We start from the raw sequence: 65,162 nt of genomic DNA on the forward strand, positions 1-65,162 counted from the left end.
TTTAACATTTAACTGTTGTTTCTCTAGAAAGGTTGTCAATTGATTCCATAGAGATTGAATATGTTTACACTCCCAGAAAAGGTGTTCTATTGTTTTAATATGTTCACTACACATATCACATAAATTTGTGTTGGATAGGTTGCACTTAAAAAGATATTTATTTGTAGCTATGATTCTCTAGATGTATTTAGATTGAAATTAAATTCTTTTTCTCCAAGAAGGTTTTGCCATTTAGATTGAGCTTTTGAGATTTCGGCAGGTTTTTTTAATTTGAAGTGCTTAAAATATTTTGTTTGTTTTGCTTTGCTTTGCAATTCTGTTTTCTACGAATGTTTTTTGAGTAAATGGTGTGTTATTTGTTTTGGTTGCATCTTTAATATGTACGGGTATACTTTTGATCAATGTGTAGTACATCAGGAAATTACTTGTAGGTAATCCGAATATGTAGCATAAGTTATCAAAGGAATAGAAGTCGTTTAATCTGTAGTCGTACAATTGATCTACATATTTTATGTTTCGTTCGAACCAATTTTTATAGAAAAACGTTTTATTATTAGTAGTTATGTCTTTATTGCTCCATAGAATGATTTTACTGTTTATTTTGGTTTCTAAATTATGGGTAACTTTACACCATGCCGATAGAACATTCGATAGAAATATGTTTTGGTTGACATTTCGTCTAAGATATTGTTGTCGATATTACATTAAAAAGTAAGGAGTCACCATATGTTTTGAGAATATTTTGGTAGAATAATTTCCATTTACTCGTATTGGTATTATCTGGATATAGTTTAACCCAACTGCATTTGGTCGCATTCAGGAATGAATCTATATCCGTAAGTCTGATACCTCCATTTTCTACTGATTGAATTAATTGAGTTTGCTAAATTTTATCAGGTTAACCGTCCCATATGAAATTAAATATTTCCGATTTTATATCTTCAATAATATCATTTGGTGGGTTTGGGAGTGTATAAATTAATTTAGGGAGTGCACATGTTTTTTACACGGTGTTTTTTTCCGATAAGTGTAAGTTTACGATGCTGCCATGATTTTAAACAATTTTTTTATTTTTGTAGTTTAGGCAATATGTTTTTAAGAATTGTTTCATTTTCATTGTTTGTAAAGGTTATTCCTAACGTTGTTGCTTCATCTGATGTCCAGATGAATTTCATTTCTTTTTTAAGATGCATATTACTTTGTTTACATTTACCTACTCTTAGCACAGCACATTTACTTTTGTTAAATTTAAGACCCGATGCCATTCAAAAAGGGTTAGCGATTCTATAAGATTATTGAATGAGTCACTACTGTCGTTTAAATAATAAGTTGCATCGTCAGCAAATAGGGACTGTTTAATTTCTTCGTCGGGTTCTAGCGATATTCCATTCATATGTTCATTTGATTGTATATTGTGTGATAGATATTCGATGCATATAATACATAGCTAGGATGAAAGTGGGCATCCTTGTCTTACCCCTCGTTCGATGTTAAAACTGTTTGAGAAAAAGACATTGTTAATTATTATACTGCTAATATCGGTATAAAATAGTTTGACCAATTTAATAAGACTTTCACCGAAATTCATATTTTCTAAACAAGAGAACATAAACGAATGGTCTAGTGAATCGAAACCTTTTCGAAGTCTGCAAAGAAAATGAGACCAGAATTGTTTGGTTGGTTGAAATAATTTATGCCTTCTTGTATTAGACGTGCGTTTTCACAAATGTAACGTCCTTTAATGAAGCCAGATTGAGATCTTAAAATAATTGATGGTAATATTTTTTTAATTCTGTTTGATATACTTTTAGTTACAATTTTATAATCATTGTTATGTAAACTAATCGGGCGCAAGTTTGATGAGGATTATAAGTTTTTTCCAGGTTTTGGAATGAGTGATATTTTGTGTACCTTGTTTTTGTAGCGTAGTTATGTTTTCGTTGTTAAATGAATCGTGAAGTGAATTAATTAAATGTATTAAAATATCATTCCAGAATATTTTATAAAATTTGATTGCGATGCCATCAGACCCTGGGCTTTTGTTATTTTGCATTTCTTTAAGAGCTAATCCACATTCTTATTCATTAAGTAATCCGCCGCACAGTATTTTTTCCTCTTCATTTAAAGCATGGTGTGTATTTTTAAAAAGGGTGTTATTTTCAACATGTTTTCGTTTATAGATGGTTTCGAAAAATAAACGTTATTCTTCAAGTATTTGGGTTCTGTTTGTTATGTCTTCGCCATTGACTACTAATTTGTGTATAGTTTTTTGTTCACTTCTGCGCGTTTCGATGTTTGCGAAGTATTTTGTATTTTTTTCATTTTGTTCAACTCGTTGTGAACGTGCATGCAGAAGTATTCTGTTGAGACGTGTATGATAAATTTCTTCTAATACTTGTTTTTTTATGTTATTTCATTTTTAATGTCTTTGGTGTCGTTTGTGTTTGCCTCATGCAATTGTTTTTCAAGTGTTTCAATGACTTTAATGGTTTCAGTTTCAAGCTTATGAGCTTTTTTTGTTTAAATGATGGGTATCTTATTGTTGTGTTACGTATATTTCCTTTAAATAACTGCCCATAAGGTGTTTGGGTTTGCATCTTTTTCATTATTTTGGACTGTATTGAATAGTTCTTGTTTTATTTGTGTTTGATATTCTGTTTCTAATAAGATGCTGTTATGAATTTTAAAGTAGCCTGGGCCTCTTTCCGGTTGTATTTTATGCAGTTTAAGTTCAACTATAGAGTGGTCAGTCATAAATCCTGGTTTTATGTTACATGTTTAAATAATGTTGCAAAGTGACTCAGATATTAAAAAATAGTATAATCTACAAAATATTGTTGGTTTTTTGTTTGAGTGCCAGGTGTATTTGCTTTCGTTGGGATTAACTGTGCGCCATATGTCTATCATATTGTAGTTTTCAAGTATGTTATTTAAAATGTTTCTATTTTTAGGATGAGTATAAAGGTTTCCCTTTCTTTTATCTAATAATGGGTTAAGAGCAGTATTCAAATCACCACCGACTATAATGTTTTTATCTTTATTATTAATTATAAAGGATTGTAATGTTTCGTAAAAAGTCGGATCATCTATGTTAGGGCCGTAAATGTTGATTAATGTTTATTGTGTTTCTTGTATTTTGATATCTATACTTGCTAGTCTGCCAATTATTATTTCATTAAAGTTATCGACTTTGATCCCTATATTATTTTTTATCAGAAAGGCAATGCCTTGTTTATTAATATGTTGTCCACTGAGATAGATGTCTCCGTCCCATTCATCTTTTAAGGTTTGTGCTAAAGTATGTGTTAAGTGACTTTCCTGTAATAGGCATATACTGTTGTTTTTTTTCGTCTAACCATTTGAACATTTTTATGCGGTTGTCTTTATTGTTTAGCCCTTTAACATTTAGAGTACATAATGTAATCATTTAAACAAGTGATGGGTGATATAAATGATAATTTGTGTGTGTTTGTCCAGTAAGTTTCTATTTTAGAACATGTCCAGTTAGATTCTATTATAAGACATAAGATGTCTACATAGGCAAACAAAAATAGAAAACAAAAATCATGGATACAAACAGATGAATATTCCATAGAAAAAGAAGAAATGAAAAAAATAACAATAATGAGAAACAAAAAAAACAACAATAAACGACAAGTCCCCAAATAGAGACACAAAAAAGCGTGATTCCGTTCACTGGAAAATACACTAACTAATTGAAAAGTAGTGATCTGCGAAGCAAAAAGTACATATATAACACGGTAGATTGTATGGTAACTTAAAATAATAATATAATAATAACAACTGCTTGTGTGTGGAGGGTGGTTCGGTGCGTGTGTGTTTGTGTGTGCGGGTTTATGCGCGTGTGTTGTGCATGCACGTGTAAATGAGTGTGCGCAAGGGTTTGTGTGTGTGTGTGTGTATGCGCGTGTGTGTGAATGGGTGTGCGCGTGTTTGCTTGTTTGTGTACAGTTGTTTGTGCGTGAGCCCGTGTGCGTGTGTGTGCTCGAGCGCGCGCGATTGTGTGTGTGCACGTATGCGTGTGTGTGCGTACTTGTGCGTGTGCGCGCGAGCGAGGGCGCGCGTATGTGTTTGTGTGCTAGTTGTGAAAAAAAAACGCGGGTGTGCGGGTGTGTGCGCGAGTGCGTGTGTGTGCGTGCACGCATGCGTGTGTGCGCTCGAGAGCGCGCGCGTATGTGTATGTGTGCGTGTGTTGGTTGTGTAAAAAGAAAAAAGGACGCGTGTGTGTGGGTGTGCGGATGCGCGTGTGTCTGCGTTTGAGTGCGCGCGTGTGTTTTGTGTGTTTGTATGCGTGTGTGCGCACTTGTGTGTGCGTGCGAGCGAGCGCGAGCGTATGTGTGTGTGTGCTAGTTATGTAAAAAAGAACGCGGGTTTGCAGGTGTGTGCGCGAATGCGTGTGTGTGCGTGTACGTATGTGTGTGTGCGTGTGTGCGGATACGCGCGTGTCTGCGGTTGAGTGCGCGCGTGTGCTTTGTGTGTTTGTATACGTATGAGTGTATGTGTGAATACATGCATGTGTTTTAAACTTCTCGCTGTCTTATTTTTTTACTGTTAGTACCTGTATATCGTAAGACACGTTGTAATAATTAATAAGCTTATGTTACAATTACGACTATAACATGACTATTGCAATGACAAAAAAATTATCCTGATAGAAAACATTTGTTGTGCTATGATTTGGTAAGAGGTTCACGATAGTTAAAAAGAACCTATGCAACTATTGTATTTGAAAACATCTATTGAATATATATGTATATCCTTGTTTATTGTTAAACACAATAAATGCAATCAGTACACGTTTTAGTAATCTGTTATCTAGGAGACGTTAAGCACATTTCAAAATAACACGAAATGTGTTGAGATCAAGAGACATATACACGAGTACATTGTTATGTCCGTCGCATTGTCGATCTAACAATGTACGAAAACGAAAAACTACTTAGATCGAGTGACGGATATTCACACGGTTTTGTTTGATAAGGAATTTTTTTAAGCATTTTGTACCTTTGGAATGTTACTCTTGTATTCTCGGTTTGACTGTATATGGCTTACAGTTAATCTTGTTCCGAAAAACAAATGAACTAGAATTACCACCAGATGTGTTTATACTCTTGTAGCAAAAATTATGAGCGTTTTACTCTCAATAAATCTTTTAATTTGTATTAACAAAACTGATTACAAAAAGCTGTTGCCCTGTTTGGAAAGAAGTTGATTGACAACAAAAGTGAAGTGGAGTTGTAGAGCAAATACAATATACTGACTACACATACTTATATGCATAACGTATATATTAATATAGATATAGATAATTGACCTTAAAACTATCACAGATCATGAGATATTTAAAGAAGCGCACTTCCGTTCACTGGAAATATAAAAACTAATTGAAATAACGATATGTTAAACAAAAAGTATCTATATAACACAGTACTTTGTATGATAGATAATAATAATTATTATTATGTAAAGCTAACAATAAGAACTACACAATTGTGTGTGGGGGTGGTTCTGTGTGTGTGTGTTTGTGCGTGTGGGTGTGTGCGTGCGTGTTGCGCTCACGTGTAACGCGCGTGTGTTGTGCATGTACGTGTAAAGGATTGTGAGTGCGTGTGCGTGTATGCGCGCGCGCGCGCGTGTGTGTGTGTGCATGATTTTGTACGGTTTGAGTGTGCATGTTTGTGCGTGCACGTATGTGTGTGCGCGCGCGTATGTGTGTGTGTGCTGGTTGTGAAAACGCGCGTGTGTGTGTGTGTCTGCGGTTGAGTGCGATTTTCTATAACACATATATTCTGAGCACCGCACGCTGTATATATACATATAGATATACATCAATATCATTGAACCTATCGCAGTTTATAAAAACATAAGTCCAAGTAAATCATACAGACAATAGTTATGCATATACTACGAAAATGTTCTTTTAGCACAGTAAAAGTAGTGAGTGTTCACTTTCATATTAAATACAGATTTAAAAAAAAAACTGCCAATAAACATAACACAACGTTTATTAATATATCCTTGACTGTGCTCAGTCCATCATATAAAAACAGCTAATATGTGTGTATCAAAATATGTATCATGTGTCTGTGTATGTATGTGTGGGTTGCGAATTACATTTAGGGTACAAAAACATAGTTACATACAGTATCAAAAAACACGGTGGGTTTTTCAAAGAAAGGGTTGTCATTTCCGACACCAGAGCTTTTGCCATTGCTCTATTATTTATTTATGTTGGCCGATTTGAGGCGCTGTCATTTGACACTTTTCGGGCGTACGCTGTTTTGTTTGTTACATATGTTTTGGTTGGCCATTGCTTTTCCAGCCAGAATTTGTATTTATCGTATGTAACTTGTTCATTGCGCTCTTGTCCCTGATAGCGCTGAAATAGTTTCCCGTCGCGGGACCAGGCCTTCTCCACCAACTCCGGCTCTTTACGACGCAATGAAGCAAGAACTTCTGCGTTGATTTTAGTTAGGTCTTCATTGATAAAAATGCCAGTACCTTTCAGAAGTTTGGCGCGTTTCATGATATCAATCTTTGTTTCGCTCCTGACGAATTTAACAATTACTGACCTGCATTTATATCGGACAACGGCTAATTAATTGATATATACAATTTTATACGCTCTAACAATTCCGGTTTATTTTCTGGAAGACATGTACCCCCTTAAAAACAATCGTTATGATACCTGTGTACAATATAAGTATAAATGTTCACTACAAAAAAACTAACATGTTTTAAGATAAGAGATTACCGTGTTTTAGCATTACAATTCATCTAGTTTATTTTAGGCATCGTTTTATAACGGTTTGAAACAACTGAAAGAATTTGCCCTTTTTTAATAACTTTTAATACACTTTAATGCACTTTGAGGTACTCTCAACGCACGTTACATCGGACCATAAACATTTCGAAAGAATAACAATTAAAAAAAAAAAAAAAACGGAATACAATTGTAATTGACCAATTAGTTAATATTGCTTCAAAGTTACACTATCGAAGGTAAATTAAAGTGGGCATGCACGATTTTGTCAAATATTTATGAATTTATATAAATTGTGTTAAACACTTATTATACATATATTTCATTATAAATTCAGATAAAAGTTAAGATTAAGAAGAACGTGTGTCGAAAAATGCGAAATAAGCCAGATATTGAGTTCTGAAATCGAAAATGTCCGTACAGTCGAATTCGCCCGTATGTAAATCATGCATGTACGATGTGAATCTAAATTTTGTTTTATGGATCATTTTAATTTCATGCAACGATATCTATTCATACAACACACGAACACTAACTCCAATCCTTATACAAAGACGAATGCTTCGGTTATTGTAGAAACATATGTACGACATATCTTTGTCACAATCGGCTCGGGGCAATGTATAATATTTCTTGCCTATTTTATGTTATTATAACATATTTCGTATCAATATATTGCAATTTAACACATATCAAAATCGTGCATACCCACTTTAAATAACACGTATGTGCGTTAGGATGGTTGGATTGGGTGGACTACAAAATTCCGTACACTCTGCCATTGGGCTTCCTGGCAAACAACACCGAGTACTGGTTCGCCGTCAAGTCAGTGGTCTACTTCACAACGGAAGCAGTCAGAGGTAGGTACCATGAGTCACATACAGATGAACATCTCAGCTGAGCTTGTGCAGTTGACGACACTTTCCGCTTATATTGTATTTTTCGATAAAATAAGTCAATGCTTAGATAAAATGCAATGATCCAGTGTAGACGGAAAGTGTCGTCTCTGATTAGCCAGTGCGGACTGCACAGGCTTATCTGGGACGACAATTAACACACATGCATAAAAGCCCGTTTTTTACAGAGCGAAGCTTAATTGACCTTTGCTTTGTTGCGGCGCGATTCTTACACAGTGCTACACCTTTCATATCGTAATATGTCTAATCAATTGATACCTGATGGTGTTTCTGTCGTGCACCAATGTTAACTTTGATAACAGAGCAGTCTGTTTAATTGCAATCTTATAAGACCAATACTTCTTTCCATCTTGTTTAGCCGATATTCCTACGGAAGCAAGAGTATCAATGACATTGACATATTCTATTAAGCTGCGCTCTGTGAAAAGAGGGTTGTGTGCATGTACGTAAAGTGTCGTCCCAAATTTGTCTGTGCAATCCTCACATGCTAATCAGGGACGACATTTTCCGCCTAAGCTGGATTTTCGATCAGAAGGAACTTTCTTTTAACGAAAAACATCATAAAAGCGGGAAGTGTCGTCAGTGATTAGCCCTCCTTAGTCCTTTTTGTTAATGTCTTTATCATAACTGTGTTCAATACCTTTGAACGTGTTCACATTCAGTTCATAGTATATTTGTTCCCTTTTAGACCACAGTCATCGATGGTCGTATGTCATAGTAATGAACATTATTCTTTTGAAGGCAATTAATATATCTTTGTTTGTTTTTCTTGCCAAGAATATGCATGTATTCACTCTAGGCAATAATAAATTTCTGTGTTCACTTTTAGCTCATAATCATGAATATGATATGAGTCTGCTTGATGGAAAACTGAGTATCATGCATTTGCTTAAAGTATCTTGCCAGATTAGCCTGTGCAGTCCACAATGGCTTATATAAGTAGAAACTTTATACCTGGAATAGAATTTCGTAAAAACACACAGCCTTACATGAAAATTCCCATTAAAGCGAACAGTTTCGTCCCGAATTAGCTTTTGCGGACTGCACAGGCGGATCTGGGACCACACTTTACACACATACATAAAGCCGTGTTTTCACAAAGCGATGCTAATAATTTTTTTTGGTCATATTCCGGACCTAAGGACTTCGATTCGTACGTAAGCGAAGATACATACGAAACTATAATCATCTCTGTTTTCGTGACAGCTGGTGTGTTTCTCATTATCATCATCGCCATCGTGTGTGCAATGAGGAGCGGGAAATGTGAGTACAAATGCAATTGAAACGTTATAGTAACATGCGCACTAAAGTGTCACTTTATGAGCTCAGTACATACGCAACGAGAGGCAATTAATCCGAACTTATGGTGCTTGATCAAAACACAATCACTTACCAGGTATCTGAGTGTCTGATTCGTGCGCACTAAACTGACAATCAATGACTACCCGAGACGTGATAATTCTCGTCGTATTGTAGCATTATCTGATGCGTGCGCACAAAAGCGGGATGTGCATTAATGTCGTATTGTTACAGCACCTAAAGTTGTGCCCAACATGCATGTGCGCTAACGTCATGTTGTGCAGAACCTGTTGAGTGCGCACTAAATCGGCATGCGCTTTTAAATTTTATTCTTGCAGTACCTGATAAGTTCGAATAAAAGCGACATGCGCGCTTACGCCATATTGTACAGAAACTGATGAGTGCGCACTAAATTGGCATGCGCTTTTAAATTGTATTGTAGCAGTACCTGATGAGTGCGAACAAAATCGACATGCGCACTTACGTCATATTGTGCAGAACCTGATAAGTGCGCACGAAATCACCATGCGCTTTAAAATTATATTGTAGCAGTACATGATGAGCGACATGCGCTCTTCCGTTATATTGTGTGCAGATCCTCATGAGTGCGCACTAAATCATCATGCGCTTTAAAGTTGCATTGTAGCAGTAACTGATGAGTGCTAACAAAAGTGACATGCGCACTTACGTTATATTGTGCAGGACCTTTCGATTGCGCACTAAATAAACACGCACTTTTAAATTGTATTGTAGCAGTACATGATGAGTGCGAACAAAAGTGACATGCGCACTTACGTCATATTGTGCAGAACCTGATGAGTGCGAACAAAAGTGACATGCGAACGTACGTCATATCGTGCAGGACCTTTCGATTGTGCACTAAATCGGCATGCACTTTTAAATCTTATTGTAGAAGTACCTGATGAGTGCGGACTAAAGCGACATGCGCACTTTTGTCATATTGTGTGCAGAACCTGGTGAGTTCGCACTAAAGCATCACGCTTTTTAAAGTTGTATTGTAGCAGTAACTGATGAGTGCGAACAAAAGTGACACGCGCACTTACGTCATATTGTGCAGGACCTTTCGATTTCGCACATATTCGGCTTGTACTTTTAAATTGTATTGTAGCAATAACTGATAAGTGCGAACAAAAGTGACATGCGCACTTACGTCATATTGTGCAGAACCTGATGAGTGCGCACTAAATTTGCATGCGCTTTTAACATGTGTTGAAGCAGTACATGATGAGTGCAAACAAAAGCGGCACTTGTAATGTAAGGACCGGGAACATGTCACTCTGGTGAGATTTCAATATGCATTACGCATGGTGCCTCTTGTGAGTAATCCAGACGTGCGAACTTAAATGGAACTTAATGTGCGTTTGCGATACATGCTTACTTAGTGGCACTTCATGATAACACGATATTATCTAACTTATTGTCACGCCATAAGTACGCGAAACCATGTTTCACTTCATGAGTAGGCGGTACATGCGAACCAAGTTCCACTTCATGAGTACGCGATACATGCGAACCAAGTGTCACTTCATGAGTATGCGATACATGCGAACCAAGTTTCACTTCATGTGTACGCGAAACAAGCAAACCAAGTTTCACAAACATGAGTTTGCGATACATGCGAACCAAGTGTCACTTCATGATAACGCGATACATGCGAACTTAGTGTCACTTCAAGGGTACACGATACATGAGAAACAAGTGTCACTGCATGAGAACCCGATACATGCAAGGTAAGTGGTACTTCATTAGAACGCGATACGTGCGAACCAAGTGTCCTTTCAAGAGAACGCGATGCAGTCATACAAACTAAAAAGCGATTCATTAGAATCATGAATGTGCCTAAACGAGTTTTTTTGGTACCTGAGAAAAGCAGTCTCAGTCTGCAGAAGTTGCACTGAATATAACTCGGAGCATTCAAATACACACATACTTCTTTATTAAAGCATAAACCAGTAAATTAAAATGATAGTTATACACTTAATTTCGATTAAAAACATCAAACGTGTGTTATATATCTTTAGGCGCAAGCAGCAGTTAAAATCGTTATTAGTTAGCAATATATACTGAGCATTCTAGTATATTTTTGTGGCGTTATAGTACAAATTGCATTATACGACTTTGTCCGGTTATTTTTGTATTAAACATATACCTGCATTATGTGTTACACACTTTGAAAACATGTTCTTATGCATCAATATTTTGATAATCACGTTGCTTTGCCATTATCATTAGTATACTATAAAGTAACATCTAGATAGAAACATCATTTTTAAATATATTGTTCAAGCAGCGTTAATTGCTATCGTTGGAGTTTTATCTTAATCTTACATTTATCTTAATGTTTTGGCTAAGTGTATAAAATAGATCATGGTCTTGATCAGGGACTTATACAAACAAATAGGCCCCTGTCTTGATTGATAAGTGGTATTAATTGTCGTCAGCATATCATTAACACGTGTAGAATTCCATGTTATAATGGCTTTCATATATTATAGCGTTTGGTTTAGTTTAACATATTTATAAATCTATACATTTGCATGCCAGCCTCTTAAATTGTTTTTATATGAAGGAAACTATTAACAATTGTGGCATTACGTGTCTTTGATCGTTTTTTGTCAGCATGTATTGTGTTTTTACCGGTGCATGATATTTGTTAATTTAAACAAAGCATTTAATTGAGTTTCTATACATAATCATGTCTCTAGTAAATCAGGCCTGAATGCATTTGCTTAAAGTATCGTCTCACAATAGCCTGTGCAGTAAAAGCAGGCTAATCCGGGACGACGCTTTCCTATTTTATCGATTTTTTGTTTAAAGGAAGTATGTTTTCAACGAGAATCAAGTCTTGTTGCGAACATGCATTTCCGGTAGGCCCGTTTTTCCCAGAGACAGGCTCAAATGTTCTTCGTGGAAGCGAGCATGTTCAGATAGCTTCATTTAGAGTAATTCCAAATCTAATCAAAACCTTGAAAATACTATTATCACTGTGTTCCTTGAGGACTGTTTTCATCCGTTATTGTTCTTTGAGATCAAATAATAATAATAATAATAATAATAATAATAATAATAATAATAATAATAATAATAATAATAACTTTTTTTCATGAAGATAACACATGAACAAATAACATTTCTTTTTACAATGTGGTCTTCAAAAACACAGTATATGTAAATATAACTCAACAATGTCTAGCATACTGCAGTCAGCCTTGAAGTAATTACAAAAGAAACATAACTATAATAATAATACTAATAATAATACTAATAATAATACTAATAATAATAATAATGATAACAATAATGATGATGATGATGATGATATTTAAATCGATACAATCCACATACACATCAAAACAAGTTTTGTGTTTGTAGCAAATGATTTTTAAAGTGCCGTTTAAAGGAAATAATCGTAGGTGCTTGCCTTATATTATATGGAATTAAGTTCCATTTATTTCTCGCACAATAGGCAAAAGTATGCTTTCCGTAATTAGTTTTAAATGCAACAGATTATATATCGTTGTAAGTGGTGGACCTAACAGAGTATGTATTGTTATTCGATACAAAAATAACATCATCAAAATATCATAATAATATATGCTGCTGCCTGTCATATATTTACTTCCTATAGGCAAGGCAAACATTTGTCTCTAAAGGCATAACTTTCTTCGTCAGTCAATTGAAATAGTACCTATGTCTATCAATTAATAATACTACTTTTCATTTTTTTTTGGAAAATGTTATCACATAAAACTGGCTTAATCCAAAGATTTTTCAATTTAAAGCTCTAACACACGTTGTTATGGATGAACTGGCAGCCGTCTTGATTTTTACTGTACCCGATTCTCTTTGCCAGATTACAATCGGCTAATTCTACAAGCGTTCACCAGTTTAAATAGTCTTTCAGGAAATGTTTTCAAATTGTAATGGCAGAAAACGCTCTTTTGAAGTGATTGTATTTTCTAATGTTATTGTTGTTAGTTATTATTGTATTGTATTGTACCACTTGTATGTTTTGGCATCTTTCTCTGAGCACCTGTTAAGGCACACTGATTTCTGCATCCGGCGAAATATTTGTTGTGGTAGGCGCACTGTGTGTTGTGCACAGTGCGCCCGGCGCAGTGTGCCGATGTGCCCGGCACAAGGCGCAGTGTGCCATCCAAAATAGTATATAAAGCCTAGATTTTCTCATAAAAAACGAACATTTGGGTAACATCTCCAATACAACTTCTATTTAGAATTTGAATAAGCAAACTTTGTAAGTAAAATAAAACCAATGAAACATAGAGTAAAATATTTAATATACAGTACACCGTTGAATTTATACTAAGACATTAAAGTTTCTTTAAGTTGCATTTCTTGCTGGAAAATAAAAATACATGGACATGTTATTCGGTTTGGTTTTATTGAAATCACGTAATGAAATTCCCATTTCTGTAAACGCGCGGACTGGGTCCTAACATTTGGTTGCAGCGGTGGGATCGGCTTATTTCCAAGGCTGATCCAGTGAAATGAACACTACGCGAGAACTTAAATATCGGGAAAATAAAATAAAAGATGATCATTACGCTACCGAAATAATAATAAATCGAGTTTAAACTGTAACGCTTCTAAAAACATATTAAAACAAATATAAACAGTTAAACTATTTATCTGCCAATTGATTTATCGCACACCGTAAAATATAATATTTAGTAGACATTCAATTTTGAACTTGAACATGCGCATTTAATTTAAAGATTGTGCATCAGTAAGAAGTATATTCTTAAGGTGTATATTTTAATAAAATAGACATAGTTGTTGCAAAGTTAAACCATGCGTTCGCCGTATCAAGCGTACAGCGATGGTGAAGTGTATTTCCGGAGGCGTTACGTCGCCGGAGATGTCGGGAACGGCGAATCGGTAGCAGATGTCAGTTCCGACGAAACAGATGATGGCCGCAGTACCGTCTCGATGAACCAGCCGACGGACACCGGATCAACGAAGCAGCCGACGGATACCGGCGCTACGAACCAGCCGAAGGACGAATCGTCGTCGCATGTGCAATTATTATAAATGACGGCGATACTTAAAGATGTGGTTAAAGAACTGCATCTTCTCAAGCTGACGAGTCAGAATAATGGTGGCACCGGTTTCTCCGACAATAACAACAATTAATCTGCTGATGCGGATGAGGGCGAGAGTTACGATGCGCCGATACCTTGCAGATCTACTAGCCCGAAGAGGCTCAAAAAGGGGTGCGCTACGGAAGTACCGCAGGTTATGAGGACTGAAAGTGGACACAATAGGTTCTATAATAAAAGATATGTCGTAGCTGAGTGCGCATATTGTACTTGTGGCGCGCGAAAAGCAACGATACCGAACAAAAGCTGCGGCGAACAAAATGAACACGTCGGCATCGGTAGAAATAAGTTTGGCTGGCCAATTCCGGATCGTCGTTTTACGTGGGAACAACGTGGCATTCGTGTTAGGTTGTTTACGCGTAGTCCACCACGGGTCGATCAAGGCTTGGACATTGACCGCTTTGCAATGAATGGAAGACGTCCTCAATGTTTTGCATATCCTTTCGGGAAGGAATATTCGCCGTCGATTTGACCGAAGCCACCTCGGTCTGCCGTCGTTCTCGGGAAAAGGCAGTGGGCGACCTGGATACCACAATTTGAAACGATAGCAAATCGGTACCGCTTGGATGACGAAGAAAAGCTGAACTAGCTGTTGCCAAGACTGGAAGGCGAAGCAGCACAATTCGTGTTCACACAGTTTTCTCTGTACATAATCAATGACTAACAGGAGCTCGTTGGTGAATTGGACAGTCGGTTTCGGGTAATAGAAACACAGGGGTCGTTTGCGGCAAAATTTAGTAGGAGATTCCAGCGACATGAGGAAAGCATGGAAGAATATGCCGCTGTCTTGAAGCTTCTGTATTACATGGCGCATAGTTATAGAGATAAGCGCACAAGAAATGAAGATCTTGTCAGGAAGTTCTTAAACGGAATAAATAATGAAGACCTGAAATGTAAAATCAAATTCCACAAAGACCCAAAGAACATCGACGAAGCGGTGTATTATGCTGTTTACTACGTCCAGATACGAAGTTCTGGCAGGGGCGATGGCAATGGGAAACATACTGCGAGACGGGTAACTTCGGATGCCAGTAAAAATCTTGACTTTCGTACAAATCAACGCACTCGAGATAGTTGGCCGATGTACCGGAACAGATATGAAACGGTAGATTTAAAAGCAAAGTTGATATCAAACCAGCTCAAAGTGGATTTGAAGCTGAGAAGTCACGTGACTATAAAATGAAAGCTTTATTGGACAGAGTTGGGAAATTAGAGCGCGAAAGATCAGCGACCGGAAAGCGCAACGTGGAGTGTTTTCACTGCCATAAGCTTGGGCATTACACAAGAGAATGTCCAAACAAGTCAAATGCTGCACAGGACAATGTCGAAACTGTTAATGATGGACATTTAAGGACCGACTCTTGCGGCCAAAGGGTGGTCCATGTTGAGGAAATGTCGCGAGGCCAAACTCTAAAATCACAGAGACGAGGTGTCGACGCCAGTTAACTTGCCAGTGGCGAAACAAGCACTGATACATACGGATGTATTGAGGGTTTCAAAAGGGTATCGGATAGGACTCAGCGTGGCTAGGGATGCTACGTTGAAGGGTATGCGGAAGGCGTACCGGTTTATATTTGCCGCGGATACTGAGGCAACGAAAACCATCATATCGACGAACGACTTCAAGATGATTCTCGAGATCAGTAAAATTGCGGGGTCTGTGAGCCTTGTTGGACCCAATAAAGGAGTTAGGTGTGGGTGGTGTTAGGCTCGAGATTTGACCAGTCACGTTGGAGCGTGAAACAGTTGTGGCAGATATTGAAGACGACGTCCTATTGGGGTATGATGTGCTTGGTCCTGTTGACATCCTGTTTGGTAGGAACGCGTTTGTTCTGAAAGGCGTCAAAATACCGTGTGTAAGTAAGGGGACAGATGAAACGGCGAGAAAGGTATGGGTAGCTGACGATGTAACAGTACCTGGAGGAGCGGAGGCTGTCATTGATGTGTTTGTAGAGAGGCAAGAAGGCGACGATAAGCGAGTGGGGGATTATGTGGTCGAGTCAACGAAGTTCCTAGATGATACCCACCAACTGTTAATTGCGGCAACACTTGTAAGCCTGAATACGAAACCCACGTGTAGAGTTCGCGTGTTAAAATCCTTTATCGCAAGACGTTATATTGCGACAAAATACGCTTGTACAGAAAGCTGAAGAAGTTGAGAACATTGTTGCGGTAGTTGCAGATGCTGAATCAGAACATGTTGAAAAAATGTCGATACGGCGAGTGAATGTGTCTGCCGAGGCTGTCGTGAGCGAAGCGTATGAGGAAGCAGATGAGAAAGAAATACCCGATCACCTACTCGATCTGTATAGAAGATCAACATAGGCAAAATACGTTAAGCAAAAACGAGTAGTAGCTAGCCTATAGAAGAAGAATACTTTCTCAAAGGCGGAATGGGACATTGGTTTAACAAATGTCGCTGAACACTCAATCGACACGGGAAATGCTGCACCAATTAAGCAAATACCACGACGGGTACCCATGGCGTATGCTGATGAAGAGAGGAAGGCCATAGAAGAACTGCTAGAAAAGGGGGTTATTAAGAAAAGCACTTTCCCATGGGCATCCCCAATCATGTTGGTACGAAAGAAACCAGGATCGATCCGCCCGTGAGTGGACTACAGGCGACTCAATGCGTTAGTAAACCTGATGGGTTTCCGCTTCCCCGTATCCAAGACTGTCTTGATGCTGAATCTTCACTCAACAGTAGCTTTGACCTGACTAGTGGGTATTTTCAAACACCGCTTAAAAAGGATGACATCTCTAAGAGCGCATTTGTCGGCAAATATGGCCAGTATGAGATGACGCGTATGCCGTTTATGCTCAACAACTCTAGTTGCACATTTGAGAAAACCATGAAATTGGTACTTCAAGGCCTCCAATGGATAGCATGTTTAGTCTACGTTGATGATGTGGTTGTGTTTGAAAGGGACTTTTCGGAGCACATTTGCAGAGATGATGACGTACTGAGGCGAATTAAACAAGTTGGGTTAAAGTTACGACCAGACAAATGCAGCATGCTGCAAACGAAAGCGGTGTTCTTAGGCCATATCGTTTCTAACAATGGAGTTCTTCCGGATCCTTCTAATGTTTCAAAGATCACAGATTCGTCACACCCATCAATGGGAAGCAGGTAAAGCAATTTGTCGCGTCAGGGTCATATTACAGGAGGTTTACCCGTTTTTTTAAGACCCCTCGTGGATTTATCGAAGGAAGATGTTGAGTTCGTTTGGGACGGTAAATGTGAGGCGGCTTTTTAGCACATCAATAAGACTCTTATGGGACCCAACATGATGGGTTACCCGTTGTTTGATGGTTGAACGTTCGTCCAAGATACTTACGCATCTGGGACTGGTATCGGAGATGTAATGCAAGACAATAGGGAAAGGGTAATCGCGTACGCTGGCCGCTCATTAAACAAGTCTGAAAGGAATTACTGCATCACGGAACAGGAACTGTTAGCGATGGTTTACTGCATGCAGTTCTTAAGACAGTACCTGTATGGAAGAAGTTTCACGGCGCGAACTGACCATCACCCCAGGTATGGCTTTTCAGCATGAAGGAGCCGAGTTGCAGGATTGCCCGCTGGTTGGGGATCTTGGCACCATACGATTTCGAGATACAATATCGGCAAGGCAACAAACAAAGCCACTGTGACGCCCATTCAAGGTGTCCGTCCCCGAAGGAATGTAATTGCGATGATGTCGACATGACCGAAGCTCTGAAATGTGGACCATGCCGGAAGTGCCGTCGTAGAGCCGAGTTTATGGTCCCAAGGCAAACACAGAACGGCACTGAATCAATCGTGGCTGAATCTATATCGGACCTGTGCACAGATCGCACACTAGAAGCAGCTGATGTAGCGGTGAATGGCAACGGTGATGATGTGGAGCAGATAAAAGGGATCACTGTCGATGATGCCCAGATTCCATCATCGTCCAGGATTTTAGAGCCAACTTTACAACGGCAGAAATTAAAGAAGCCCAGGAGAATGATGCAGATGTTGGGCCTATTCTCAGAGCGTTGCGAACTGTTGTAAAGCCAAATGATCTTGAAAGACGTTCTCTACCGGATCTATCGAAAACACGATGGAACTGGAGAGTTTCATCAGTTAATCGTTCCACACTGCATGGGGATAATAATGATCAAGCAGGTTCACGACTTCTTAACTGCGGAACATTATGGAATTTTGGCGTTACGCGTACGAAGCACCTATTATTGTAGGGGTTCTACTGGTTTGAGTTGAAGAGCGACATCGGGCTTAATGTCCGTGCATGTGATGTGTGTGAAACCGATAAGAAGCCTCAAAAGACACCAAGCGCACCCATGGGTCACTTAAAGGCTGGTGCCCATTGGGATGTACTCGCCATTGACTTCTTGGGACCGCTTCCGGTTACAAACCGTGGCAACAGGTACATTATGGTCATGACAGACCATTTTTGAGTATGTTGAGGTGACAGCTGTGCTTAAGGGTAATGCTACACGAGATCATCAATAGGTGGGGAGCTCGACTAGTTGCACAAAGTGACCAAGGGGCGGCATTGAGAGCCAGCTATTTAAAGAGCTGTGTGTTCTTATGGACGTAAACAAAAACTCACAGTAGTCCTCGCAATCCTCGGGGAAACGGTCAGGTCGAACGGTTCAACCGGTACTGAAGATGGTCAGAGCATATCTCACTGACGAGGAGAAATATTGGGATATGAACATGGGTTGTCTTGCGGGAGCATACAGAGCGACACCTTGTAAGTCAACAAGATTATCGCCAAACATGATGTTGCTTGGCCGAGAGATACGATTACCAGCGGACGTTATGTTTGGTGACATAAAGGCTACAAACGAGACCGGAAACCCATCTGATTTTGTAGTTCAAATTAGAGGGCGCATGTGTAGGGAACATGAGGTTGCAAGAAAGCATTTGGAGGCAAATGAAAAGCGCAGTAAAGAGTTGTACGATGCACGCCTCTTCTTCCACAAGTTTAAAGTTGATGACGTGGTTTGGCTGTTACATGAAACACGACGAGTCGGTGTAAGAAAAAAAGGCCCAGAGAAAGTAGTTCATCACAATAAGTTGAAGCCATATACGGGTGCTAATCTTACGAAATGGATTGTTGGAACACGGTAGGACTTAGAGTCATTGTCTGCCATATTACATGTCATGATTATTTTGTTGTGTGACACAACCGTTTGAAATACTTTGTTATCTAAATACTTACGTGTGAGTAAGGTGTGATTGTGAGACACGAATTTAAAGTGAAAAAACATTAATCTTATTAAAGACTGTACGCTAAAGTGAAAACAACACGAAAAGGTGCCACGAACGCTCAAAAGCAAATCATAGTGTAACACAAACTTCCCATCAAGGAATGCACATTAACAAATATAAATTAAGTTTTCTAGTGACTTTTCAGAGCACGAACTTTAAATTAAAATCGAAATCAATGATTGTTTGTGTATTTACAGATGATGGAGTATGGACAGAGATCGAGAAAGCGGCCTCTTTTCTAGTGCATTCATTGCAAGAGAAACATGACGAGTTATGTGAATAAACGGTATCGTATGGCTGACCACGTCCAAAAGCGCCATTTCGCTCTGGACCAAGCACAGTTTTATTACTCTCTTTGCATGTTTAGGTTATCATCAAGAGAAGCTTTGAATGAACATGTGACGGACTATAGGAGGCATGCAGTGATGGCGGCCATGCAGGGGGTGGAGAACAAAGTAGGTACCTCATCGAGAACGCACACCCCAATGAGATTCAAGAGGGAGTAAACTACGAGCCTGTTGCGCACGAGACTAGCGACACATGCGAACTAGTTAACCTGAAGATGACGCCAATCTTTCTAATCATGGACCCGGCATGTCTACTGTGAGAGCTTTGCCTTTCACACCTACGAGACCCGAGTTCAGCAGATTTGAGGCCTCCAAAATTGTACCTTTTGAGCAGGAATATGACAATTTTGATGTGTTTGATGATTGGTATCAAGGTCCCGTAACAGCCAGTGTAAGGTCAGTTGTTCCAACCTATCGACCCACACCGGTGCTTTCCAGTGCCAATGTTGGTGTTTCCACTGGGGCACATTTTGGTCCCGTAATAGCCTGTATAGGGTCAGTGTTTCCAACCTGTCTTCCGACAACAGTGATTTCCAGTGGAGTTCCATAGGCGACCCAAGCGCAAGGCGACCAAAATGACATTAGTCAACCTAGTTCGAGGTTAAACACACCAGTGATGGACGAGCCAAGGCTGGTGGTGACGAAGGCAGCACGCACGCAGACAGGAAGCTAGACAGGAGCCCAGTTTAGTTGCGACCGCTCTATTCCAGATTGAGAAGACGATCGAAAGCTCCATTGGCAAATTGGTATCGTTCATGGAGTGGAACCATAAGGGCGAACCATGAACCGGATGAAATGGGGGCAAAGCGCCTGAAAAAATAAACAGTGGGCAGTAACAAATTAACTAAGTTTTGATTCGCTTGTTGAATGTTAAAATTGTTTCACTAGTAAAAGGATATGTCTTGTTAAATATTCACACTTTTTATGTCAAAATTGTTGCTCTCAATTAGGTTGTGCCATTTAAAGTGTTCAAGTGTTTAAGTGTTATGATACACTCATTTCTTATGTGACATCACATTTTGTTTTAGAAAACGGATACCGTATATGCTCATTTAAGTGCTCACCCGTTAAGTGTTCTAAGTTGTTTATATGGCAACAGGAGTTTGCCAGAGAAGACAAGGGGGTGATGTTGGACCCCAGTGTCAATCAGTCTACTTTATTGATGTACGATATTTTTATGAATTGTGTCTTTAAAAGCATAACTTTCTTCGTCAGTCAATTAAAATAGTACCTATGTCTATCAATTAGTAATGCTACTTTTAATATTTTTGGTAAATGTTATCACATAAAACTGGCTTTATCCAAAGATTTTTGCATTTAAAGCTCTAACACATGTTGTTAAAGATGAACTGGCAGCCATCTTGATTTTAACTGTACCCGATTCTCGTTGCCAGATTACAGTCTGCTATTTCTACAAGCGTTTACCATTGAGGAAAATGTTTTCAAATTGTAATTGCAGAAAGCTCTTTTGAGGTGATTGTATTTTCTAATGTAATTGTTGTTAGTTATTATTGTAGTGTATTGTACCACTTGTATGTTTGGCATCTTTCTCTGAGCACCTGTCAAGGCACACTGATTTCTGAATCCGGCGAAATATATGTTGTGGTAGGCGCACTGTGTCGTGTATCAGGCGCCCTTTGCCGTGTGCCCGGCGCAGTGTGCCGATGTGCCCGGCACAAGGCACAGTGCGCCATCCAAAATAGTATATAAAGCCGAGATTTTCTCATAAAAAACGAACATTTGAGTAACATATCCCATACAACTTATATTTAGAATTTTAGTAAGCAAACCTTTTTAGTAAAATAAAACCATTGAAACATAGAGTTAAATATTAAATATACAGTACACAATTGAAATTATATCAAGACATTAAAATTTCTTTACTTTCCATTTCTTGCTGGAAAATAAAAATACATGGACATGTTATTCTGTTTGGTTCTATTGAATTCACGTAATATATTCCCATTTCTGTAAACGCGCGGACTGGGTCCTAACAATACTAACCAGAAACTTACACCTATTTTCAAATCCTGCCCAGTGTATTGAAAATTGGAATTGATAGAAAAGAAAACGTTTTATTCATTATTATTTTTGCAGCTCGTTGCTGTATTGAAATTACCTTCTTTTTTATCTTGTGGCTAAGCACAATATCGTACAACAAAAGTCTATATGTGGTAAGATGTATGAATTGTAAAACAATTTCATTGATTAATAATTTGGATAGGGTTAATTCGTTTTAATAAGGCTAGCTTTGAGTTGAGCTTTCGACAGACATTATTCATATGCAGGTGCAAGTTAGATGTTTGTCAACAGTTATTCCAAGTAAATTATAATATTAAACTTGTTCAATAACAATGTTGTTGATTTTAAGTAATAAGGTGTGTGTAGATTTGTTAACACTGGATAATACCATGCATTAAGTTTTGTTTGGATGTATTACCATATTGTTAAAAGAGCACCAAGTTGATATTATATCTAAGTCATTTTGCAAAGTACTTTGAATGTTTTAAATGTTTTTAATGTCAACGTCAATGCTTTAATGTAATGTAGAGTCATCTGCATAAAGATCTAACGCTCCCTTTTGAAGGAAAAACGGCATGTCAATAATGTTATGTAGGAGGAATACGCGTTATGATAAGAAATATAAGAAATATAAGGAGCGAAATCCAGGTTCAACCTTTTACTTGCAATGCATAAGAATAACAAAATATAACGGGCGTGACGTCACGAAGGGAAAGCGTGCGTGAACGTCACGTAACAAATGGCGCGTTATATGCCAACGTTACGAAATCCCAACATTCTGGGGCCGCAAAATGCAATACACTATAATATAATTAATACAAATAATTAAATACATACTCATAACAAAATATAAACACCACTTAATTTGCAACATACTTAACACAATGAAAACGTTCAGTCTATGAAATCAATCACAAGTCTTATAAATGTTTCACTTTTTTTTCACTTTACTTCCAGTTCTCTTCACTTCCAGGGGATTAAGTTTCGTAATTGGTCTGCTTGTCAATTTATTTCAAACACAAATTTTTGCTGATCGCACCAGTCCATCGTTTTCCTTGACCACCTCCTCGACGACAGCTAGCATCCGGGTACAACGTGGTGTTTCGTCGTGCACTTGTACAACACTACCAACCGAAATACACTGTTCGTTTTTTCCACTGACTGTATGGTGTTCACGTAGGGCTGTGAGATACTCTTTTTTTCCACCGATCACGGAAGTGGTCTATCAATGTCTGCTGTAATTTCGCGCGTTTGCGAATATCACTTCCGGTAGCACTTGTAATTTCCAGGTTGCCACTGGTGATGTCACGATATGGTAAAGTGGTCACTCGTCTTCCGTAGAGTAAATGTGCTGGTGTCACGACGTCTTCTAACTCGAACTTGGAACTAACGTATGTTAGAGGACTGTCGTTAAGGGTCGCTTCGATTTCTACGATGATTGTCTGAAGCATACCAACTGTGATGTAGGAACGTCCCAGTATCTTCTTTAACGTAGTCTTAGTGAGGCCTATCAAACGTTCCCAGAATCCTCCGATCCACGTTGCTCTCTTCGTTATGAATTCCCACCTCGTACCTCTATTAAGAAGATCATCATGGACTGTCTGAGACAACTGCTGTAGATGACTGGCTGCTGCTACAAAACTAGTTCCATTGTCAGATACCATAAGATAGGGCAAAGACTTCCGGCTCACAAATCGTCTGAATGCTTGCATGAACGAATCAGCTGTTAAGTCAGGAACTACTTCTAGATGAACTGCACGTGTACTTGCACACGTGAACAGGAACACGTACACTTTGCATTCAGTCCCGCTAGAGTCTTTTACATACACAGCGCCGGTGTAATCAACACCTGTGACAGAAAATGGCGTTGAATCGTGTACACGGTATCTCATTAATGGCGATGAATCCGTAGCTGAAAACGGTTTGCCCTGAACCTTCCTGCATATAATGAAATTCCGTATGATTTTTTAACACACTGTCTAATGGTAGGTATCCAGAACCGTTGTCGAAGAAATATTATCGTCGCACTTGTACCGGAATGTTGAATTTCTCCATGAGCATCTGTCACTATCAGTCTTGTAAAAGGCTATTTCGCAGGCAAAAGAATGGGGAATTTTGCCATCTCATTTAGTGGTGCATTGTGGATACGCCCCCCGCATCTCAAAATGCCGTCTGTGTCAAGGAAAAAACGTGACTGTTTTACCAACGATGCTCTTTTACTGGTTCCGGCTTTAAGATTTTCAATTTTTGTCACGTACAAATTATGTTGACACTTTTTTAACCAGAGGTGTTCGGCGGCATTTATCTCATCTGGTGTCAACGTACTGTGTTGCATTCGCATTTCCGTTTTTCTGCAGCATTGCACGAATTTTAAAACATACGCAGTAACTCTCAATAACTTCTTGTAATTGCTGAATCTGTGAATGTCAATGATCACGTGCACACCTGTGCTGCTTTGATGTGCTGGTTGCGATGGTTCGTGCTGCTCTTCTATTCCTGTCAGGAGCGCATGGTTGTAAATACCAGCGTTCGAGTTCCATTTCGGCCACTGTTCTTCTGCTGTGATCCAATGCGGTCCATTCCACCACATCTTGTTTTCTTTATATTGGTTTGCAGTCACACCCCGTGTCTGTAGGTCAGCAGGGTTCTGGTGGGTTGGGCAGTAGTTTCATTGGTACCTTCCGGTCAGCTCGTGTATTTCATTCACTCTGTTTTTCACAAATCGCTGTAATGTCTTGGACTTATCGGATTTTAACCAATGTAACGTGATTTGGCTATCAGACCACAGGAACACATTTTCACATTCTAAAACGGCCTGTAGATGTTTTGTAAGTCTTGCTCCCAGAAGGGCAGCTATAGGTTCTAACTTTGGTAAAGAAATCGACCTCAACGGCGCAACTCGGTTTTTTTGCCATAACCAATGTGGAATGCCTCCCTTTAACGATGTACGCTGCCGCTCCATACGACTGCATACTGGCATCCACGAACACGTAAAGCGAGCGACTTTTTCGTAAGAGTTGTCGTTCTTTTCAGATTAAAGGATGTTGTTTGTTTACAGGCGTCATCATTGCATCATTTAACTCGCCGACTAAACTGCTCCACACATGTTGAACGTCGTCGGGTAATATCGTGTCCCAGTCGAAGTTTTGTCGCCACATGTCTTGAATCAGTATCTTCGCTCGTACTGTCAATGATGTGAGCAAACCTAACGGGTAATATATTCTTGACGACTGTCGTAAAATCTCTCGTTTGGTAGCCTATTGTGGTGTCGCTCTGATAGGAAATCCCAAGTCGTCTGCCAACGAGTTCCAATTCATACCCAACAATTTTGTAGTCGGTTTTGAGTCCGATACGTTTTCTTATTCGGCTAATTTCCGCAATTTGGCACTATTTGATGCCCACGCTCGTAGGTTAAAACCGGCTGTAGACATGAGATCTCGAGCATCTCGGAAATACGAAAGCACTGCCTTTTCGTCTGAAAAGCTTGACATTATATTGTCCTTGTATAGGTTTTTTTTCATTATTTTGCTCGGCCACTTATCACTGTTTTTTTCAAGGTGCTTCTGAAGTGGAGCGTCTAATATAAAAGGCGAGCAAGTGGCCCCAAATAAAACTGCCTCAAATCTGTACGTCTGTAAAGGGCTGTTCACGTCAGATGGGTCTCTTAACCACAGGAATCTGGTGACGTCTCTGTCACACTCTTGAAGTCCAATGTGTAGAAACGCCTTTTCGATATCGGTACTAACCGCAAATTCGTTAAGTCGAAACTTGACTACATGTAATGTGGATGTCACGTCGTTAAGAGCTGGTGAGTTTGACTGCAGGCAATCATTCAGACTGGGTGACTCTCGGTTTTGGCGGCAGCTGCAGTCATACACAATTCGCAATGGTGTCGTGTCTGAGGCTTTCTGCACGGGATGATGTGGAATGTAATGGACCTGTCTGTTGTTCCTCAACAGTTCTCCTTCCGGTACTTTTTCGATAAAGTCTCTTCATTCCTGGTCTGCTATAATTTCGCCGTAGCATCTCAATGCACTGGGATCTTTACTCAAACGCTGTATTGTGTTTTCTGTTCTCCTTTTCGTTATTTCGAAGTTTGTAGGTAAATTGTCGAATTCCTGTTTCCATGGTAACCGTGCCTCGTACTTGCCATCTTTGAAAGATATGTGTGTCTTCTGATACTCTTTCCTGACACTGAATACTGTTTCGTCGTTTTCGTCGGCGGATATACCAAGACTCTCTAGTTTCCAGAACCGATCTATGTCGTTTGAATTTTGCGGCAAAGTCATAACATTCATGACGTATTCTGCACGAGCCTAGGATGGACGCTGATTCACTGGACCTGACAACAAGTATCCTTTCTTAGAGGCCACTGCAGTGGGACCATTTACACGTATTACTCTGTCTTCCACGATTTGCCAATAGTTATCTGCACCAATCAAAAACGATATTTCAAACACGTCGTTTGTTGTCACCGGATGTGCCAGCTTGAGTTCTCGTCAATATGGCAACGAAAGTACTTGCTTCTGTACACTTTTTTGAATAGGAACCGCGATGGTGGGTACAATCAGCACCTTCATCTTTATATTATGACCATAGTCTGTCTTAAGGTAAATTTCCGCAGTATCCATGTGTCGCACTTCATGACTTCGTTTTCCAAACGAGGCTACCTGAATAGTATCAGTTCCGGTACGAGTTAAGTTAATTTCATTCGCGAGTTTTTCGGTAACGAAACTTCGCTGTGCCCCTTCGTCCAGCAATATATTGGCGGAAGCCTTGTACTGAGCGTATCCTACCGCCGCTATCTCTGTTTTCAGCAACACTTCAGTTCTTGCGTTGCCGGCATCAGCATATAAAATGGCTGCTTCCGGTCGACTAGTAGAATAGCACTTGAACACAAAAACGACAGGGCCCGTATTCACCAACCGGTTCTTAGACTTAAAAATAAAGAATAGACTTGGAATTAAGAAAAATGTGTTCATTGTTTGAATATATACAGGCCTCCACTGGTGATTATGTCATTAACAAAATGTTCTATATGAAGAATAATATAGACAGAGATGTTTACTGCAGAGTTTGACTAAAAATTAAAGAAATTTTTGAATATTCTAATTTAAAGAATTTTCTTTAATCTTAGACTTAAGTCAAAGAATTGTTTGGTGAATACGGGCCCAGGTTCTTCTAGATTTACACTGTTTCAGATGGTGTTTACCAAGACAATTGAAACATAGCTGTTTCTCCTTCAAAACGTCAAAGCGTGAATTCATGTCAGGATATGTTTTGCACTCGTTGCTGTGGTGATTTTTCTGACAAAATGCACATTTATGAGAAAACTTGCTTGTCTTGGAATCACTGTAGTAATTTTCAGAAGTAGATGGAACCCCCTTACCTCTTGTACTGGCTTCCGCTTCCTGGATAGATTTCTAGCTTCTGCTGCCGATCTCAAGAATGTTAATCTCTTTGTTGATCGGGTGTCTTAGGTCTTGCAACATCCAATCGTTGTTCTCGTTAACTTGGGCGAGATTCTACCAGATGTCGGCGGGTAGTATGTCGATCACCACCGGCACCAATAAACTACCATACATGTCTTGGTTCTGTCCCAACGATTCGAGACCCCGGATGTATGTTTCCATTCTGTCGTAGAAAAATCTCAGGCTGCTGACCGTAGAATTGGGCGGTTGTAGTGTTAGTAAGGCTTGCATCGTGGCATGAATTATCTTACTCTGCTGTCCGTAACGCTCCCGCAATAAATCGACCGCGCGCATGTAATTCGTCAGGTTAATGTTGCTATGAATAGATGAGTCAAACGAATCCCAGAACGGCTGCCACTGTAATAAATCTGTAATTAATCTCCATCAAACTTTGGTAATGTCAGTTTAGGCAGTTTGCTAAATTGTGTATTCAAGCTACTGGGCACGGGAAAAGGTTGTCGACTGCTGTTCGATGAATTTTCGTTTCTGGACTGGTTATCTTGTGGCTGTGCTTCACATCTCTGTATTGGTACAACTTCAGCATCTTTGCTGATAGATTTTTGGAGAAGAAATAACCGGCATTTACGCAGTTTGACTTCTAAGTCGAATGTGTATTCTTCGGATTCCAGCATCTCGTCCGGTGTAGATTCGGCGTCGGTAAGCGAAAGAATCTTCTCATTTAGACTCTGAAGACTGTATACTTTGTTCTGTAGTGCTTCGATGGTAGTCTCGTACTGTAACATGTCATCTTCTTCTTTCGCTTCTGCCAATTTTTCAATAAATCGCTAAATGATTTTTTTTAAACCGAGACGCTGGCTCAGTTGCTTTTCTAGATCGTTGATTTTCGTCATGGTTTTCGTCACGGCACCAAACTATGTAGACGGAATACGCGTTGTGATAATAAATATAAGAAATATAAGGAGCGAAATCCAGGCTCAAACTTTTACTTGCAATGCATAATAATAACACAATATAACGGGCGTAACGTCACGACGGGAAAGCGTGCGTGAAAGTCACGTAACAAATGGCGCGTTATATGCCAACGTTACGAAATCCCAACAAATGTATATAAGGGAGAGAATAGGGCAAAGGTACCCCGGCTTTTATAGTTTAAAAAGATGATTTTTGTGTTCTGACTTTGACGCATTGTTGTCTGTTAGATAGGTAAGACTACATCAAGGTAAGCATACTCTCAGAGAAATGGTATATAGAAAGTTTTTTAAGTAAAAAAAACATGATCTACTAAGCCAAAGGTTTTTTTTAGGTCAATGTATACTGACCCTACAATTTGTCCAGAATATATGTTTTGACGCTAAGAATCTATAAGTAGAAACAATGATGACTGACAAGAATGATTTTGACGAAAAACAGACTAGAAATAGTAGGGAGTATGCCAATGGGTCTTTTTATCTGATTCATTATGCACAGGCAATATATATGCATTTTTAAGCCTGTCCGGAAAAGTTCCACTATGAATGCTCTTATTTATGAATAATGTTATTGAGCCGACAATGGTATCGCCACAATGTTTGAAGTGTATCAGGACCAATATTGTCAAGGTCATGTGCTTTATGGTTTTTTAGAGAGTCGATTATTTTACGGACCTCGAATACTGTTATTGGTGCAATTTTAAATAAATGTGTTATTAGTTTATCATTGAGATATGTTTTAAATTTTTCATAATGACATGGTTCAAATTTTGTTTTGGTGATCAAATCAGAGATGTTAGTGAAATGTGTGTTGAATGTATTTAAGATATCTGGAATGCTGTCAATTGTTGTATTTTTTTTGTTAGGTGTTAATGGCAGAGTGAGGGAATGATTTTGATGTGCAAGGGAATAATTTTTGTTCCATATATGTTTTGGCGAATTATTATACAATTGTTGTTTATATTTCCTTATAAGAAGTGTTAAATGGTTCATCTGTTTTTGTACTCGTCGATTTAGTGATGTTTTTTCAACCATTCTCGCTTTTTAATTGCATGTTTAATTTAGTCTGAAAACCATCCAGGTAAAACTACTGACTTAATTATCTTTTTTTATAGGTGCATGCATGTTTACTGTTGATGATATGGGATTAAGTAAATAATAGGGACATGTATTGGGATCTGAGACCGTGTCAATTATTTCTTAACCACTGTTTTTGTACTCTTCGATTTTGTTATGTTTTTTCAACCTGTTTCGCTTTTTAATTACATGTTTAATTTCGTCTGAAAACCATCCAGGTAAAATTTCTTACTTAATTACCTTCGTTCTTATAGGTGCATGGATATTTAATGTTATTAAATGATGGTATTAAGTAAATAATTGAGACATGTATTGGGATATGAGACCGTGTCAATCATTTCTAACTTTGACATTAATAAATTTTGATTAAATATGAAGTATACGTGGAATATGTATATGCCTGAAACATATTTTAAAAGATTACACCTATACATTTACAATAAAGCATCGTTTTCTGCAAAGACTCATGCTGCATTTTCAGACATACTTCTTCATGTTTTCCTTGAAACATGCTGCAAACTGATCATTACAACATCCATGCAAGGATATATCAATGTGTAACGATAATTGCGATCAACCAACCTAATCCTACACTACGTATCAAAGTATTGAATAAAAATAAAATATTTCATAAATTACGAGAAATATACATTCACACCTTTGTTTAAAGTATGCTTTTTAATTTTTGATCGCTATCTCTAAAACTGATCATAGGGTTCTTAAGAGGTTGTGTTATTATCTATCGGGTATATCGTTTGGTAAAGTGCTGCTAATATTCTTATAAAAAAGTAGTTTGATGTCATTTAGTGTAAATGGTTTTATTTCTTCAATAATTCTAATAAAATTAACGCTGTTTGTACTATGCTTCATTGATTGTTTCAAGTTACAGATCTTTAACATAGTAGCCACTGAAAACCCTGTATGCAAAAGCGTTTTTTAGTGTTTTATTTGTTTAACTGAGTGAAAAATCCGGTCGCATAATGGTAAGGTTTCATGTTCAGGTTATGATTGGTACCATAGGCGAATAGTTATTCTATTAAAAAAAAACGTACATGCAAACCTGCAAAAGCGTAACATTAACACCTCATACTTTAAGATCTCAATAGATACATAACGGCTATGCGAAGCAGTGAAAATAGGTAAAGACAAAACTTGACGAACGTTAGTAAACTCTATATTAAAATTGTAATCTTCCATTTGACTCAAATGATTTCTGCAACAATAAGAAAGGTACTTGCATTGAACCTGAATATGAATTGCTGAAATCATCATATATTTTGTAGGGAATTAAAAGAACACTTAAGGATTATGCGATTCGAAACAATAGACTTACTTGCAACTATACTCACATGTATGCTTTATTTCCACATGATATTTCCGTTGCCTATTTGGCATATTCAACATTGCAACAACAGACACATGTTTGTTTTAACCTGAATAATACGTATGAGTGAACTATAATAGTTTCGTTGTATTGTCAGCTCTGATGTAAGCAGTGTATTTGACGACTTTTCCCCTTGCGAAAACAGAAATCAAATTTTAAACTTGTTATATAAGATTGAACTTTTCAGCATTGACTGAAAAAATGTAACTTGCCTTTAGATGAAATCTTTTAGAGAACAAAGCAAAGAAATAAACAACTACTTTTATCTTGACTTTCATTGATAGGACCATGTATTAAAACTTTTTCGAGCACATTGTCACCTTTTAAATGCATATACAATGCCATAAATTCATTCTTACCAAAGCCGTGTATGTTAATGTTTAAATGCTATTGTCAAAACGAAGCATGCTTATTGGACTTTTAAATGGATGTGTGTACTGTACTGTTCTTTGTTTAAGAGGACTACGGCGAGCAGGGCATTGTGAGGTTTCACAATTCCATTTCTTAATTAGCGATTTATGGCATGCAGTCACAATATTAACTATTATCATTCCTTTAAAAGTATAATAAAGAAGCGAGACTTTCTTTTCTTCTTAACAGTGTTTCACTAAGGAAATTCAATAAAATGTTAACTCTAACATTGTGAGTATTCTACATTATTTCATTTAGATTATAACAATACGAACCACTTTCGTTTTTCAATATACAATTAAATTATCTTGTTAGTGTAGACTTTATCTCCCTGATTCCCGCAATTTACATACATGTAGCAACATTGAATAATTGCATGAGTAGACCATCGCCCAAAATTCTATGTGTATAATATTTATATTTCCATTAAAGTATGCGCTTCATGTGCCGAACGTTTAGTTTAAGTATATAGACATTTTGCCAACTCGATATTGTAACGTTTGTGAGGGACCAAATAATGGGCATATGCATTCAAATCAATAACAAACACGCATGTTAAATGTCGCTGTTATATTATTAAACAAGTATCCATACTTATGAATGGTAAAATCATATACTATTGGATTTGTTTAGCAGAATGTGACCCTACAATAATACAACAACTCATTTTATACGATTCTTAATTTAACCATTTAAAGGACCCTCTACACGGTAAAATTTTACAAGTTTTGATTAATTATTCACTGTTTATCTTGTTGGTTCTAATTTAACTGTTTACCAACCGTCCGCCGTGTTCCGTGGAAAGAGCATATCATATTTCTGTAAACATTTGAATAAGCACACACATTCATTTTTTGAAAAACATAATCACAGGGTGTACGTTTCGGAAAGTTCAATTCACGTCTGCTTACATGATACATATTACTAGTTCAAACAACTATTTCCTAACACTTTGTTTTCATAACAACCATTTATTACAGGTCGAATGTCGCAAATGTCGCACGGGTTTGTAACAGCAAGGACTTTGCAGAGGAAAAATAAACTTCTAAATTTCGAGGTCAACTGATCCATACACAAGGTCAATTGAGCTTGTATCAAACTATCGGTTTCCGCATTATTTCAAGACACATTCATTACATTAGCTACATTGGTATAAATATATCAGGGGAGGAAAGAAAAACGCAAAGTGGGTTAGGGTAAACAATGTCTAATGGACTCGTCACAGGAAAGTAGATTCCGCAAAATCTCTTCAAAACGCTTTTATTTACGATCATGTGAATAAGTTAATTGAATACTTTTGAGGACAAAGCCAAGGTCACATGAGTCATTGAAATGGTTTCCGCCTTTTTATCTAGATATCCTTTGACCAATGATCATCTTATTTGGTATGCTGGTTTGATTAGTAAAAATGTACTACTTATATTTATTTTTAGGGAAATATGTAAAGTCGATGCCACATGAGATCCAATAGCTTATTTGGTTTCTGCAAACTGTATTGAGATCGCTTGGACATGTGATCACGTAAATATGTTTGTTGGTTCTTGTGATAACAGGAAGACGTCTATTGATTTTGCGGTCACATGGTCAAATGCCAATGAAACTTGGGCGTTTTATTAAACATTTCCGGGCATTATCTAGACAGCGATTGTACATTATTGGTGTGATTTTACTTTGCAAGGAAGAATTTCGCGTATTGATTTTTAGGACAACATGTCAAAGTTTACATGTTCTTAAACAAGCAATTTGTTTCCGCTATATCTAAAGAATGTTTTATTTGCGAGTATGCAAATTTTAAAGGGGTTACTAGGGGCAAATGGAAAAAGGTATTGGGTCTGAAGCCATCAATTTCATGGCTTCAGCATATTATTAAGAGGACACATAGCATTATATACATATCTATGCCGGTTCGTTTTAACGAATGATGAGCCTTACGATTTCAAATAAGGAGAGATCATTGTTTAAGGTCACAGCAGCATGTTTTATTAAAATACTTCTTCATAGTTACACATAAACTCGATTATGCAGCAAGTCTTAGTAAATAACTTTTTAACAAAAAGCTTTTGTTATTTGGAGTGTATACAAAACAAAACCCGAACACGTTTTGCATTAGAAAAAAATGAAGACAAAAAAGCAAAACTTATTTTATTACTTTTGAATATGTTTTAAATCCACACCTTTCATAAAAAAAATTCAAAATGAAAAAAACAACAATATCACATGCAAAGCGATTTTCTGTTAAAACGTGATTAACTGTATTCTTATTACATGTTTTAATTCATATTATAATGAAATAAGCGTTTGTATTTGCCTAGCAGTTAACACATCATTTTCGCTATTTTAATAGAGCGGAACAAAACAGACATTTTATTTAGACTTATTCATAACTTAAACGTCTTAATATATACAACATAGAAGTAAACATGTCACGTTTTAAATACATTTTCGTTCAATACGAATGAAAACATATGCATATAGTAAACTTTGAAAACATATAATGACAGAAAGATGTGTAAGTGATACCGGTTATTATTGATCAATGTTTTGCGAATTAAAAATGCTTTTTTTTATATATTTACACATCTTGACAAGTTCGTTTATCGGATGAAGACATTAAATGGTGAAACTTAAACACATATGGATGAACATAAAAATAAGGTTTTCGGTAGTTTTATTTTAAATCACTATAACATGGACAAATACAAACGAAGTGAATATCATATTCATTATCTCTTCTATTTCAACATAAACATTATATGTAATTCTGTTGAACATGATTGCGGGCATACCTCCCTGTTTGGATTCTAAATTAAAACAAGTACCACGAGGAACGAATCAACTGGTGTCGTGCGAGTAATCTAACTGCTTTTTTAAACAATGCTCACTAATAAGTTGAAAAACAATTCAGCACAGTTGCTTTTGTCGTCTGCACCATGTGTCCTCCTTAATTCAGATTGTTTTAGTTCCATAAACGGCGACACATAAAATTAGTGAATATATCATTAAAGCTAATGTATATTTTATTAAATGTTTTCAGGTGTCACCTAGAGTTTTTTTATAAGGAATATAAAGCAAAATTATGCATAAAAATGAACCCTGTGTGTTTCACAAAACATGTCATTTTAGTACATAAGTGTATATATCAATATACCAATGTATATTTCACTAAATCTGTTAAGGTTTCACCTAGAGTTTTTTTAAGGAATTTAAAGGAAAAAAAATAACAAAATAATGAACCCTATGTGTTTAACAAAACATATAATTTCAGTACGTATTTTATAACTTTGATCCTTTCTTGACAGCACCGTAGGGTAATCATCGAGCGTAGAAGTCTTTTTTATTGATCCACTTTTCGTATTTGAATATTTTCGCGTTCGAATACTTCTACATCATCATTATAATACATACTTATCACCACAGGTGGTTAGACCTGAAAACAAAATAAGATGTTAAAGGAATAACCCTACACTAGAGTTTTATCTTATGTATTATATCTTTGTAAAAAGTATGCATGTGTTATAAGTGTAATATTGTCATAATATTGATTATATACAATACAAAAGGTGGTAGTGGTATATTATGTTGTTTAACTGTGTTTTACCCATAGTTTAATATTATTTGCGTTTGATATCATGCTGAGATCATTGGCGCATTTTATAACGATTCATCATCAAAAAAATAGTTTAACCTAAATATACTCGTTTATGTATAACTCTAAAATAGGTCACACGATAGCTGTCACGTATAACATGATAATTACCTTGTCTGAGGTTTCTAAGCTGTACATTTCTTGTTCTTGTTGACTTTGCTATAGGGTGGAACCACTGAGTTGGCACATGCTGCTACCGGTGGCACAGATCTTCAAACGCAACAATTTAACCATTTAATGATCTATGGTTTTATAAGGCAATCATTTTAATATGTATATAAATAAAGATATGTTTCATTTAAAGAACATGTGTGAAAATTTATTAGAACATAGACGCTATGTACCGATTGACATGCTTATGCATTTATTTCAATAGCATTACGATTATTGAGTAAGATAAAATAGCGATTATAGTTAAGTCAAACATTATATTTAAATAAATCGTGATATATATAAATTCATGCTAACAGTTTAAAATGTGTTCACTACTTACTGATTCCAAAGATCAGTCTCCATACCTGAGAAAAAGCAATTGCATGTAACCACGCGCATATTGCATTAACACAATTAGATTTGATAATGTTCTTTCAGCATCACATAATTTTTTTAAATTTAAAACGATTAATAATAAACACTTAGAAATCAATGGCTAGATACTGGTATAAAAGAAGCGCAACGCAACGTCTGTGAACACCAATTACTTGATTAAAGAACCAATTAAAAACAAAAAGCTCTGAAAAGATGTAAAGTATTAAATTAGGCATATTTACTATGATTATCAAACATCGAACTCTAGTTTTATCGATAGTACCTCTCGTTTTCTTCTTGTTTACTACGGAATAGACTGGGTCAACATTGTTTTCATCGCAAACAGCGGCACCATTCGATGTTTCGGCAATTTCAGGTTTCTTCCTAACCATTGAGTACACAGGAGCGACATGTGTCCTAATTATATTCGGTGCATCTTTTTTGTTTACAGTTAGGTAAAGGGGATCATCTTGACTTCCCCTGTTGTAGACGCCATTGGTATTTTCTTTGCTCCCATGCATTTTTGCCAGATCATCAACTGAGCCCAGTAAATGGTTCGCAGTTGCATGAAGATCGCTTTCCCTTATTTTACTATAACGAGAAGTTTCACTGTCTAAAGTTGATGCATTACAAGCGTACATTGGGTTGTCTTTGTACTTTTTGTTATAAAGTGGTCGGTCTTTTTTGACAGTTGTATAGTGCACAATAATGTTGTTAGTATCATCATAAAGTGGATCTGAAGATGATTGTTCCTCTCTGCATCAGAAAGTATATAAAAACGAATAATGTTAGTAGACGAAATTGTTCACTATTTGTATTATCTTAGAAGGCAGATCAGCAACTGCTTATACTTTATATTATACAAAAACTAATATTGAAACAAAGTATGTGCTCGTATCTATATTTTTCAAACACAAATTGACCAACCTTGTGTGAAAATTAAATGTTGGGTAAGATAAGAACAAATGACTATAGATTAACATACCCATAAACAGAAAAGCCACATGCCCCCTCGCCTGAAATAAACGTATATTATCAGCATACGCTTGCCTACGTAAAAAACATATACCATATTTACAATACAGCATTTCAATTATGAGAGTTGTCAAAACTTCATGTAAATAAAAGGAGTGTCCACACTTTTCGAATTCACTTTGCATATGTGCGCAAAAATAATGTCCATTTTATTGTTCATATAGATTATGATAAAACTGAGCTTTATAAAACATGCATGTTATAAATATATTATTTTAAATAAGTGTACATTTAATGACATTTTAACAAACCAATACAGGATTATTTGTTTAAACACTACTAGTATATTTGTTTATACACTCTTACTTTGTTAATAGATTGTTAATTTATTAACAGACCTATCAAAACAGTAACACGTATGTATTGTTTACCTGCACCAGGTTTTTGATCTTCGATGCTACTGTACAATTGGTCATCATTCATTGATATGTCGTATCTAAGGTCCTCGTAGATTTGATGTGGATTACTTGTAAATAGATCAACTGTTAGTAGCGCAATTATACTAATAGCAATTTTAATTGTTTATGTAAGCAGTATTAGTAGTCGCATATTAGTGAAAGTTGTAGTAGACGTAGTAGTAGTAGTAGTAGACGTAGTAGTAGACGTAGTAGTAGTAGTAGTAGTAGTAGTAGTAGTAGTAGTAGTAGTAGTAGTAGTAGTAGTAGTAGTAGTAGTAGTAGTAGTAGTAGTAGTAGTAGTAGTAGTAGTAGTAGTAGTAGTAGTAGTAGCAGAAGTAGTAGTAGTAATAGTAGTAGTAGTAGTAGTAGTAGTAGTAGTAGTAGTAGTAGTAGTAGTAGTAGTAGTAGTAGTAGGTGTAGTAGCAGTAGTAGTAGTAGTAGTAGTAGTAGTAGTGGTAGTAGTAGTAGTAGTAGTAGTAGTAGTAGTAGTAGTAGTAGTAGTAGAAGTAGAAGTAGTAGTAGTAGTAGAAGTAGTAATAGTAGCAGTAGTAGTAGTAGTAGAAAAAGAAGAGGTTGTAGTAGTTGTAGTAGTAGTAGTATTAGTAGTAGAAGTTGTCATGATAAATTTGTTCCTGTAGTTTTTTTTATAGGATTTGTACATTAAAAAAGTACTTGCCTTAATAAAAACTTACGTGCTTCATAATACATTTAAGGAAATTAATTTTTATTTCTGAACATCCAGTTTCACATACAGCAATTGTTTAGTTATGTTCAAAGTCAACCTCCTTCTTTAATAACAATAACGTTTATTTAAGTACTTTCATGAGTCATCGAAACATACCTCAAGTGTTGTCGTGTCTTGTAACGAGCGAATGTTTAAACAGGACGCATTAAGATAAAGTCATCGTAAAAAAGCCGTACGAAATTTCAGGACATTTATCGACAATGAAGACAGTTATGCGTATGTTCTATTGGTGATAAACACCAGATTACAATTTTTAAATGACACTGTGAACAAAATTAAATTCAAAATAAGGTTTCAATCACAACTAATGAGTAGCATATGTTTCTCACGAACATTAAGTCTTCTATACATATCTTGTATGACAAATATTCTGAATAACAGACGGGTTTGAACATTTAACCAGTACCTGTTAATTTTTGGGTCAACTTCTGCAAAAGAAAGAAACTCATTAAAACACAAAAATGGCACAAATGTTTTATTTTACTTTGGATGCTCAAGGCTGTTACCAAATTTGTTATGTACCAAAATATCGTTATACTTCGTAACATAACGCATTCCCCAATTAAAATCACAAAACGATCGTCAAATAAGTTGAGGCTTATTCAAACAACATGTACATTGTATTTCGATGAATGGTGATATTAGCCCAAGCCTTCAGATAACGTATCGTCTAGTTTGAATGAATAGTATGAAAATAGTATAATATACTATATGATATGAGATTTAATAACGCATAAACTACAATTCATGAGAAGAGAATGCAGACACTCATGGACTTTCTTCAAAACTATACCGTGGTGTAGTTGCGTGTTGTTTCTCACATAACTGTACAACGGGTCATCAACATTAGAGTCTTTTGTAGCCAAATCTGGTTGTTCATCCCCATTGCTTGCACTGTGCATAAGCATATAAATTACTTACTGCAAAAACCTAAATATTTTTTAAACAATTTCAAGCATTTTAAATAAATTATAACACATTTACGTCGAATATTCTCGCAAATACACAAGTTTGCAAGAAACTATCCATAATCGAACATGCGAACATTTTATTAGGAAAGTACATTATTAAAATAATTTAAATAATATTACCATTGCTGTTGTGTATTAAGACCTGAAAAGAACAACTTTTCTATGTAAGTGAATTACAAATGTATTAATGTCTGCTCGTTAAACCTTTGTATATTCTCCACAGGGCATGTGAAACTACTTTATTCCATGACAAGGCCTGCTTCACTTAAATAGCATCACGTTTAGCTAAGGTGTAGTTGACTCCGTTGAAAACAGTATACAAGCACCACAGCATCTCGACGTCGTTATGATGATTTATTATGACGTCATTTGTGTTTAGCTTTTTCACTTATGTTAATTTATGAAAATAATGATGAACAAACAAGCTCTTTATCATGTTTCAACCAGAAAATGATTTATAGGTTGGATATAACTTGATATGCTCGGCATTAACACCTGGATCAGCTGTGCTAAATAGATTATCTGTATTATGTCATACCAATCAAGCACTTTACATACACCGATTTAGTTGCTGTTTACGACTATTGAAATCAAGAACAAATGAAATATGTTAAATGAGACAAGCAATTAAATAATTTTAATTTCGTTAGTTACTGTCTATTATATATACCAACCAGACCCGATACGGGTGGATACCGGTTCCATTGAAGATGAAGTGCCGTTAGACCACGTGACATTGTTCAATACCGCGGCCATGTTTATGTTGCTCGTTACGGAAATGTTTGCGTTGTTATGTATTGGAAGATCCAGTTTTCCTGTTTGATTTAAAAAGTAGGAAATATGAGGAATAAGAGTATTTTAACAAGAATGTTATCGTAACATTAGCATATACGTTTCAAATTACAATGGCAGTAAATAAATGTAACTATTTATTATTTACCTATTGATTTGCTGCCATCAAAATACATGGTATTTACATGCACGATATGAAAAACCATATCTGTTTATGTAAAACCAAACTCTCCATTATGGACTATTACACTGTGGCACACCCAACTCGACTGATACAAGTACGTTCTCCTAACGTCATAGTAGCATAATATTTTATATTTATCATTGTTTTGCAGAAAAACCAAGAGTGAAATCGTAACATATTTAAAAGGCTGATTGTACTTTGTATGTTAACAAAACACCGAAACTTAACGGTCATTGAGCAGAAACGTTATTTAACATTAAATCGAATCGCTTTTATTTCCTTTCTGGTAGTTGAACGTACTTTCTATACCTCTCAAACAGGAAAGCAGTTTCTTTCTGTATATAAACACAACGAGTCCAATGTCGAACAAAACAAACGACCCGGCAATCATAAGAGATACATGAATAACTGAAAGTAACACGAACATGTTTATAAATACACACAACTAGTGGCATACATATGACGATTTGTATGGTGCACTTGCAAAAATGGCCACATGTTCAATCATACATACTGATACCATGATGCTTCTGAAATTTCTGAATATTCATTGTATGTGTCTTGCAAAATGCTCGAGCCTTTAAGGCTGTAAAGCGACAATACATTAATTATATTCTGTTTTTCCTTTTTTATACGCCTTTCATTTTGTGCTTATTTGGAAGTCACGTTAGCGTCGGACAGCACACAGTCCCATTCAATTTTTTAAGAACAATTCAAACACAAAAATAATTAAATAATAATATTCCATTTACTTACTGTCATGTTTCGTAGGAGATTCCCTATGTTCATTTTCTTCAGTTGCGGTTATGTTGTGTGTTTCAGTGACAGTTGCGTTTTCGGTTGTAATGCTGTTTTCTGTTCCTTTCACAAAAAAGATTATTTGTATACATAGTACTATTTGATTAAAATTTGAAATAATTGTGAAGCTTGATATACGCGTTTGTTAAATGGTATACACAAGTAAATACAATCCATACACAATACTACAAGTGAAGAGTTTGAAGAAATATTTGTTTCACAATATGGCATATAACAAACGAGTTTTACTTTCATAGTTGATGTACATATTACTTTATCAGATTTTATAATTATATGACAATGTAAATATGTCTTACCTGTCGTCTTTGTAAATCTTACTTCAGTCGTAGTAACTGTGCTTGTTTCATTCTCATAACTTTCAGTCATTATACTTTCGTGTTTAATGATTTGTGTTGCTGTTTGTGTTGTCGTTGTACATTTATTGAAATCTATGCCATAAACAAATTAAATGATAACTGAAACGTCGTCGAAAAATAAACAACGAAACATACGTTTATAGTAAGACAAAAGCATACGGATATTTTACGATAGAACATGCTTTGCGACATTATCGAATACGTTGAAGCTACTTTTTTACGGAATTCGTTAGGTAATACATGTACAACTGAAACATATAAAGATACTATTCCTCTTGAAACTATCGCAGTGCTCGATGTTTTAATTTGATACGTTGATTGTTAAATAAACTTTTACATTACAGTCATTATTTTACGTGTTAAAACGTGTTGTGTTAACGTGTTCAAAAATTCAAATATGCATGAGCGAATGTTTAACATACACTTATTATTAACACAATTTTTTCTTACTAAAATTCAATTTGCTAATATTTTAACATACTTGATTAATGGTTTTTGAAAGCGAATTATTTTCGTAATAACAAAACTGGTCTTCCGAATTATTTATGTTTAAAAGCAACACTGCTCCAAAGTACACTCATGCATGTTTTAAATGTATAACAATGTGTCCATTGAAATGGTATCAGGTTTGTTTGCACAAACGTTGTTGTGTCTGGTAAATCGTATGTCCTTGTCACAATAAATTACAAAAAGAAATGAGCGCTTTTGATGAAATTCATTCTGTAGCAATAGGACTTTCACTCGGACATGTACTACGTTCTTCTCAGAACAGGATTTGACTGATTAATGAATGTGTTTAAGGTAAGGTAAGCCAAGTAAAACACAATAATTAGGTACCTCACTCCAAAGCAACACACGCGTCGTGGAAATATTTATCTCCAAGTGAAATTTTCTTTTCATAAAGGATACTTATAAGTATATGATTTTCTGTGACTAGCGTCGTTCAAACTAAAATGTAACTGCAAATAATTGTCGTTGCTATATGCTTACCTTGATAATTCAAATTCACCTTTTCGCTGTCACGATGATGTCCAGTTGATATTTCCGAACAATGCCACTCTTCGCCATCTTTAACGATATCATAACCGGATATGTTGCAGGTGGCACTTGTTTCGTTCACACACACGCAGTTCAAAGATTTTAAAGTTGAACTGTAAACTACGCTGCATTCCGAATCTTTATAAAAAACTTTTGCCATATTGTGTGCGATTTTGTTTCTTCTATGCATGTAAAATAACCAGATTCCGAACGAATGATCATCTTCCGAGCAGGAAACTTCCAATGTTAACAAACACTGCACTTTTACAGTGATACTTGGTTTTGATAATGCTACAATTTGAATACATTTTAACATTAAATGTTACTGAAATATGAGTTCAGGTAATTGCAAGATACTTTTATTTCACAATTAATAACATCATAAGGTCGTAAAAATAAGTAGTAGAAAACGTTATAACAGGTGTTACTGCTCACTAATGCACATTATATTTAAAAATATAATTTACAAATATTTCACTTTAAATAAGCCATAGCTCTGACGTAAACAAGGATAAGGGTATTTTTAAGTTGTATTGAGCAAGGATGACTATGAGAAACCATTTATATAAACGCTGGTTAAAGTTACCGCTCGGAAAGTTGAATGAATAAAGATACTATACCGCAAAGCGGACAGAAAAATGAATGCATCCTAATGACCCAAACAATTTTCATTTGGGGAAGTGGTGGCAATTGAAACCTGCATGCAGCAACATGTAGCAAGGCTTAATTTGGAGTATCCGAACAAGGCCTTGATTTTAATGCAAAGCAATGACGTCCTACCGCCATGTACATATTTTACATTCATTATGTTAACACTTAATGCGCCACGGATTTCAAACGTTATTCGTGGTGGCTGCTACCAGCCAAACCAAATGGACGCGACCATCGTGTGTTTAAGAAACCCAGGCATGTTTCTAAACCACACGATGGTCGCCTCCATATGATAAACCTATCGAACACAACCATCATGTATTTAAGCTGTTCTTACTCGAGTCAATCCGGCTTAAACACGTGATGGTCGTGTTCATTCGGTTGGACCGGTAGCATTCGCTACGAAGTACGTTTGAAATCCGTGGCACATTTAGTGTTAATAAATATGGCACTGCGACATTGATATATTAGATCAATTACCAAGCAGACCACCTGGGATAGTTTAAAACTTTAAGGAACATATTTCAATTTATTTATCTGTTTTACGAAGCAAATCTGCAATTTCATTTTGTGATGGTGACCTTGTAAACTTTGTCAAAGTCTATAACGAATGTTAAGGATTATTTAAATGATTGATCATACTAAATCAATACAGAGAAGAAAGATAAGCATTCAATGTTATTGATGAATGCAAATAAATAAAACGCTAATACACAATATTTGCAATGAAAATAATTATTTAAAAAGGCATCACTTTGAAAATTAATGATTTTTCTTTTGAGTATTATCATCGCGTTAGGAAAACCAGACATTACCCCGATATTAAACCAAACCATTATAAGAGCTAAGCATAATAATGAATAAGAATCATAAATCGGATATCTTAACTCAGCTTTCAAAAATCTACCTTTTGATTTTTCAGGCCGGCTATTCAATTCAGTCGCTTTGACATTTTGTGACAAATAGGGCAGACTATAATTTGTACTCCTAATAAATACTCTACCAAACACCAAACGTTAACATAATAACATGATTTTGTTTACAAACGAAATAGATTTCACTTATGTTTGATCAGACGAAAATATGCTTTTTTATACCGGTTGACAAGAGATTCAATTAGCGTTTATAGTTTGTCAACACTAACTCTGAAGACGACCTCAATACACGAGTTACAGTAGAGGTAATTACTTATTCAAGAAGGGTATAATTGACTCATGAGTATTCCACTGAATTTCGGCTATCATGTAACTAAATGCGTGAAACACATGAATGAACGGCAGCGCTTGATGTGATTGGAGCGTGTAATTTTCCTTTACGTGTCCACGAGTATCAGAGCAATTTAGTCAATTTATGTATTCATGTATTTGTGTTCATGTTGTGAGACAATACATTCATCTTGTTTACGAAAACCTGTGTTACTGCTCGGGTCAAGACGGCTTAAACTCATAATCACCCTTGTAACTACGCCTATTTTGATGGACAACCACAAGCACTATGAAATTTAGATTAATCGAAACTGGTAATAGAATGTTGATTTCGTTACCTAATAGCTACGAATCATTGAGAAATATTCCGGGCAAAACAATACTTTCAAAACAGATTATACGAAAATACTATTCTGTTTTTGGAAATGAATTCAGGGTTAAACCGTGAACTTAGTAAATGAGAAACATTTCGTCCTATTAATAATCTCCCTATACATGTAATGATACAATATTTCATTATTGTATAAAGAAAACAAATGCATGTGGTCTATTATAATATTCACTTCGGGTAACTTAAAATATCATATTCAATATTATTCTGAAATGTTAACACGCAGATTAGTTATATTTCAACATAAACAACGAAGTCATATTAACGACGGGTGCAATTATATAAAACGACTATCAATTAGTTTAAATAAAAGCTTGATTTTAGATTGCGTAACTATAACCTTACGGTTAAAAAGGCTAACTAAATTAAGCATTTACTTACTTGCAATTACAATGGTTTGCACAGCCATTAATTGAATGAGTACTGTCCAAATCATTTACGTTGTGAAACTTTTTCCACAAAAAAACAACAACGCCCGACGTTTTGCTATCACGATTTACATCACCGATGAGAATAGCAAATTGGCTGTAGTTCTACAAACTAACACATGTATTTCGATGATTATAATAAAACTCGGAAGAAAATGATAAATTATCAGTGTTAAAAGGATACTGTGACGTAAAGAAATAAAATTCCTTATAACTATTCACACGGCCATGCGTTTGCATTAACTTATAATTCAATTAAAAACGAATTTATTAAGTATAATATAAAAACTATTACAAACAAGTAGTAGTGTTGTTTTATAAGTAGTATAAATAGAAGAAGTAGAAGTAGCAGAAATAGTAGTAGAAGTAGAAGTAGTAATAGTTATAGTAGTAGTAGTAGTAGTGGTAGTGGTGGTGGTAGTGGTAGTGGCAGTAGCAGTAGCAGTAGCAGTAGTAGTAGTAGTAGTAGTAGTAGTAGTAGTAGTAGTAGTAGTAGTAGTAGTAGTAGTAGTAGTAGTAGTAGTAGTAGTAGTAGAAGTAGTAGTAGAAGTAGTAGTAGTAGTAGTAGTAGCAACAAAAATTGCGTCGGTCGGGTAACAGGAAAGATATCTACTTTTGGACCTGACATAAAGCGTTCGTTCGAAATAATGTAACTAGCGATCATACTCTCCCTTAAGCGCTTACCTTTGTTTACCCACACCGTTTGTTGAAGACATGACCACGTTTTTGAACATGCTTAATCAAAAGTCAAATATGGAATGCATTTTTATCGATAAACATTATGAACAACTTTCATCATACTTAAGTTATTAATATGGCCCTACAGTCAAAACGAGTTTCTTTAAGATTTATATGACGTACTTCTTTTAAAACGCAACTTACTCAGATTTAAATTTTGCCTTGATAAACATTATGAAAGTCCATCAAACTTGTAAGATAACATGGCCCAAAGTTTGTTAGATTTTTTCTAAAGATTTCACCTGGTGTCCTAAGTTCTAGCCGGAAGTCACCAGATTAGAATTTGGCCAATATATTGTCAAGATAAACACTTGGACTATCTGTCATATAGATTGAGTTAAATATATGGTCAATAAATGGTAACAAGATTTTTTAAGATTTGACCTGATGACCTGGTTTTTGGACACAAATGGAAAAGATCAATTTTTTTTATTGCTGATTTTTTTTTAAACACGTCTTTTATTTTCTTCGTAAGATATTACAGGCACACATACATAACATACATACAAGCATACATGCATATATTATAAATAGTATTTTACGAACATGTATCAGAGGGGTACATAAACTATTCTATCCGTAAAATACAATATACATACATGCAAGCATGTTTTTACAGAATATTTAAGTACAGCTATTTGAGTACAGCATACATGAAGTTATGAAACATACATTAATTTTACAATTAATACGGTTTAATATCTCTAGCACTATACCAACCAATTTGCTTATACATATGATAAGACTTTTGTTGTAGGTATGTATATATTTTGTCTTTAATATATATTATAGATTCCAAAGGTAAATTACGTGCTGAATTTCATAATGTGAAATACATTAAAAATGCAGACTTCACAAAATATTTGGCGGTTTAACAATTTTTATAGTATCTAAATAATGAGTTATGCATGATGAGTGTTGTCATTATGGGAGATGTCTAAACATATTTTTATAAGGGACCAGTCTCTTAATTCATCATCTGTTTTAAGTGAGGTTTTATATATTTCAAAATTGTGCTTCATGCTATTTACAAGTCCAAAAGTTGAGGGAATTCTGTTTTTCTTCTGACAATGAAAAATATACCGTTTAATTTCTAGACACAGAAAGTTTACGTCGTTCATTTTTGGGGTCGTGATTTCAAGTATTAGATCTTGACATGAAATATCAATATTTTCACTTGGTCTTCTTCTATTAATAGTTTCAAAAACATATTTAACAATGTCTTGGGAATATGGACAGTACCAGAACAAGTGTACACTATTTTCTACTTCATTATTACAAAAAGTACATAGATTATTGGCAGCAATTCTCATTTTTAACATAAGAGATTTTGTTCCTAAGATTCTGTGGACTATTCTGCAACGGAATCATCTAATACATGTATCTTTAGTTAGGTTAAAAACGAGTTCATGTGTGTTTTTCCAGTCAATATTAAGAAATTCTGAATCCCATTGTGTTTGACATGCTTGAATGTCATTGTTTTTTATTAATATTTTACAAATATGTTTATCTTCTTTGGGGCTGTTTACTATTTTCTTTATATATGTTGGTAATATAGGCCCTTGAATTTTATTGTCAAAAATCGACATATCCTTAAAATGTTCTAAATATTTACTTATATTGTTAATTAATCCTTGGTATAATAAGACATTTACGTTTGTTCCAAAGAGTCTATGGAAATTAAGCAATTTCTTCCTGTCATAATATCTCTCACAAAACGAATACCTATTTCATATAGACTTTTAATATATATATGACTGTTGTTAATTTTTAATTATGATTGTAAAATAAAGGCATATCTAGAATATCATTACAACTTATTATAGGCAGCTTTTTAATATACAAAACATAGTTTTTAAGAACATCAAGCCAAAATTTAGTTTTCAGGTGTAAACATTTTTTCTCTGCATACATTTTGCCAGTATTAAACATAGTTTTGAAATCTATTATCGATTTAACCAGTGTATAACAATTACCCTCGCCTGACAATAATCTTTTAAACCATGTTATTTTCATGTTTATCTAAGAAAAAATATCTATCATATCAAGCCCACCTTCGTTGTATTTCTTAACAATTACACTAGCTTTTATTTTGCTTGGTCCTGCCCAAATGAAGTCAAAAAATTGTTGATTAATTTTTTTCATGGCGTCAATTCTTGGAGTGGGTAGCGATACAAATAAGTGAGTAAGTAAAGGTAGAAGCACTGATTTGACAATAGTTATCTTTCCAAGCGGTGTTATATTTCTACGGTTCCAATGACTTATTGTACTTTTTATACTTTCAATTTTGTTTTCGAAATTTATCATTATCATGTTTTCTAAGTTAACATCAAACAAAATCCCAAGAACTTTAAAAGTAGTAGCTCCCCATGTCAGTTTGTATTTGGTTTTTATTGATCGTGTACAATATTTCATATAATCTATCCAAATTAAATTAGTTTTTTCATAGTTAATGTTAAGTCCAGAATATCATGAAAATGCATAAAGCACATCTAACGTACAATTAAGGGATGATTCTGACCCGTCAAGAAGTAGAGATGTATCATCTGCAAATTGAGATATTTTATATTCTACGTATTTTATTGAAATGCTTTTTATTTCATTGTTTTTTTCCTTATTTTAATAGCAAGAATTCTTGCACATATAATGAAAATGTAAGCACTGATGGGGTCTCCTTGACGACAGCCCCTCTCTATACAGAACGTGTTAGACAAGAATCCATTTATTAGTATTGAGGCCATAGTATTATGCAAAAACATAGATATCCATTTTTTAAACATTGGCCCCAAATTAAAAAAAGCTAATGGCAGTTTCTATAAACTTAAAAGACAAGGTATCGAGTCAAATCAAATCAAATCAAAATTTATTTATTGTCGGTATGAGAATAACATGTATATAACATAAGCTATGTATAGCTTTTGACCGACCTGTATAGCTTTTGACCGACCTGATTTTTCATCAGTTTTGTGGTGTGATTTTTCAAAATCGATTGTCATTAGTAATCCAGGTAAATTATTATCTTCAGCATATTTCAAATATCATAAAGTAATCTAGTGTTTTCACCAATAAATCGACCTTTTATGAAACCAATTTGATCTTTAGAGATGAAACTAACAAGTACTGTTTTAACCAATTTGCAATTGAGCCTGATGCTAGTTCGTATACTACATTTAATAAGGTTAATGGTCGCAGGATTTTCAAATAACATCTCGGTTTGTTTTCTTTTGGAATGCCATGCTTTTGTGTTATTGACAAGGAATTAATCATAAAAGCATAATTTATACTTCTAACTATGAAGTGACCTAATTTATTCCAAACCACCTTAAAGAATTCAGCAGTGAATCCATCCGAGCCTGGACTTTTGTCATGTTTCATATTTTTAAGTGTTGTGGATACTTCTTTAATATTTAGCAGTCCTATTAATGAATCAGATTTAACTTTACTCAATTTTGGTATATTCACATTTGATAAATAAGCTTTTATATCATATTCAATTTCGTTCTCATTTTTTTGTAAAGTGTTTTATAGAATGCAACAGCTTCATTTAAAATATCATTTTGTTCATTTAACTTAGTGCCTTTTTCTTATTCAATAAAAAGTATCGATTTGTTTGTATAATGGTTTGATTCTGCGAGCAAAAGTATTTAGAGGGTTTTTCACCAACTTCGATCCATTTAGCTCTTAAACGAATAAATGCCCCTTTAAGCTTATTTTCCCAAACATTTTCTTATTCATTTTGTAAGGCAAGAAGTTGGTCTGCATTAGTTTCATTTAATGATTTTTGAAGTATATCAATCTCTTTAATTAAATTAGATTTATGGTTTTTGTTGAGTTTAGTTTTATATGACGAGAAAGAAATAGTTTTTCCTCTTATTTCCATAAGTAATGTTTCTAAAAATAGCTGGTCATTGATAACAAACTGTATGGTACTTTTGTCAATATTTTCAAAATGTTCAATGTTGTTTATTGGAATATATTATTACAATATTGTTTTAACATTTTCTATCAGAGTATTGATGCAGTTTAAATATGTAATATCATTTAACAGGAAATTATTGAATTTCCATAGCCCTTTTCCATGTGCTATATCATCAAAACTTATTTCTAGGTCAATGATGGAATGATCTGATTTATAACTTGAATTAATTGTAGATTAAGTTTTGATGACATTCATTAGAGGTAAGAAAAAAATCAAGTCTAGCTTGTTGCAATGGTGTTAATCGTCTCCATGTATATTGTTGAGTAGTGCCATTAAGGTATCTAAAATAATCAATTATAGTATTATCTCTAATAAAAGACTGCAGTGTTTTCGTGCATTTTTATTATTATTAATGGTTGCGTAATTTTGATACTCCAAGTTAACGTCTAGTACACATTTAAAGTCTCCGCATATAATGAAATCACCAGTTTGAGAATCTGTAATCTTTTAAAATTGGTCTGTAAAAAAGTTGGGCGTATCTTTATTAAGCCCGTATTGTGAGAATAATGTAAACTGGTGTGTCATATATGTCAAATTTAATAAAAGATAGTTACCAAGTGAGTCATTTTCAATTGTATTTACTGTGATTTGTAAGTTTTTTTCTGAACAAAATGCAAATACCTCTTGAATTTGATTGCCCGAAACTTAAGTAACATTCACCGTCCCATTCTGAGTATATTTTAGTTTTCATATCAGGAGTAAAATGACAGTTTTGGAGACAATAAATATGTGCTTGTTTTTCTTTTTAAAAATCAAATACATCTCTACGTTTTTACGGTTATTGAGACTCCTACAGTTTAAAGAGATGAATTTTAGATTATCCATTTATATAAAGGCATGGTGAAAACTGTGCTTTTACATATATATTACTAAACAGGTATCTAGGTAGACAATATACAATATTTCTATTTTTAACTTCTGCATATTACGATGCGAGCAATTCAGCAAATTAAACATAAACATACAACGTAACAGAAACAAAATGTAAAAAAGGTGTTTGACAAAAGAGAATTAATTGTGGCAACAATCAAACATACAAGCTTATTTACATCTAAATACGTGATTTTACAACATATATTTTACATATTACTGTATGTGAGGTGTATCAATTTCTCAAATCCATAAGTGTACATACAGTTAAAGTTCGCGAGACAAGACATTATATTGTTACATATAAATGCTTTGAAGCATATGGTATCGTCTTAGATCTTAATTAAGTTAAATTGAGATCTATCTCAGCCATGATTAAAATTACTCCTACGTATTGCCAATATACACATTTTGATTAAGTTACATCAAGATTAAGTAATAAATAATGCATATAATATTATATCGTGAAAACAAGGTTTTACCTGATGACCTTGAAGAAGCACTTAACCAAGCTTTAAGCTCATTCTAGATTTTTTTAAACAAGGATTTTCTAAGCTTTGAACAGGTAACCTATTTTTTATGCACGGCACTCAGATTGAAATTCAAACTTGTTATTTCCACGATGAACATGAAGACCAAGATATATAAAGATCGAATCATAAATGTAACCAATGGCAACAAGCATTATCTAAGCTTTGACCTGGTGACCTATACCTCGGACGCACGTTACCAATATTCAAACTGGCATCGAATAACAATTTGACCAAGTTTCAAGATCGATTAATAAATAGTTTTGTTATTGTCCAGTTAAACATTCTTACTAAGTAACATTAACAGTCAAAGAAATATCTTAAGAGGCAAGCTGACACATGCCACAAACAGCACACGCATACAACACAACGACGACATTTTCATAATAAACTCCTGCATGGACAATAAATGTATACTTCTAAAATGTAGGATATTATATATTTTTTTTAAACGAAATCGAAATAGATCTAACTAAACTATTATTAATATAATGTGAATATATTTCCTGTATCCCAACACTTAAATTCATTTTTATTCAAAACAACATATGTTAGTAGTTAAGAAACATGGTTTTATTTTAGAATACATTAGGCTTGAAGCCCATGAGTACACATACATACACCACACAATGCAGCCAACAGTGGTCAACGACATACAGGCATATGCATATATTATTTTTAGCAATATAAATTTAGAATTAACAATAAAAAGAATTTGCAACTCTAAAGACATTCATATTGAAAATAAAAAGCTATTTTGAACATGTATATATATATGTTTAACATTGTATGCAGTTACGTACTAATTTAAGGTATGTATATAATATGCATATTGTAGAGTCGTATCTTATTCAAATAAAATTGAATCTTCTAAGAATGTGTATATATATACCGTTTATTGCAATGACTACAAATAAACATTAATATATGGAGAGAAACTAAAGATAATACAATTCAGTTCTCAATTGAGCTGCTTTAAAAATAAATGTTGCACGATATTTAATTGCTTTTGCGCTGTCAGTTTGTAAGAGTTCGATAAATTGTAACATATTTGTGTGATTCCAATAATATCTATGTATATATTTTGGTTTCTAAGACTATTACAAACTGGACATTCGAGTAAAAAATTGAACTCATCTTCGAGAACGTTACATCGTTTACATTTTATGTTATTATACGGTGTAAAATGTAACACTTAATATAATGAAATGGAAATGGAAATACGTAAGAAAATAAAATTTTGTGATTAAGTGAACTCTTGCATTCTCGAGTGGGCATACGTGTCATTTAACTTAGAAAGCAGCTCTACGTAATATGTTTCTTGTTAAAAAAAGAATACCATTTTTGTTTAATCGGGGTGTAAGATGCGGATTCGATTTTGACAGATAGGTAAACACACATCCATCAATAAACAATAATATGTAACAAAGAGATATTTGTGGTATGGATATTTCACAACATTTATAATAAACTATTTAGTCATAGCATTTGCATGTTAACAGTAAGAATTGTCCATGTCTCACAATTCCAGACAATGCAAACATTATTTTAGATGACACTCGAGATTTAAAATTAATCATACAATGCATTATATACATGTTCAACTAGTTTGGGGCTAAAAGTTTGTTTGTTTTTCAACACATTTTGTTTCAAGATTGCAGACAATATGCAGACAATATACATTCAATATGAATTATAACAATAATGTTTTGTAATCAGACACAGGAAAAAAATCAATATAACATGCAATGCATCCAACACATGTCTAAGGTTAAATATAATAGTAGTGTATAGAATATCTATATATAGTTACGAAAGACATACTATATAAGTAGGTACAGTATCTTGTAAAATGTATAATTACATGTAATTGTGTGTTGAACAAATCATACAAGAATCACATAAAAAAGGAAAAGGAATTACACCTTCTAGTGTGTAAAGATAACAAAGCATGTGCACATTGTAATAACAGATGAAAAAGGCATAGATAAACAATAGTAGGTGCATTTAATTAAATTTTGTAACACACAGGTCTTACATGCAAATTTATTTGAGTTACGGTACGCTTTAATTAATATTTGTAACTTACTCAAAAACTACAAAAATCTTCATCATTCATCAAATTTGAATTATATGTTTATGAAACAATATCATTGTACAATTCCCATCCAATCTCAAAGGATTCTTATTATTTTTTGAAATTGATATTTATCATATTCGTACTTTATGTATTTCTTTGCTCCTGTTATGCTTGGAATGCATTTATTCATTTTACACTTGTATAAGTATAACTTAATTAACAAAATAACCTAATTTATTACTCTAGCAGACGTAATTGAATATCCAAATAGAAGGATTGTCATGTTAATAAAGGGAAATGTTTGTTCTGGTAAACTTTCGTCAATTATTGCTTAAGATATCTGACATTCCCATAATAAATGTTCCAAATTGTCCTTTTTTGCAAACGGAACATAATGGATCATCAGTAATTTTCATTTTATTCAAAAGACTATTTGTTCCAAGAATCCTGTGAGTTAGTCTATAGTGGAACCACTGAACCTTTAAACGATTGTTTTTTAAAAAGGGTGGCTCAAATAAGCAATTCCATTCTTTTTCATTTATTATGGTATAGAGTTTTGTACACTATTTTGCTTTAACTGATTGTTGTTCATTATTTTTATTTAGAACGGTGTATAGTCTGTTTGCACCAGATTCATTTTTCAGTACAAGTTGTAAAAGTGGGGGCAAAAAGGTTTGATAATTTGTTAGGTAGGGCAAGATATACAATATATTTTCACAAAATTATCTATTGCTCTTGTCACGCCTGTATAATAATTGAAATTTATACTCAAATTGTAAATTCTATTAAATTCATCAAGAGAGATAAAGATTCCATTTTAAAATATATCAACTATACTATGAAGTCCTGCCACGAACCATGACTTAAAGAAAAAAATGTTACTTCCTATCAATATATTTGGATTTTACAAAAGCGGATAATACAAGAATTATTACATACATGTATATTTAAAGAATTATGATAACGGCAATTAAAAAGCTTATATGTATCGAAATACAGTTTTGTGATTTCCATCCAATTTCCCCATAAGGATTGATTTGTTTGTGATCATGTTAGTTTCAATGCTAGAATAAATGCACCCAGATTGATAATATTTAAACCTGCTTTACTATACTCTTTTACTTTTGTCGAAAACTTTATTTGACTATGCCCGTTCCAAATAAAATTAAGATTAGAAGACCTTATTGAGTTAAGAATGGTATCGGGTGGGATAGGCAATGATATGAACAATTGATTGAATAATGACATAATAAGTGTTTGCACAATTACATATTTTCAATTGGCATTAAAATTCTTCTTTTCCCGTTTTTCAGAATATTTTCCATTTTGACAATTTTTCCTCATAGTTTATTTTAACAATTTTTGACAGGTCAACATGGAAAATGTATTCCTAACATTGTTAAGCTATGATGCCTCCAATTTAGTTTCCATTTTGTTTACATGGTATAACAACTATATTTGTGCTTGTCAATCCATACAACATTTGTTTTATAAAAATTTACATTAAGACCTGAAATATTTGAAAAATCCTGTATAACAGTATGATTTTCATTTAAGGATTGTTCAGTACCGTCTAATAAAATTGTAGTATCGTCTGCAAACTGGGACAATTTATATTCAGTTCCATTAATGGTTACACCTTTCATATTCTTGTTGTCTCTCAATACAAGCGACAAACCTTCAGCGCAGATAATGTTAATATATTATGAGCGGGGATCTCCTTGTCTACAGCCTCTTTCAATAAGGGAAAGGTTTGATAGGTAACCACCCTGTAGGAAAAGTAAACCTGGGATTTCATTTTCTTCAGTATAGTTCATACTGTCATAAATTACCATTGTAGTTTCCCCTATGTATCTCCCTTTAATGAAACCCTTCTGGTCGTTATGAATTAACTTGCCCATGAATACTTTAAATCTGTTAGCTATGAATTCAGAGGAAATTTTATAAACAGTATTTAAAAGAGTAATTTGGCGCCAATTTTGTATAAACAGTTTAGATTTATCACCCTTTGGGATACAGGTTATGATACCTTGAGTTTGTGTAACAGATACATTTCCACAATTAAAGCTTTATTTAAGGATCTGACAACAAAGATACCAAATCTTTTCCAGAACATTTTATAAAAATCTGAATTGAAGCCAGAAAAGCATTTGCTTTTATTATTTGACGTATTTTTAGTACTGTTGATACCTTCGATTGAAATAGACTCGTTCTGGTTTAATGTTGGAAACTTTAATCCTTTTGCATAGTTATTAAAGTCTTCACTATTACTTTCATTTATTTTGCTGATAAAGAGACTAATAATTAGATGATATTTAATAAAGGATACATTTTTGGTCAGAAATTTCACTACCTTCTTCATTTTTTTAAGATATATATTGATTTTTCTGCTATTGCATTGTTTTTTCTAGGCAGCAGAAAGTTTTTAACGGCTTTTCACCTTGTAAGGTCCACTGAAATTTTGATTTTATAATACTCTCTTTCAAAGTTGCGCTCTGAATATTTTTAATTTCAGATTTTGAATTCTCTAGTTCATCAATGTTCTCATCTAAAAAGTTTTCCTCCAACTTTCTAATTCTTGTCAGTAATTTGCTTTCTGTGAGGTTTGCTTCCTTTTGTATATAAGACCCATATGAAATAGATTGTCCCCTTAATTCCATCAGCAGATTTTCTTAAAAAGCTGACTACTTATTTTAAACTGTAATTCACTGTCAGGAATTTCCTTAATATTTTGATGGTTGTATGTGGGTAGAATTACATATTAAAGTTTAATATCATTATTTTTTTGTTGATTTCCTGTACATACACAACGTCTGACAACAGAGAGTTATTATGTTTCCAAACACCATTTTTTATGAGAAAAATTTGCCGAAAGTTAAATTTGAAGTAATGATATAGTGAAAAGGCCATTATTTTTTATTGTTTGTTTTACGGGAGCGCCCGACCCTATTTTTCGACAAATACAAATAAAAGTCCCTTTCGGTTTTTTTTTATTTACATTTCACCCGCCGACCTGGTATTTTATCCAAAACTTAAAAAAAAATCACACAGATTACCGAAAGTGTTGTTAAAATTTGTTTATAATACGGGTTGTTTCGTTATGCCTAGTCGACATGTAAAGCGTCAGCGATTTTCAGTGGCAATTGCAGCCAATACCACACGCTATTTACAGTATTTTACAAATGATTGTCATATTGTATTATCGCAAATGGCGGACGTTAACAACAACGCGGCGAATGGGGAATATTCCAAAAATCAAATTATTTAAAAATGGAGAAGAAATTATTTCAATTAGAAAAGCAAATCTTGAAAACACAATTAATGACAGCATTCACATCATCGATAACATTCGATGGTAAACAAAGTTTTGGGTAGGTTTAATAAATATGCGTATTTTTTAAAATGTAGATCCTAAAATATTTTTATTTTTTATTGATAACAATCCACATCTCGAAAATGTCCAAGAATAAATACTTTACGTTACTTTATGATGAACGTGAGGACTGAACCACAGTTACTTGCATCGGTATAGTAACAGAAAAGCCGGGTACCAAGAAGGCCTTCCCAAACAATCCGCACCAAAATGGCCGCATAAGTGAACCAAAAAGGCCTCATGGTATACCAGAAAGGCCATACAATATTTGTTATTATCATTGAATAGTTATGCTGAATATTATTATCATATCTATTAAATAGTCCTTTTAATTTAGGTTTTAATTTTTGTTATTAGTCTACTTAAAAGCCGTTAATTTTATAATCAAAGTTGTCAAAATTATCGCCAATTGTTGCATATGAATTGTTCGTTAGTCACAATATTTTTCCTTGAGTAATTGATGTTTCAGTTTGTTAATTAAATGCCGTAAATTTTGTAATCAAAGTCGGCATAATTATCGCCAATTATAACGTAGGAATTATCCGTTTAAGAAAATTATATTTTTCCCTGAACTTTCTGTTTGCATCTAAAAGTGTAACAAATGAGTAATGAAAGTGTTGTAAACTTACGTAGCGGCCTAATATATATAATATCCATAATTAATGAGAAAATTATTTGGCGTTTGAAATATAGTGTGTTTAAATCGTGTAAATTATACGTATTTCTTCACGAGTGTTAATTTATTGTATGTTGCGGCCCCGACAGCATGCAGTAGAGTGCGACTGGTGCAATCGATGGCAACATCGCAAATGTAGCACAAGTAAGTAAATTCATTATATAAGAAGACGAAGAATGTTTTATACAAATCCGATATAACACATCTACAATGCGTTAGGTCAATATGACCCATGAGCATTGTTATAATCGTATAATATACGGTAGTCAATGTTGTCAAAAAACTAACATAAACAATATATAGATTTTAATACAACGTTATTCTTAATTACTCTGTAAAACGATAAAATAAATAAAATAAAATATACGCATATGGATTAGTGACTGCTTAAAGACAAATATGTAATATATTTAACATATATAATTAAGTACATAATATATTATATGAGGATCTGTTTGTAGCTTGTTAAGTTCATTATTATGATGAGGCTAGTCCTCTTAAACTATTTTTTGCAATGTTTAAAATATAAAAAGTTGAACGAATTTGCATGTACAACAAAAAACTCGCTAATCAGACCGGGTATCCAAGTGTCAAGGGTCATTCACAGTTTGCGGCATCTGTTTTGATAACAGATTAGTAGAAAACTTACATATGGTGTTAAATGACACTTATTGGCACCAATTGATAATTACTTGCGCATTTTAAAGAAGTTTATCAAACAATACAACTATGTTAAACCTCCTGTATTTAAATTTACAAAACTTTTGACCTCATGTAATGAGACCGATATAAATAATCTTTGTAAGCGCTCTAAACTACAGAAACGCACTAAATTTTGTTATGAACTGAAACACAGTTCATCTTCGAATAACTTCTCGACTATATATTGGTTACCTAATAAGTTCGTATAACTCTTTTACTTAATGCTATGTCATCTTGTTTTATGTATTATACATGTATATGTGTCGAAGACGATGTACTTGTTCAAGTCTTCAATAAAAAGTTCTGTTCTGATAATTACTTGCGCGTTTTAAAATAGTTTCCTAACTTTTAACGATATAAAACTAGCTACATTAATTAAATTCGGAAGACTAAAACCGAAAGAAATAAAAATGCTTTATTCTATGTGATATTATTAAAAATTATTAAAGGGTTCATTTATTTTTGTTTATTTACATACACATTTGTTTTGATATTCATATTATATTTCCATGATACCACAACCGCCTGAATGCAAGAGCCGGTAGCGGAGTCGGTTTTAACCGACTGGTTCCACATCTGAGACAAGAATCGGAAATGGTGAGGATGCTTGTTGAAGGAAGCGACTTCCTCCGGATCACCACAACGCGATCTGCAAATGTCCAGAAGTCCCTGGTGTCCCTCTGGGACAAGTATGAGTCGAAAGAATGCACCACCTCTGAGTTCCTGGCCAAGATCGGTCACGTGTATGGCGTTGTGCTGGCGTTATGTACATGTTTATTTTATTATGTAGTTTAAATTACATGTATGTTGTATTTTGTCAAGTTGACCGTATATTGTCTGTAAATTGTCTTGTAAATGTATATTTTGTAATAAAGAAAATACAAAAGTTCATACATGTTTTATGTCGTACACCATTTTGATTTACCGGTAATAGAAAATAGAATTCACATGTTTAACAATATTATAATGGAATTATATTTATGTTTATTTTGTAATAAATTATGTATATATAGGCGTATAGTGTCCAAACCTATGAATTCCAGTCTGTTTTATAAAAATAGTTTTTAATGTGCATATTCCAACCATGGATGAAAGTTAGAAAGTAGGTTGTTAAAGCCATTAAACAATGACAAACGTGTTTAAGTCTTTTTTATTTAAGTCAAAGGCAGGCTATATTTGTTATAAACATACATATGAAATACACTCAACAAAAGTTTAACGATCACTTTACTACACTACACACCTGGCGTGTTTAGTCTCTTTTAAAGCAATATACATGCAAAAGGTGTTTTACCTATATATATATATATATATATATATATATATATATATATATATATATATATATATATATATATATATATATATATATATAAGTATGTTTACTATTATTATAAAAAGCTTCTACAACAGTGTAATGAGATATATAAAACACCTTAAGGTTCATGCAAGTATACATAAGGTTAAATTGGCTGAGATTTTACATTTTCAAAAATAAAATGAATATTCGGTTTAGACAGTTATTTTTTAGTTTTTTTGGTCGACTGCTCAATTTTCATGCTATTATGCTTTTTATTTGTATTTGTATTTATCCCCCCGACTCATTTTTTTTTTAAATTTCTCGTAAAACAAATAATAAAAAAATGTTGGCCTAAGATTGAAGACGTGGCTCAGTTTTATTTTATTCAAAGTGTTGCAAGAAATCTGACGTGATTTAAAATAGACACAGCCTTGCCTGTTGCATTGGATTTGTTCTACGCCAAGTAAATCTTTTATTTACTGGTTTTGTTGTCGAAAGGGATCTACAAGATTGTAGCATTTAATTATTTATAAATATTATTCTTAGGTTTATTGAATTAAAGTAATCTAATATAGGATCTATTACTTAGTTTAAATCACCACATATAATAAAGGACTCATTGTCAAGTCTTTCAATAACTTCAAAGATATCTGTAAAAAAATAGGTGAGTCAGTATTTGCCCCATATCAAGTAAGCATTGTAAAGCGATATATTTTAACAGAAATGTCAAGGGCAAGAAAATTACTACTCGGATCTGCAACAGACTTGTGTATTTTATAGTCTGTGCTATTAGATATGAAAATACCTTTTCCCCTAGAATAAGTTGAACAATAGCTTAAAACACATTCAAATCCCTATTCTGAATTAATTGTACTGTACATTTCATAAATGAAATGAGTGTCCTGCAGACAATATATATTCGCATTCAATTCTTTTGGGTAATTAAAAACCTTTAGCCTCTGCAGTTTAATGAGACAATTTTCAGATCACGAGTCATTTGGTAAAAGAAAAGGTTGATAATACAAAATTAGTATCCCATGCCATTAAATTATGATTAAAAAACGTACAGTGATTCTACTGGAAAGATATTTACACATACACAAAAATGTACACAATATATTACATCTTCATACAAACAAACAAAAAACATTCAAAGAGAGAAACTATAAAATACAGCATGTGATCAAACTAAAAAGTAAATGTTTTTATGCAAGGTAAATTGCCCTAAATTTAAGACATAAACTATCGTAATCTAAGGTTCTCAAAATTTATTTTTAAAATTTATGAATATTTGTAATAATAATTATTTCACGGAAGTATGTATTAATAAGATTGAGTAAGTAAGTCACCCTTACTATAAGACGTTACTTTTCGGAATGTAAGATTTAGAAAAATAATTTTGTTTGAGGTTGATGTATTTCATAATAAAGGCGACACTGTTATATACATATTATAAGTTTTAACAATAGATCATAGTTAGGGATTTATACATAAATTGTATATACATATTTGTATTATATCCATTACAGAAATTCATTAAAAAACACAATACAAGTACATTCGGTGATAAGCCGGGTTCCGATTAACAAATATTGATAAACACAATATCAATGTTACCTTTGTATACATACAAAATGTAATATGTATATTCTATGTTTTAGCTAGAGAGCACATGTTTGGATTTATACATAAATTATTTATTTAATCGGGGCTAAAAGTTTATTTTAACAAACCAAATGTAATTTTGTGTTTTCTCCATATGTTTTACAAAATATTGAAAAAAACTAACTAACAAAAACATGTTTTCCATTGTTTGGTATCCATGATCATGTGACTCTTCAGAAAAAGTTTTGCCTAAACTACATACACATAGACAAAATGGAAAAATGCACTAGGAGGTGGAAAAAACGAATTTTAACATCCATAAGGCGAATAACTTAATAAAAAATATTAATGACAACCAGATACAAATATTGTTGAAATGCCTTCGTAATCCATCTGCAGGTTATATAGTAAAAAAACGCTTCTTCATCCTTTTTTTAACAAAAGTGTCGAGGTAAACAAACACTTATTCTGAGAGTCCCCTGCTACACAAGTAAGAAAAAATAAGAAAAAAGAAATTATACAAGCGTTTGATGAATAATATTACAATGTAAAGGTTGCAAACAATACGTTGCGTGCCCGATGACAAAATAAAAACACTTATGTTACATAAGTTGTTTTAACAAGATCTGCCCAACTACAGTGAGCTAATCAATTCATCCGCTTTGATAATATAAAGTACATATTATGTCAATCACGCGACATATTATCAACAAAGACATATTTGAAGATTACTATCAATAGTTATATAGTATACAAATAACTTACAATTTTTAAAATTACAGAGTGCGATAATTATATGCAAAGAAATTATATTTTGAACTGTCAACCTTTTAATTCGGATGATTTTAATTAACTTAACTTTGACAGCAAGCTATATAAACAAAAAAGTACATCCCCAAAACTCTAGCCTTCCACAAGACAATAGGCGGATCATTGTACCTTTTGTAGTTTCAGTGGCCTTCACCCCACTGACCCTGTATGAAATTTCCCGCTAGATTGGCTTGCAACCTTCCTAAACACAACATTTCAGTACACGTTCGCCATTCTTAATGAAGTTGTTTAGCGACTTAGAATCTTACTAAGCAACAGTTGCATTTAGCTTGACCTAACTTGCCTCAAATTCAACTTCATGAAAGTCTTCATTACATATAAGGATATGAGTAGTTGCACGCACAACTTTACCTGAATGGCCCAGGTACACAAAGTAGGGGTCATAATTCTGCTTATTTGCAGATCAGAATAAAGGACCTACCACACAGACGTGCAAAGTTTCAATTGAATACCTGCAGTAGTTACTTGATGCATGAAAAAAGTAACCTGAACTTAAACTTGCACACGAACTTTAAGCTGACGTTTCTTAGTAAAAATGGGACAAGATGCTAAAGGCTAGTCAAAGTTATGGGCCAGTGACATTTTTAAGCTCGTGAACACAAAAGTAAAGTTTCATTAGAATATACGTAGTAGAATAAAGATATGAAGCTGTTGATAGCCTTGGTTATTAACTAGCACGAAAATTAACAAGATATGTTCGAATGTTTACTTTAATTTATGTACTAGCTCTAAGCTTAGCTTAAACCTGAATTTCAACTTGCATGCACACATGAATAGGACTTTTTAAAGTACAAAACAGGGACAAATCCTGATACAAAGGATTCATTAGTTATGGTCAGTGAATGTTCATAGCAACCATACACATGTGATTAACGTTTTATTTTAATATCAGCAGTGAATAAAGTTTTGTAGAAGTTGCACGCAAAATATAATCCGATTAGTTAAAGTACAAAAATGTCATAATTCTGAAAAAGTTAATGCCATTGTTATGGAGTCCGGACTATGGACTAATGACCTGGAATCATCTGAGGAGTTTCAATTGAATAACTATAGTTGAAACAGTGTTATGGAGATATTGCGAGTTTACCTTAACAACATTCATAAGTTCAAAAATGAGTCTTATTTTGCATATTTGGAAGTCAGATTTCAGTGACCTCAAGACATTCCCCGAAACGCATGTGTAAAACATTTCAAATGAATATTGAGATATACAATTTAACCTTAACCAAATATATAAGTAGAAAAGGTGAATATTTCTGCTAAACTGCATGTCAGACATATTGAACGTTTACCTAAATTGCAGCATTACGCAAACGCTAATAAGCACATAATTTAATATTTGACGAAAGATCGAGCTAAACACTGTATGTACTGCCCACTTTCACCTGCTTAAATTATAAAACAGTACATCAATCAGTATATAATGTGTTTACATTCGTATAAACATAATTAAGTTTATATTTATTTTGGGTCGAGTGCTTTTAAAGTACACGTCAGTGACTTTAAATGACTTTATATAATGATTGATGCAATGTCTCCTCTCGTTACAACGTTGTCATAGAACTATGTTTCCCAAATATAACGGCTTTCTTCCATCTGAAGGTAAATAAAGTGTTTTCTGTAAAGTAGACACAAACCAGAAGTTATAACATTGTGTATTCATAAATGAGAATTACTTAAACTCTGATTTCTTAACCTGCTATGTTATCTTTTTTCAATTTAATATTTTCTTTTGTTACACTAAAAAATGCTAACTCAGTTTACCTACTAATCAGGTTATCAGAACAGTACTAGTGTTTAACATATGAGGACGGCTAGCATCTACGGACTATTGATAAGGTCAAACAACTATCAAATTCTTGTAAGTTTTTGAAATTTTGGAATAATTCATGACATTGGCAGTATCTAGATTCAGCCATCTCATTGTGTAAATATTTTCTTCATATTGGTAATTTTGGTATAATCCAATGTTCCTATGTTTGGAAATGAGCTTTCACTGGCTCCTCCCTCCGATAATATACACCGAGTTGTTGCTAGTTATCAACATCCAATGTATGATTTGATGAAAGTGATAATCTTAATCCTTTATAATATACATATAAACTGATGCTAGTTATAACTTCTATCAGTCTTCTGTACGAATTATTAAACATAACGAGTTCTACATTGTCTAATATGTATAGAGAACGTTGATAACTTGTTCCTTGTGACACACTCATTGTGTTGATGAAACACTGAGAAAACGTGTTGTCTATGCACGAATTGATCTATACTTTATCAAGAAATGTACTAAACCTTTCTCAAGATCGTGTAATTATTCAAATATTTATCATAAAAGCGTAAGCGACGTAAATTTTATAACAAGAGCACCGCATAACGGGTGCCACGCTCGGCTGCGAAAGCTTTTCAGAATATTTTTTTAGAGGTCACAGTGACCTTGACCTTTGACCTAGTGACCCAACAAGAGATGTGTTTGTCAGAAACACTATGCCCCCTACTGCGCCACTTTGAAATAAAATTTATATTTATCATTTGGCAGGTATAGACATCATCACCCTTTAAAGCTTTATTACTTCCCTTGGATTTTGTCCAATCCAACCGGGGGGGGGGGAGGTCTGTAGACCGTTAAAAATGACCAAGTCAGACATCAATGACAACCAAGGCCTGTGGTTTATCAAAGAGATCATAGCCAGAGTTCATCATGTATCTATGCACATAAGTCCACTGGTATTTAATGAAAACTAGCATTCACAAATTAGAACAGGTAAGAAATGATAATTATATCAAGAGATGTGTTCGTCAGTAACACAATGCCTCCTATTGCGCCGCTTTGAAATAAAAATGCTATTTATCATTTGGCAGGTATAGAAATCATCTTCCTTTAAAGATTATTACTTCTCTTGAATTTTGTCCAATCCAACCGGGGGGGGGGGGGGGGTGGAGGGTCTCACAGTCAATTATGACCATGTCAGACATCACTGACAACCAAGACATGTTATTTAAAAGAGATCATAGCCAGAGTGTTTTTTTTTCTTTTTCATTAAATTTATTAATCCCGTACCTTGGGATGGTATAGCGCCCCAAGTATCCGCTTAAAAGACTTAAATGAATTTATACAATACAAGGTGTCTCTGAGTAAAACTTTTTAGCATTAGTAAAGAATGAAGAAAACAAATTATTATATAATATTAATGTCACAGTCTTTTCAACGTCTGCACGTTTAAGATATTAATTTTTAAATTAGTCCAGTCTTTTCACGTCTGCACGTACATGTATGTAATGAAATGAATAATTATATCTAAAGAAATAGTAATGATTTTAACTAATACACAGTCACCAACCTAAATGTTGCGGATCTTAATTAGTTAATAAAGAGGTTATATGAAATATTAATATAAAGTATAACTATTCACACTTCCTTAAAAAAACCCACAAGAACAGTAAACAGTATACTGAAGTAAACTTCAAAAAGACAAAAGGTGTTTTCAGCGAAACACCCAAAGTCATGCTCGGGCACTCCCCGTGATTGTCCGCTAGAAACATATGAAGATGTCTACAGCTGCACCAGATGATGGAGCTGGAGCACGTGAGAGCCTTCGGTACCACTCCTCACCTGCCCCAGCCCCACCATCTAGCTAAGCCTGAAATAAGTGTGAAACACAATATGTGTACAATAACAAATAATTTTGAAAAAACCTCTTTACTTAAAGAAAGATTTGTCAAGTATCCTATGACCTACATGAATGAAAATGTGTTAATGGTATGTCGAAATACATATGATGAAAAATGAGTGACAATGAAATTCAATGAGTGAAATGAGATGGCCCATCACTGGGTTACATAATATATGAATAAATGATTGAAATGACTCATAGGAATAGTGATGATAAAAGAGATGATGTAAGAATACAATATACAAGTAACAATTCACAACAACTTCACTAAACACAATATAAACACTGTCGCGTTTCCTCTCTGATCTAGGATGACAACCCGAGTAACAGCCAATAACGGCCTCGCAGCTGCCATCCTGAAATCAGAGAGAAAACGCCAACAGCAGAAAGAAAAGGAAACATACAATATTAAATATTTGTATTATTATAGAAATTTTACGTAATTTTTGTAATCTAAATCTGCATGGAATACTACTGTTTCATTCGTTGTATGGCATAAACCACCCCAATATAAATTAAAGTAGTCATTTGTTAAGCGATGAACATCTAATGAAATTCTAAATTTTAATCTA

At 34.5% G+C, this 65,162-nt stretch overlaps 1 protein-coding gene across 6 annotated transcripts; it reads right to left on the bottom strand.

The window, feature by feature from the left end:
* Window positions 1-33,696: 33,696 nt before the first annotated feature.
* LOC127867873 (uncharacterized) lies at window positions 33,697-44,357 on the bottom strand. 6 transcript variants are annotated; one of them, XM_052409381.1, is made up of 15 exons: window positions 44,186-44,357; window positions 41,510-41,848; window positions 40,460-40,591; window positions 40,101-40,199; window positions 39,645-39,752; window positions 39,043-39,183; window positions 38,489-38,510; window positions 38,191-38,291; window positions 37,804-37,825; window positions 36,626-36,720; window positions 36,205-36,235; window positions 35,503-35,975; window positions 35,185-35,209; window positions 34,803-34,901; window positions 33,697-34,472 (listed from the first exon to the last, which is right to left on the bottom strand). In XM_052409381.1, exons 1-14 carry the CDS (start codon window positions 44,238-44,240, stop codon window positions 34,817-34,819), a joined length of 1,728 nt encoding a protein of 575 aa, XP_052265341.1. In that variant the 5' UTR covers window positions 44,241-44,357; the 3' UTR covers window positions 33,697-34,472; window positions 34,803-34,816. The 6 variants fall into 6 exon arrangements, with proteins under 6 accessions (XP_052265341.1, XP_052265342.1, XP_052265344.1 ...); XM_052409382.1 differs by having other exon boundaries at window positions 39,654-39,752; window positions 40,101-40,205; XM_052409384.1 differs by having other exon boundaries at window positions 35,503-35,810; window positions 40,101-40,205.
* Window positions 44,358-65,162: the final 20,805 nt, after the last annotated feature.

This window comes from Dreissena polymorpha, chromosome 2 (genome assembly GCF_020536995.1).
Source record: "Dreissena polymorpha isolate Duluth1 chromosome 2, UMN_Dpol_1.0, whole genome shotgun sequence".
Lineage (NCBI taxonomy): Eukaryota > Metazoa > Mollusca > Bivalvia > Myida > Dreissenidae > Dreissena > Dreissena polymorpha.

What these genes read in the sequence shown, in the direction of transcription:
- LOC127867873 (XM_052409380.1), bottom strand. Translation starts at nt 44,240, where the DNA reads ATGATTTGGACAGTACTCATTCAATTAATGGCTGTGCAAACCATTGTA. An exon ending in AAGATTTACAAAGACGACAG is followed by an intron (nt 40,206 to 40,459) that starts GTAAGACATATT and finishes TTTTTGTGAAAG; the next exon opens with GAACAGAAAACAGCATTACA. An exon ending in CAACACGCAACTACACCACG is followed by an intron (nt 37,826 to 38,190) that starts GTATAGTTTTGA and finishes TTTCTTTTGCAG; the next exon opens with AAGTTGACCCAAAAATTAAC.